This window comes from Primulina huaijiensis, chromosome 15, assembly GCF_012295235.1.
Source record: "Primulina huaijiensis isolate GDHJ02 chromosome 15, ASM1229523v2, whole genome shotgun sequence".
NCBI classification, from domain to species: Eukaryota; Viridiplantae; Streptophyta; class Magnoliopsida; order Lamiales; family Gesneriaceae; genus Primulina; species Primulina huaijiensis.
This window is the reverse complement of record NC_133320.1, coordinates 14,356,099-14,422,030: the sequence shown is the minus strand read 5'-3', so window position 1 is coordinate 14,422,030 and position 65,932 is coordinate 14,356,099. Positions and strand designations below refer to the sequence as shown.

The 65,932-nt window shown below is 38.7% G+C and overlaps 2 long non-coding RNA genes across 2 annotated transcripts; one reads left to right on the top strand and one right to left on the bottom strand.

Moving 5' to 3' along the window:
* The first annotated feature begins 32,642 nt into the window (after window positions 1-32,642).
* LOC140958704 (uncharacterized) lies at window positions 32,643-33,422 on the top strand. Its single transcript, XR_012171829.1, has 3 exons — window positions 32,643-32,794; window positions 32,874-33,062; window positions 33,172-33,422. It is a non-coding gene; the product is annotated as an uncharacterized lncRNA (long non-coding RNA).
* A 3,081-nt stretch (window positions 33,423-36,503) lies between these two features.
* Window positions 36,504-58,905, bottom strand: LOC140960408 (uncharacterized). Its single transcript, XR_012172165.1, has 2 exons — window positions 58,702-58,905; window positions 36,504-36,685 (listed from the first exon to the last, which is right to left on the bottom strand). It is a non-coding gene; the product is annotated as an uncharacterized lncRNA (long non-coding RNA).
* Window positions 58,906-65,932: the final 7,027 nt, after the last annotated feature.

Here is a 65,932-nt window from a genome sequence, read left to right as displayed (position 1 = left end):
AACTACCCGTGCTGTTACTTTTTTGTGTCTATCTTCTCACTGTTCCAATCACATCTTCTATTTGAAACATTTTTCTGTTGTAAAGTAGGATGACAATAAACGGTTGCTTATTAGCAACAAGAAGATGGAAACTTCACCCAAGGAACTTTGTTCTCACTGTCCACAACCTTTTATGTTGTTTATGGAATATGTGGTAAATTTGAAATTTGATGAGGACCCTGATTACGCTAAGTGTATCTCCTTGTTTGATGGGATTGTTGGGGCAAGTCCAAATATCAGACCAATCAACACCTAGGGTGCACAAAAGGTGCTTACTGTTCAATAATGGACAGAGAGTTTCCTTTTGTGTTTTTTAGATCATACAATGTGCGGGTGACACATAGTTTGTCTTACCTGTTAGTTCCATGGATAAAACTTATATATCAGGTCGGTCACAAGAGAGATCGGCTTGAAGATGAAGGTGATGAACGACCTAAAAAGAAAGTTCGCTTCGGGCAACACAGTGGATAAGCATTTATAGTGGTCGTAATGTTGGATCTCGGTTTCTCGTGCCCAAAACGCAACGGAACTTTAAAAATTTTTATTTTATTTTGACAATCAAAATATTTGTACGAGCACTCGTATGGTTTAGATTAAACATTCATATGGAGTTTAAACTTTATATCTTTGGTGAAATTTTCACACGACTCCAACTATTCCGGGGTTAGCCGAGATAGCTCTTGTTGTAAATCCCTATGAACTTTCTTCGATCTCCTTATTTAAACTTCGAATCAGGTACACGACCGGATTACTTGTTCATCTTCTAATTTGCACTAGAAAATTAGAAGTTATTTTTGCGTAGAAATAGTACACGGAAAAATATTCGACTCAATACTGTAAGCCAAATTTTTCTTGCAAAAGAAAAAGATTTTTTGAGAGCAAGTTTGGAATTTGGAAGAGCCGAAAAGAATGAATTCATCTCCAAAACTTTCGGATGCTCTCTTTTAAAAATAAGAATCAAAATCTTATTATCATTTCTAATCCCTTATTTTCTTAATTAATCTTATTAATCAAGTTAATTAAAGATTCTAAATGCATCTCTTATCATTGCAAATCTCGGTTGAGGAATTTTGGAGACTTTCTCCATTTTCTCAAGATTCGGTCCTGCCTCTTTATCAATTAACCAAAATAATAATATATTTTTTTTATTTTAATTAATTGTAATTTCCTTAATTAATCACATTAATTAAGTTAATGAATTTCAACATATATTTGATTCTCGAAAATATCACATTACTAATCATGCAATATTATTTTTCTTTGTGTGAAACTTTCTAAAATTATGATATCATGAATATTTTCATATTACATAAATCAATACCGTATTTTATAAAAACTTAATGAGCTATATTTTAACTCAATTAAAATTTAATTTAATTATTAAAGCCTATTTGAACTTTAATAAATTAGCATGATGGACTCATACTCTTACAAGCTCATTATCCATGCTTCCATTACATTAATCTCATCATAATCCTGATCGACGATCAAATATCATCGATGTGACAATTTCAACTTGTTTGTTATTATGATGCACACTTTAATTTCGAGATCACCAATGTCTAAATAAGGTAGGTGCACTTTCTTTGACCGTCTTTAGCAGTCATGCCCTCAAAATTTCTATAAGCTTTTATAAACTTTATTTATAAGCTTATCGATTGATCATATCAAACTTATTTCTTATAAATTTAACTCATTAAATTTATTATCTCAACGGGAGCAAGTGAACCAGTACTTGTGTGACCCTCAATGGTTCAGGGATACAACTACCCGTGGGTTCACAAATCTTTGTGATTCAGGACAATTTCCTTTATTCGGGCTTACCCTAGTTAGTCTCATTCTTTTCATCAACACCTTGATCAAGAATTTCAGAACTCATTTCTGATTGCACTCATCGGATCATGGTAAGAGCGTGTAGTAGCATCGCCCTATGATCCCCTATGTATCACTGATAGTGCATGCAAGAACCAGTCGATTATGATTAGCGTACAGTACGGTCCCTTCATCTCATATATCACGATCGAATCTGCAACCATTGGTTCATCGAGGGTTGCATATCAATTCGATAACTATGTGACACATATAAATAGTGGCATCGCATGTACTATCNATCCACACCCGTAGGTGAGCGATGAATTCCCGACTACAATGCACTGTCTCCTACATGTGTCACAACTGTACCCAATCTCGCCACCTGATGACTCTCCTAGAGCCAGTAAACGAGTCAAAGCACAGCCCTAGCATATAAAGCCTCTGTGTTGTCCCCGGTCATAAGGACTAATGGTGTACAATCATAACCACGGACTTATCCTCTCGATGAATGATAACCACTTGGAAAGTCAGAGGGAGAGATGTTCGGTATAATCATCATATGACTACCCATTTGCATGTTTGGACATCTCTATGCCCTTACCAAGAAACGCGGTACACAACATAACAGATGGTAGTCTCGAGCTCAAACGACCTTTATCCCTGTTTTAGACGACTAATCGACTAGGAACGAATTTAGAATATGCAGTGTTTACAAATGAGTTTCAACATCGAATTACGATTCATTTGTATTAAAGCATAATCAAGGACTTTATCTATGCTGCTTGCATGGGTATACAGATAAAGTAAAACAAGACCATAAAAAGTTAAATTATAGTAAAATAAAGATTGTTTATTACACTTGAGTCAATAAAATCCTAGCCAACCGTTGGCTTGCAGGACATCTACTCTAACAATCTCCCACTTGCCCTAGAGCCAACTACCCATAAACTTTAATCCCATTGCTTCGCGATGCTTCTCAAACAATGGTCCTAGCAAGGGCTTTGTAAGTGGATCAGTAATATTATCTGCAGAGGAGTCTCTTTCGACTGATATGTCTCCTCTTTCCACAATATCTCGGATGATGTGGAATTCCTCAGTACACGTTTGGATAGCTGATGAGACCTTGGTTCCTTTGCTTGTGCAACGGCACTAGTGTTGTCACAGTACACCGGGGGTGGATCAACTCCATTAGGAATAACGTCCAACTCTTGGACACGATTCCTCATCCAAACTGCCTCTTTGGCTGCATCAGATGCAACAATGTATTCAGCTTCAGTGGTGGAATCCGCAACGGTGTCTTGCTTGGAACTTTTCCAAGAGACACCCGCACCATTTAGCATGAATACAAAACCAGAGGTCGATTTCGAATCATCTACATCACATTGGAAGCTATAATCAGTGTAGCCTTCCAATTTCAATTCTCCAACCCCACAGACCATGAACAAGTTCTTAGTCCTTCTTAAGTACTTAAGAATATCTTTCACGGCCTTCAAATACATTGGACCAGGGTTCGCCTGATATTTTCTTGTAATACTCAGAGTGCAAGCAACATCAGGACGTGTCTATATCATACCACACATTATACTACCAATTGCTGACTCATATGGACTACGTGTCATCATCTCTATCTCTTCATCAGTTTTGAGACACATAGCTTTAGATAGAGTAATATCATGACACATTGGTAAGTATCCTCTCTTGGAATCTTCCATAGAGAATCGCTTAAGAATGGTATCGATATAAGTGGCTTGGGTGAGCCCTAATATCCTTTTTGATCTATCTCTATAGATTTGTATTCTCAATACATAGGATGCTTCACCCATGTCTTTCATGGAGAATTTACTTGCTAACCATACTTTAGTTAATTGCATTAATCCTACATCATTCCCAATGAGTTGAATGTCATCAACATAAAGTACTAAGAATGTCACTGCACTCCCACTAACTTTCTTGTACACCCATGGTTCCTCAGGATTCTTAGCAAAACCAAATTCTTTGATAGTGCTATCAAATCTGAGGTTCCAAATCCTTGACGCCTGCTTGAGACCATTTATTGATCTCTGACACAAGGCTCATCATGGACTTGTTCATGAAGAAGCGTGTATCTTGCAGGCGGTCTGATAATCCTATCAGACCTTCTAGGAACTTGTACTTCAACCACCGGTTGTCGGGGATCAGGTTCAACTTTTACAGTTGAGAGAGTATCTTGAATTTCTTCAAGTTCTATCATCTTTCCTTTTCTATCTAATAGAAATTCTTTTTCAAAAAATGTGGCATTTCTTGAAACAAACACTTTTGTTTCATTATGGTGATAGAAATAATATCCAATAGAGTTCTTTTGGATATCTTACAAAGTAGCACAAAGTAGATCTACTATACAATTTGTCTCCCACTGTCTGCTTCACGTAAGCAGGACACCCCCATATTCTCATGTAAGAATATTTTGGAGTTTTTCCATCCATATCTCATATGGCGTTTTATCCACTGCTTTAGTATGTATATTATTCAACAACATTGCCGCAATTTCAAGCGCAAAGCCCCAAAACGATGTAGACAATTCAGTGAATCCCATCATAGATCGAACCATGTCCATCAAGGTTCGATTTCGACGTTCAGAAACACCATTCAATTGTGGTGTTACTGGTGGAGTCCACTGTGAGAGAATCTCATTCTCTTTTAGATAACCCAAAAATTCAGCACTCAAGTATTCTCCATCTCGATCAGATCGAAGTGTCTTTGTAGAGGCCCGTATTTCGTATTTGAAAATTTGCGGAAAAATTTAAAATTTTCTCTTTAAATAAATAAAATGTCTCATTCATAAAATATACTGATAAAAGATCCAATGTTTAAAGTAGCAGCGGAAGTAAATAATGTTTTAAGAATAACAACTTAAAATAATTCGACAAAATAAAAACTGAGTTTGGAATAAAAATAGTAAGTGCTGAAAATGAGGTCCTCGGGTTCCTACTACTGCCGACCCAAGATGGCTCACTGGTCCCCGCCATCGGTCCCGATCTCATCAGTACCTACAACAATCAAGTCTAGTGAGTCTAAAGACTCAGCATGCATATATCGTGAAATAACAAGTAAATATATAATAAAATCGCATGCAACATAAAATTATCGTGTCGTAACGTAAACATGGAAATCGTGTCATGGTTAATTATAAATACGTGCATAACTGAAAATCGTACGTAAAATGTTTGATGAACCGAGTATTCCTGGAGTATCGTGACAAGTTTGTCATTGTCTTTATTGATGACATACTGGTATAATCTCGTAGTCTTGAAGAGCATGTACAACATTTAAAGATTGTGTTGCTAACCTTAAGGAATCACCAGCTGTATGCTAAGTTGAAACAAGTGCGAGTTTTGGCTCGACAGAATTGTCTTCTTGGGACATGTTATATCCAAAGATGGGATATCAGTGGATCCTAGCAAGATCGAAGAAGTGTTGAGTTGGGCACGACCGGGATCAACTCAAGAGATAAGAAGTTTCCTAGGTTTGGCAGGTTATCACCGGAGATTCATATCAGGATTTTCTCAGATTTCCAAACCATTGACACATCTAACGTGTAAGAATGTGCAGTTTGAATGGACACATGATTGTGAAAATAGTTTCAATGAACTGAGTCAATGTTTGACCACTGTACCAGTTTTAGCTTTGCCATTTGGATCAGGAGGGTACATTGTGTACACTGATGCATCACTTCAAGGACTTGGGTGTGTTTTAACCTAGAATGGTCATGTGACTGCATATGCATCTAGACAGTTGAAGAGGCATATAGAGAATTATCCAGTTCATGATCTGGAATTTGCAGCGATTGTGTTTGCTTTGAAAATCTGGCGACATTATCTCTACGGGGAGAGATTTGAGATTTTTACAGATCACAAGAGTTTGACGTATATCTTCACTCAAGCAGAGTTCAATATGCGCCAAAGAAGATGGATGGATTTGTTAAAGGATTATGATTACGAAATCAAGTATCATCCAGGATCAGCGAATCTTACAGCAGATGCTCTTAGTCGCAAGGTGAGATTATCTGCACTTCAGACAAGTTGCATATCAAGTGTAATCCAATATTGTTGTTCTCTGGGATTTAAACACATTCGAGTAACGAGCATTTTATCTGAACCGAAGTTGTATGCCAAAATCAGATAAGCTCAGTTTTCTGATGCGAAAGTGAAAAAGTTAGCAAGTTTAGCTAACGGAGACAACACATCTGGCTTTGCGTTCCAAACAGATGGAACTTTGTGTCTATCAGGAAGAATCGTAGTTCCAGAAGATTCTGAATTAAGAGACGAGATTTTATCTCAAGCCCATAAGAGTAAGTTGAGTATCCACTCTTGAAGCATGAAAATGTATAAGGATTTGAAGACAAGGTTTTGGTGGAAAGGTATGAAAAAAAATGTTTACCAGTTTGTAGCCAAGTGTTTGGTTTGTTAGCAAGTGAAAGCTGAAAATCGACGACCAAGAGGATTACTTCAGAATCTTCCTATCCTTGAGTGGAAGTGGGAGCACGTGACAAAATTCTAAGAATTGTGATGTCATTTGGGTTATTGTGGACCGACTGACTAAGTCAGCACATTTCATTGCGTATAGTCGGGAATATAGTTTCGATCGCATGGCAAGACTATACATCCACGAGATTCTTAAATAAAGGCACAGTTGCTGTCCAGAAAATTACAGCAACAGCTGTTGCGCTTCCTTGCTTCGTTTTCAAGACTAATGGCCATTGGGGCTTGAACCACCAACCATATCCTCTTACTAACATCCTAAGGTGTGGCTTGAACCATGGCTAAGGGCCCTAGGCCAGCCACAATCCAAGCAGCCACCCAAACCATCACCACGCTTCACCCGAGAACTCATACTGCACGCGTGGGGTGTTGCGATTGTTTTGCTGTCATGGATCATTCCAGTGGCCATTTGCTTGACCATGGCATGATCTAGACATCATGAGGTATTGTGTGAACCATGGCTAAGGGCTAAAAAGCCAACCAAGATCCACTCCAACCTCAAAACAAAAACTACACATGCAGGAAAAGAAAAGGGAATCGAAGGGTGCTGTCGTGTGTTGTTTGGTTTAAAACCGATGGGACCATGAACCAAGCCATGAAAGGTCATCTTGGTCATATCCTAGAAATGATAGGGAAAGGTTCTAACCATGGCCACAGCCCCTAGGGCAGCCAAGAACAGAACACTTGCCTTTACCCTATGACAGTTTGGAGAGTTGCTGTCAAAACGTGTTGCTGGGNCTTGAAAGCCTGGGCGCGAGCCAACCCCTGAAATCATCAAAAACAACAAAACCGTGAAGGCACAATGGAAGAGGCGAAAATCTGCACTATGTTTTTCGAAAATGTCTTGACATAAATTCGGTTTTGCTTCATGATTCATGCACATATGATGTTTTAAAATAATAATATGACTTGATTGAAGAAAAAAGAATGGTAAAAACATGCCTTAAAATTTTGTTTTGAAGAAAAACAAAAGATACGACGACGTGACGCGGCGGAGACGGAGTTGCTTTACTATCTTGTTTTCTCTCTTATTTTCTTTAAAGCCTCACGATTTTCTCTCTGAAAATGCTANTTCTCTCTTATTTTCTCTCAAGCCTCACGATTTTCTCTCTGAAAATTCTCTGAAATTTTTGGTGGAGTGGTGAGGGAAATGTCTAGGAAATGAATGAGGAATTTGCAAGATAATTGGAGATTTGAACGGCAAGATACAAACTTTTCTATCCTAGAGTTTGAGTGATAAGGAAATGATTTGATTTGAAGGGTGAGATGGCCGAATTCTTGCTAGATAAATGGAGGGAATATTGCTTAATTCTTTAATTATTGGTGATTAAAAATGAAGGGAATTATCTACCAAGAAAAGATTAAGGAAAGAATCAAAATGGTGAGTTGTCAAAAATTTAAATCTTTTAAAGTGGAGTGGCCGAATTCTTTTAAATAAATGAGGTGAAATATTGCTTAAATTATGAATTTTAAATCTTTAAAGTTTTATCTACCCGTTAGGTATTTTAGTGAATTAAATAAATTAGTTTAGGATGGTAATTATCTTGCATGCATGGCTAATTCTTAAATTAAATTTACTAACTTGTTAAGTTATAATTTCTTAGATATAATAAGCCAAGATTAACTTATCTCAATTGGCCACATATTTTAATTTAGGCTTTTAATTAAATTATTGGACATAAAAGAATTTATTTACTACTTATCTCTAATTAATTAATTACATTCTTAAACTTTCTTTTACATTAAAATAAATTTATTATTTATCTTAAATAAATTCTAGGAATGTTTTATTATCATTAAATTTTATCTTCATACTCCAACTTCAGTCCGGCCTCACTTATTTAACTGAAAAGATAAAACTAAACTTATGCGATTTAAAATGAATAATCATGACAAAAAAACTTTAAAATGCATTAAATAATAAAGAAATCATTTTTAATTTAAAATACTAGAAATTATGCATGGCTTATACGTAGTCTGATTTAACGGGTTCTACAGTCTTAATACTTCTTTCTAGCTGTTTTTTCTACTTCAGATCTGAATTCTTTGAACCTTTCAGCTTCAGATTCGTGTTTCATCAAATAAACATACTAGTACCTCGAACGGTCATCATTAAAGGTAATGAAGTAGGATTGCCCATATTTTGTGCTAACATTTAGAGGGCCACAACGTCTGTGTGGATCAAATCCAGTAGACCATGTGCACGTTTCACGTTTCCATTGAATGGAGTCTTTGTCATTTTTCCTTTTAGACAGGACTTACAAGTAAGTAGAGAATCTATACAAGTCAAACATGTCTTCTGCCACCAGCTTGTGCATGTAAATCACTATCTTTAACTTCTATCTTGTATTATATTTTTTTTTTCTGACTTTCATTTTTGATGCAGCTGAGGAAGAGATGATCAAGGCTAGCCTTCTTGAAGCAGCGGCCTAGAAAAAGGTCGAGCAAAAGAAGAACCGTGCAGAGAAGAGGGCTCGGGAGGCTCAAGAGCAAGAAAAACGCCAAGCCCGGGCAGAGGCTGAGACCCGAGAAGTTGAGGAACGCCGGGTTGAAGCAGAAGCTAAGGCCCAGGAAGAGACGGTCCCTCCCCGAGAGGAGACCACCTCATTGGCCAATGAAGAGGACCTAGCTCCTTTGAATCATCGTAAGAGAAAGGCTGTGACCGAGCCTATTGTTGAAACAGTAGTCATGGAGGATGAAGCCGAAGAGATCATCCGGTCCCCTCCTCTTACTGGTTCATCTGCCGGTCCCTCAGGCGGGAGGCCCTGGGTTCTTCCCAATATCTTTGGGGAGGACATTAGCTCGGATCTCGTCAAGATGATCCGAGGTCTTCTGCGCCCCGAGGAGGTGGCGCATCTCCAGGGACTTCACCCCAACGAGCTGCTATGCGAAGGAGTGGCCCGGTCCTTCTCTGTAAGTCTTTTTATTCATTCTTTCATTTAATTTTGTATCAATTTTTTTGACCCCCTCTATTTTTACAGGGCATGCAGATGCTTATGTCGGCCTTTGAGCGAGTGGCTCGGGCTGCGAAGAGAGCCAATAACAAGGCTACCTCTGCCCGAGAAACATATGATAAACTCCAAGAGGAAATGGGTCGGATGAGGGAGCTCCACGATCATGTTCTAGCTCGGGATAGGGCTGGACTTTGCCCGAGCAGAACTGGCTGAGGCCCGGAAAGCCTTAGATGACCACTCTGCAGCTGCCAAGTTAGAAGTACAAGCTGCTAAGGAGGAGGCAGAATCTTCTGGGGCCCGAGCTGATGAGGCCACTGCTGCTCTGGAACTCCTGAAAAACACCCAAGATGAGAAGATGGCACAATTTCTGGAGTCCCGGGAGTTTAAGAAGATGGTGGCTGATAAAGCCTTCCCCTACTTTGACCTGGGCTTCACCTAATGCCTAGAACAGTTTCAGGAGGCGAGCCTTGTTCTTGTTGATCGGGAGGACTTCCCGGACTTAGTCAAAACTGCGGCCTCTCTCCCGGACGAAGAAGAGGAGGACAAAGAACAAGATCCCAAAATAGACTAGGATTTCTCTCTATTTTTTTGTTTTTTTGTTTTTTTTTTACTCCCAGGCTTCCGGGCACCTTGTAAAATATTTTCCAGTGTTAATGAAAATGTTCTGCTCTACCTTCTTTGCCTTTGATAACTGTTTAAAATATTTTCCAAGTAATATAAAATTTTGCTTCAAATGCCCTTGTAGATCTCAATCAACCTTCATCAAACACATTTAAGTCGAGGCGTGATCCTTTAGATTTAATAAATAACTGATCTTGATAAATAATCAGGGTGTGCGGGTCCCCGGGTCAGGGTACGTGTCCCTGGTCTTAGGAGATAACCGGGGTACGAGTCCCTGGGCCAGGGTACGGGTCCCTGGTCTTAGGAGATAACCAGGGTACGGGTCCTCGGGCCAGGGTACGGGTCCCTGGTCTTAGGAGATAATCGGGGTACGTGTCTCCGGGCAAGGGTACGGGTCCCTGGTCTTAGGAGATAACCGGGGTACGGGTCTCCGGGCCAGGGTACGGGTCCCTGGACTTAGGAGATAACCGGGGTACTGGTCCCCGAGCCAGGGTTCGGGTCCCTGGACTTAGTAGACTTTGTTTTGAATAATTTCTTTATGGAATGCACAAATAACAGATACAATCCTTTTAAGCATAATATTTCTTCAAATGAAAAGCGTTCCATGGGCTCTTAAGAGTGTGCCCTTGAAAATCTTCTAAATAATAAGCTGATCCCGAGCTAACTCTCTGAACCACTTTGAAAGATCCCTCCCACCGTGCTTCCAATTTCCCAACATCACCTACCGGCTTCACTTTTTTCACGACTAGGTCTCCAACTTGGAAATCTCGTGATCTAACATGCTTGTTGTAGGATTTCATTACCCGGCTTCTATATGCTTCCATTCAAATGGCTGCCCGATCTCTTTTCTCTTTGACCAAATCAAGCTCCGTGGCCCGGGTCTGATCATTGTCGCTCAGATAAGATTCTATCCCAAGGGAGGTTTGTCCGATCTCCATAGGCAAGACTGCTTCAGAACCGTAGACTAAGCTGTAAGGAGTTTCTCGAGTAGCCGTTCTAGGTGTAGTTCGATATGCCCACAATATACTCGGTAATTCTTCAACCCAGTCTTTGCCCTTCCCTTGAAGTCGGGCTTTCAGTGCTTGTACAATAATTCTATTGGTCACCTCAGTCTGGCCATTGGCTTGGGGGTAGGCTACTGAAGTGAAGGATTGAAATATCTTCATTTCTTGGCACCAAGATGTAATTTTCTTCCCCTGAAATTGTCTTCCGTTGTCTGAAATCAATCTTCTCGGTATGCCAAATCTGCAAACAATATTTTTCCAGAGAAATTTCATGACCTCTTCTTCAGTAATTTTAGCCAATGGCTCGGCCTCTACCCATTTAGAGAATAATCCACAGCCACAAGAAGGAATTTTTTCTGTGCCCGGGCTATGGGGAAGGGTCCCACGATGTCCAACCCCCACTGATCAAACGGACAAGATATCGAGATAGGTTGCATGTTAGCAGCTGGGCGATGATGAAAATTAGAATGGTGTTGGCAACCTTTGCATTTCTGAACAAGTTGGGCAGCATCTTGATTCATTTGGGACCACCAAAATCCGGCCAACATAGCTTTCCCTGATAGGGCGGTCCCTCCAAGATGTTCACCACAACACCCTTTGTGTATTTCTCGGAGGACATATTCTACTTCATTCTCTGGTAAGCACTTGAGTAAAGGGCCCTGATAAGATCACCTGTACAAAACATTATTTAAAAAGACAAACCTGGGTACTTGTTTCTTGATTTTCCAAGCTTGGGTTTTATCCTCAGGGAGCTTATCATGGACTATATATTCAATTAGAGGAGTCATCCATGAATTCCTTTGAATCGGAGGTAANTTCATTGATGATTTGACTGAAACTTTCACCAACTTGAAACAATATGGAATAAAGCTCAACCCAGCTAAGTGTATCTTTGGGGTAAAAAGTGGTAAATTTTTGGGGTTCTTAGTGACTGATGGGGGAATTGAAGTCAACCCCGAAAAAATCAGAGCAATAATGGACATGCCTTCCCCTCAATCTGTTCGGGATGTACAAAAACTGACCGGGAGAATTGCAGCCCTGTCACGCTTCATTTCCCGGTCTGCCCATCGAAGTTATCCATGTTTCCAAGTTCTAAGAAAAGCGCAAAAATTAGGTTGGGACGACAAATGTGAGCAAGCTTTTCAAGACTTGAAGAAGCATTTGGCCGAGTTGCCTGTTTTGGTAAAACCAGAGCCCGGAGAAAAATTATGGATTTATTTATCTGCTACTGAGTATGCTGTTAGTTCGGTGCTTGTCAAAGAAGAGAAAGCTGATCAGAAACCAGTATACTATGTTAGTCGTTCCCTCCGAGGAGCCGAGTTAAATTACAGTGAAACAGAGAAAATAGCCCTGGCCCTGGTGGTAACTGCCNTGAGAGAGGAAATATGGTCTCAGCTTCCGGGCAGTTACCACCAGGGCCAGGGCTATTTTCTCTGTTTCACTGTAATTCATCTCGGCTCCTCGGAGGGCATGACTAACGTAATATACTGGTTTTTGATCAGCTCCTTCTTCTTTGACAAGCACCGAACTAACAGCATACTCAGTAGCAGAGAAATAGATCCATAATTTTTCCCCGGGCTCTGGTTTTACCAAAACGGGCAACTCGGCCAAATGCTTCTTCAAGTCATGAAAAGCTTGCTCACATTTGTCATCCCAGCCAAATTTTTGCGCTTTTCTTAGAACTTGGAAAAATGGATAACTTTGATGAGCAGATCGAGAAATGAAGCGTGACAGGGCTGCAATTCTCTCGGTCAGTTTTTGTACATCCCGAACAGATTGAGGGGAAGGCATTTTCGTTATTGCTTTGATTTTTTCTGGGTTGACTTCGATTCCCCTATCAGTCACCAAGAACCCCAAAAATGTCCCGCTTCTTACCCCAAATACACACTTAGCTGGGTTGAGCTTTATTCCATATTGTTTCAAGGTGGTGAAGGTCTCAGCCAGATCATCAATGAAACAAGAGACTTCTCGAGTCTTGGTCAGAAAGTCGTCCACATATACTGTGGGGACCCGGACGCTAATCATGTGCTTAATCGTCATTGGGACTAATTAATCAATTAGTATAATAAACAGGGTCTAACATTATTTTTTTTTTCAATATAACATCAAATGCGGAACGTAATGGAATCACTCTACTATACATATCAGTATAAAAGTAAAGTACAAGTCTTGTACTATATACAATCATTTACAAACTAAGGTTCAACTACTAAATATCAAGTGTTCAACCCTATCTCAGATCAAGTCCGTAGTCTCCACTCTAATCACGATCTCTCTCTTCATCTCCTCGACCTTGAACCTGTCCCACCTGTTGTCATGCACACATACAAACACGACAACAGCTGGATAACTCCGGTGAGAATAAATCTCAATATAAATCAACGAAACATGCAATCATATAATTAATATAAAGCATGAAGCAGATATCAGATATATATCAAAATCTGAAACATAATTAATATCAAACTATCAATCATACTCGTGACTCCACGACTCAGACTAGACTCAATCCTAGTCTAGGGATCCCGATTTCCAGACGTTGGTATTCCTATATCGACCAACAGTAATAGAAGAAACTCCGATTCTATCCACGTCGATATAACCAAACATCCAGTGTCTTGACCTATCCGTCACAGACTGTGGCACTATCGCCAATACACTATCTTGTGACATCGTGCAATGTGCCCGTGGCGATCCCGCCACTATCAGGTACTTCTGTCACAAGATCGCTCATCTAATATTCGTATAACACATGCTCTCTATACATGGATAGAACAAGCATATCAAATCAAATCAATGCAAATAATAACAAATAGTATGTGATTTAGGGAAACACAAGTATATCCTACTTGTGTCGATCTCCCAATACCACATTGACTTATACCTTTCTTTCGTCGATTTCTGGCTCTGTCGCAGTTTCAAAGTCAAAGCTGTCAATATCAAGCTGAAATGACATATCGAATAGGCATAATATCAATATTCAATTCCACTCAGATCTGTTCTGATCAATACTCAATCTAATTCAATATCGACAGCATAACTGTACAATATTGATATCCCCGTCAACTCAGACAACCACAGATATCAATTACAAATTATAACCAATAGTCAATACAATCTATAATCCAGTCACAATTCAAATCTGTCCGTTATAAATCAATATACCCTGAAAATTCATAACAATTCTATAATAAGTCCGTTTCTCAATCTGACTTCGATTGTACGATGTCTAACATGCCAAGAACATCATATATGAATCCTATCCAATTCTGACAATAGTATAATTTAAAAACTTATCAAAACGTAGCAAAACTTACGTCCAGTTGTAGTCTACATCGATAGGAACACAGTACCGAAGTCGGATTCAAAATCTAACGAACGGATCGAAATATAAAGGCGTAAGGATTTCTGAAGCTTTTCTCGTTCCTTTTCTCCAATTTTCTGAAAACTTGAACATATATATATATATCCACATGCATGCTGAAGAAACGTGGCTTATTTTCACACATTTCAGTCGGCGCTCGGGCGGTTGCAATCTACCGCTCGGGCGCAGGATGTTCTGCCGAGACATTCCTTATTGAAAACTGGCGCTCGGGCGGTCAAGAACTACCGCTCGGGCGCCGGACGTTCTGTCCACAACATGCTCTTGTAATGCATTGGCGCTCGGGCGGTCGTCTGCTACCGCTCGGGCGCCACAGGTTCTGCCCGAAAATCACGTAACTCAAACGTTGTAACCAATTTGGTCTCGGAGTGGTCTACACTCACATCAATTCATGATCAATAAATCATATCAGATTACGATAATCAATTTCTCGGGCATTACATATACTTCAATGTTCCGACCTATCAACTTTTGGAAGACATGATTCATCAAGCGTTGATACGTGGCACTAGCATTCTTCAATCCAAAGGGCATAACAACGTAGCAGAAGGTGCCCCCAGAAGTAATAAAACTTGCTTTATCTTGATCTTCAAGAGCCAAAGGGATTTGGTGGTACCCCTGATAAGTTTCCAGAATGCTTAATAACTCGCATCCGGAGGTTGAATCCACCAGCTGATCAATCCGGGGGAGTGTATAACAGTCTTTGGGGCAGGCTTTATTCAGGTCCCCAAAATCGACGCACATTCTCCACTTTCCAGTGGCTTTTGGAACGAGGACTGAAAGAGGATCGCTTACGGTACCCGAAAGCGCAACGGAAGTTTCAAAATTTTTGTTTCAACAAGAACAAAACCGAGCACCTACTAGTAGTGTAGCAAATACGAAAACACAAAAATGATATGCATAGTGTGTTTAAGAAAAATACCTATCAATCTTAAAAGATTGATGTTGGCTCCAACTTAATTGATATACAACTAAGCTCTTGAATGGCAAGGCAAATCTTCAAGATTCCTTGTTCTTGGACTCCTTTCTTCAAATTAGGTCCACCACTAACAAATTAGAACCACTCTAATTTTGCACTAGAAAAATTAGAGTATTTTTCATTGAGAAGAGTATATTTTCCTCAACCAAAATGAAGAGAAAAATTGGAGAAAATTTTTTCTTTGAAGAAAGTTTCGGCCATCAAGGTGTGTAGAATGAGGTTGGAAGACTTTTCTAGGTCCTTGAAAAAGTTGAGTTAAGCATGTGCATGCCATGCCTTGGTTATACAAAAAGTTGTCTCCCACCCTTTCATCTCCCATGCATGCAATCTATTTGGGTTTGTAACAATTACAAAGCTAATGGACTTTTATTTAAATATCTTAAACATTTGAGACCATTTAAACTTTACTTGAACTTACTCAAGCCCACTAGTTAAATAATTATTTCTAATTGGGCTCTACAAGGCCCAATGTAATTTAATTAATCCAACACTTGAATTAATTTAATTATTTGGACTCTACTAGGTCCACTAGTGTTTTATTAATTCAACACTTGAATTAATTTAATTTAGTCTATAATAATGTTTATGAAAATCACAATGTTCAAATACATCATTTGTTTGGCCAACTTTTAATTTAGGAACACATTCATAAATTAAAAGTTACATTCTCCTTATAGAAGTCATACTTCTATTTTTCCTTACGCTTATAAACTCTTTTATAAGCCGTTCAACACATTGAACTATTTTACTTCTCAACGGGATCTAGAAAGTTAGCACTTGTTTGACCCTCAATGGTTCATTGATACAACTAGCCGTGGGTTCACATCTCCATGTGATTCGGACTATACATGTCCTTATTTGAGCATACCTCAATTACTCCATTCTTACTTATCAACTCCTTGATAACAAGAACGTCAGAACTCAAGTCTGATAGTACCCAACCAATCATGTTAAACGCCTAGCAGCATCGCTTACATGATTCTCTAGGTATCAAATTATAGTGCCTGCAAGAACCATTCTATTATGTTTAGCGTACAGTACGGTCCCTTCATCTCATATATCCCGACCGATTCGACAACCATTGGTATATCGAGAGTAGCCAATGAATCGATTCTATGGGTCATGTCGTAGTTGCATCGATGGTGTAATCTATGAAACCCCTTTCATAATTACCACCATACTCTGATCAGAGATTTCATACTACATACACATAGGATATCCATACCCGAAGGTAAGCGGTGAATCCCCCCAACTACAATGCATCGACTCCTATATGTTTCGACAGAACACCCAACCTTACCACCTGATGACCCCATGAGAGTCGGTAAACAAGTTAAAGTGCAACGCTAGCATATCGAGTCTCAATGTTGTCCCGGGTCATAAGGACTAATGGTGTACAACCATAAACTAGGACGTTTCCACTCGATAAGTGAGAACCACTTAGAAAGTCCTTTATGGAGGGTTGTTCAGTGCACTCTACCAGGAGCACCTATCTGCATGCTTGGACATCACAATGTCCCCTACCAATGAAACATGGTACTCACATCGCAGATACTAGTCTCGAACTCGAGCGGCCTATATCCTTCTTAGTGGTGGCTGAATCGACTAGGAACTGTTTAGAATATACAGTATTGCAAATATGAGTTTCATGATACTCATCATATGAGCATCTCATATTCTTTCTACTATTTGTATATTCAAGGACTTTATCTATGCAACTAGCATGAGTATACAGATAAATTAGTGCCAAAACAATAATTTCAAATATTATTAAAATAAAGACTGTTTATACATAGAGTTTCATTGTGAACACTCGGCCAACACTTGGCTCGACGTGCACCTACTCTAACAATCTCTCACTTGCACTAGAGCCAACTACCCATATGCTTCAAACCCATCGATTCGTGATGCTTCTCGAATAATGGTCCAGGTAAAGGCTTAGTTAGTGGATCAGCAACATTATCTGCGGAGCCGACTTTGTCAATCGACACTTCTCCTCTTTCCACAATCTCTCGGAGGATGTGGTACTTTCTCAATACATGTTTGGACTTCTGATGAGACCTTGGCTCCTTTGCTTGAGCTATAGCTCCAGTGTTGTCACAAAACACCGGGACAGGAGCAACTCCATTAGGAATGACGCCCAACTCTTGGACTAAATTCCTTATCCAAACAGCCTCCTTTGCTGCTGCTGATGCAGCAATGTATTCGGCCTCAGTGGTCGAATCCGCAGTACTGTCTTGCTTGGAACTCTTCCAAGAGACAGCAGCACCATTGAGCATGAATACAAACCCAAAGGTTGACTTCGAGTCATCAATATCGCTTTGGAAGCTAGAGACGGTATAGCCTTCCAATTTCAGTTCTCCACCCCCATAGACCAAGGACAACTTATTGGTCCTTCTCAAATACTTGAGGATGTCTTTCACAGCTTTTCAGTGTGGAAGACCGGGGTTCGATTGATATCTACTCACTACACTTAGTGCGAAAGCCATGTCAAGACGTGTAGATATCATCTCATACATAATGCTACCAATCGCAGATGCATAAGGAATGCTTGTCATCGCCGCTATCTCTGCATCAATCTTGGGAGACATAGACTTGGTTAGGGACACGCCATGACACATTGGTAGATGTCCTCTCTTGGACTCATCCATCGAGAACCTCTTTACGATGGTATCAATGTATGTGGACTGGGTGAGACCAAGCAATCTTCTTGATCTATCTCTATAGATCTGTATTTCCAATACAAAAGATGCTTCACCGAAGTCCTGCATCGAGAACTTACTTGCTAACCATATTTTAGTTGATTGCAACATTCCTAATCATTCCCAATGAGTAGAATGTCATCAACATAAAGCACCAGGAATGTCACAGCACTCCCACTGACCTTCTTATACACACAGGGTTCCTCAGGATTCTTAGTAAAACCAAACTCTTTGATTGTACTATCGAATCTTAGGTTCCAACTCCTAGATGCCTGTTTTAGACCATAAATAGATCTCTGAAGTTTGCATACCATATGCTCACTTCCGGCAGATGTAAACCCTTCAGGTTGAGACATGTAAATCTCTTCCTTAATATCCCCATTAAGAAAAGCTATCTTGACATCCATCTGCCATATCTCATAGTCATACCATGCAGCTATGGCTAGCAATATCCTTATCGACTTGAACATTGTAACTGGAGAAAAAGTTTCCTCAAAGTCAACTCCTTGTCTTTGAGTATATCCTTTTGCCACCAATCGCGCTTTGAAGGTCAATACCTTCCTATCCGCCCCAAGTTTCCTCTTGTAAATCCATTTACACCCTATGGGAACAATTCCCTTAGGTGGATCCACGAGATTCCACACTTGGTTCGAATGCATGGAATTCATCTCAGATTCCATTGCTTCAAGCCACTTGGATGAATCGGCATCAGATAACGCCTCCTTGAAGGTCCTTGGATCACATCCATGGATAGGCTCATCATGGCCCTCTTCAAGAAGCAGACCATACCTCATTGGTGGTCTCGAGACTCTCTCGAATCTTCTAGGATCTTGTATCTCCTCTCTTGGCTCTTCGGGTGTGGGTTCTTCAATTGTGGGTGTCTCTCGAACCTCTTCGAGTTCTATCATCTTCCTTTTTCTATCCAATAGAAATTTTTTTTCCAAAAAGGTTGCATTCCTATAAACAAACACCTTTGTTTCTTGGGGATGATAGAAATAATATCCAACTGAATTCCTTGGATATCCCACAAAGTAGCATAAAATGGATCGACTATCCAATTTATCTCCCACTGCCTGCTTCACGTAAGCAGGGCACCCCCATATTCTAAGATAAGAATATTTTGGAGGCTTACCCATCCATATCTCATATGGTGTCTTATCAACTGCCTTTGTATGGACATTGTTCAACAACAGTGCCGCTGTCTCAAGCGCATATCCCCAAAAGGATGGCGGCAACTCCGTGAACCCCATCATAGACCGAACCATGTCCATCAAAGTTCGGTTACGACGCTCCGAAACACCATTCAACTGCGGTGTAGCGGGCGGAGTCCACTGCGAGAGAATCCCATTCTCCCTAAGATACTCTTGGAACTCGGCACTCAAGTACTCACCACCTCGATCCGATCGAAGTGTCTTGATGCTTCGTCCCAACTGCTTCTCTACTTCACTTCTGAATTCTTTGAACCTTTCAAAGGCTTCAGACTTGTATTTCATCAAATACACATACCCATACCTCGAAAAGTCATCGGTAAAGGTGATGAAGTAGGCATGTCCATGCTTAGTGGTGATGCTAAGTGGACCGCACACGTCGGTATGGATCAAATCCAATAACCCTATTGCTCGCTCCACATGGCCCTTAAAGGGAATTTTGGTCATCTTTCCTTTTAGACAGGATTCACAAGTCGTGAGAGCATTAATATCAGACATATCAAACATGCCAACTCCCACTAGCTTGTTCATCCTTCTTAGGGAAATATGTCCTAATCGAGCATGCCATAATTGTGCCATATTAAGAGTATCTTGCTTGCGCTTGTTTGTTGTTGTTATTGCTTGGACATTGTTTAGTGGAATATCTTTCAATTTTAAGGTGTAGAGATCGTTTTCAAGTTCTCCAGTACCAATTAAACATTCATTCTTGTAAATGTTGCAAACACCTTTGCTAAATAAACAAGAAAATCCATCTTTATCAAGCATAGAAATGGAAACAATGTTTTTCACCAAATCTGGTACAAACAAAACATCTCTTAAAATTAACTTAAAGTCATTGTTCAAAAGTAAACAAACATCTCCTACGGCCTTGGCAGCAACTCTTGCTCCATTGCCCATCCTCAAGAAGGTCTCACCTTCCCTTAGTCTCCTACTTCTTTCCATCACCGGCAACTCATTACAGAGATGTGAGCCACAGCCGGTATCTAATACCCAAGAAGTAGAGTTAATTGAAATGTTTACTTTGATATAGAACATATCATTTCCAGAACCTTTCTGGGCAAGATATTCCCTGCAGTTACGCCTCCACGTCCAGGCTTCTTGCAGTGATGATAGATGTCAACAGTCTTGTCAGCTTTAATTGGTGTAGCTGCCCCAACGGGATTCGGAGCTTGCCTCTTCAAGGGCACGTTCTTCTTGGGATGTTGGAAAGAACGCTTCTTTCCCTTACCACGTGGATCAATCTTCGTGCCAGATGAAGAACCCACATAAAGTACCAGCTTCTCATCATTCATAGAACCCTGCATATAACACTTTGGCTTTCAAGTCATGGTCACACCATTCCTTGTAAGTCTGCAATTCCTCAGGAGTGCAGTCAGTCAGAGCCTCAACAGGGGGCGACTCAGTAAGTGTATACGCTATCCTTTCCGAATTCAAGACGATTTTCAGGTTTCTTAGCCAAGTGAGGTAATTAGGTCCAGTTAATATGTGTTTTTCGAGTATTGCAGATAGCGGATTGCGAATCGAAGACATTGTAACAATTTGTACTGAAGAGTAAAACAGATAAATGTTATTGACTATTTTAAAATATTTAGTAAGATATGAAGTATGAACTTTTACTTCATAAATTTTCGCTCCCAATGTTTTGACATTTTCACTACCCTCTAGTGAAAAATGGAAAATCCTTTCCTCAGTGGGTACTCAAGGTCCAATTAGCGAATTATGATCCCGAATAATATCAGCCAATCACAATTCCTAAAAGGTAGTTTCCAATTGCATCTCCATGCAACCCTCTACGTAAACTTTTGTCTCACGTTTGAATAGGACCCAATAATATGACTTCGTCCATCTTTACGTGTCAAGCCTTACCCATCAATGTTGAACCTTAATGGACGGTCGCCATGAGTTCTCTCAATAATATGAGCCAAAATCATGGGAGTTCCACGTAGTTCACATCACAATGTCAATGGATGTCACAGCTTTCCGGCACCCAGGGCTCCCCCAATAATATGAGCCGAGCCCCGAACACGGATAACGTTCATCATGCACCCATTGTCGATGGAAGACATGGAAATTATAAGTAGAACTTTTTGATACCTTCGATTTGATATAAAATTTGAAATATTTGAATAAATATTGAGTGAGTTATGGCGTTTTTCGTGAGACTGCTCAAACTGCGTTTTTCTGAAAAATTATGTTATTGATGCGTTCTTGAAGTTTTGTAGTTGCAGGCTTCGTTGGGGATTGACGGGTGATCGATGCTGCGTTAGGTATGTTGTTAATGATGTTGGGATGGTCATTGACGTTTTGGTTCGCGTCGTTAGGCATTTGGGAGAACGAGTAGTCGTGAAAACTATTTTGGTGTCAAAATTCGAGTTATGAGAGTTATCGCGTTGCGTGTGGTGCGTCGCTTCTTTGGGAACGTTGGGGACATTTTTATGGGGTCGAGTTTGGATCATAGTGTCCTAGGATGAGTCTCGAGGCGTTGTTCACTGTATGTGTAATCGGAATTGGAGAGTACAAGTTTCTGAATCGCGGAGTCCAATTTGCTCGGCGCCCGAGCGGTAACTTTTTACCGCCCGAGCGCCACCCTTTCTGTCCGAGTGTTCTTTCCAGTAGACCTGGCGCTCGAGCGGTAAAGTTTTACCGCCCGAGCGCGGCCCCATCTGTAAAAATATTTTCGTTCTTTCTCCTTTTCAAGTTCTAATAGTGAGTTCAGGTCTTTTATGGTTGGGAAATGTTCACACGACACCTTAGAGTTTGTTTCGGGGTTTAATGTCATGGTTAGTATGATTAAACGAGGTCAAGTCCCGAGTGATCTAGAATGACATAAGCTATTTATGCACTTCGGTGGTGAGCTCGAGTACCTACGTCTAATTTATGCAAATTAGTGTTGAAATTCATTTAGTATGTGCAGCAGCGGCCCCAAGTGAAATCCAACGAATCCCTCAACGCCAAGTAAGTATGTATGACGTGCAAGAAAATATTTTTAGTTTTTGAGATATGCTAAATGTCTTGTGACCAAATTATGTTTAGGATTGGAAAGCGTTAAATTATGAACGGGGACCAATCCGCCCGTTAAATTATGAACGGGTTAGATCGAGGTTGGAAAGCGTTAAATTATGAACGGGGACCAACCAGCCCGTTAAATTATGAACGGGGATCTCATGTATGTGGCAGTGGATACGTCCCTGTCAGCCCAGTACTGTGGTTTAGTCTGATCAGGCGAATTATGTTATGGGTCACTTGCTTTGAAACATTCTCTACGCAAAAATGATGAAGCTATGTATGTTCAAGTATGCAGCACGTTTATGAAAAGTTTAAGTTATGGCACGTCTAAGTATGTATGTACGTATGTTCAAGTTTTAATACGCACGTTCAAGTTTTCAGTATGTATGTTCTATTTTGAAGTTGCATGTGGTTTTATTACGTAGTATTCGCTACTTCCAGTTTATATGTGTTGAGTCTTTAGACTCACTAGATTTGATCGATGCAGGTGAGTATGTTGATGAGGAGACAGGAGGTGGCAACCGAGGAGCAGGCTTGGACTGAGTGGGAGGCTAAACCCGAGGACCGCCATATTTAAGTTTTATGCAAAAGTTAAATTACTCTGATTTCGCATTCTGATGGAAACACTTTGTGCAAACCTTTTGTTAGCAAATTTTATTGTAGTTATTTTGAACAATCATATCTTATGAGGGACTTGGTTGAGATAATTTATGGCAAACTTTGAGGGTTATTTTATGTTTAAGAAAATTTTTAATTTTTCCGCAAATTTTAAGTATGAAAGTACGGTACGTTACACAAACCGTCGCAAACTTGAGCGACGGTTTTAAGTTTAAATTCGCGACGGGTTGAAAAGAACCGTCGCTATATTTTGCGTGGTTTTTTTGACAAACAACAACGGTTTTGGAAAGCGTTGCAATATTTAGCGACGGTTATTTCACAACCGTCGCTCATTTTAGCGACGGTTTGTCAAAACCGTCGCTACGTTTAAATTAGCGACGGTTTCGAATTAACCGTCGCTAATTTTAGCGACATTGTTTCGAAATCGTCGCTAATTTTAGCGACAGTTTAAATCCAAACCGTCGCCAAATAAAAATATTCGACGGTTTATCATTTACCGTCGCTAATAGCGACGCTTTAACCAAAACCCGTCTCAAACTGTCTGTAAATATCTCCATTTCCGTTCCATTTTCCTTCACAACACTTAAAATTTTTCTCTTTTACACCATTTTATCACTTCACACAACACTTAAAATTTTTTTCATCACTTCATAACCCTTCAAATTTTTCAATCTTACACCATTTCATCACTTCACACAACACTTAAAATTTTTTTCATCACTTCATAACCCTTCAAATTTTTCAATCTTACACCATTTCATCACTTCACACAACACTTAAAATTTTTTTATCTTAAACAATTTTATCATTTTCACACAACACGTTAAATTTTTCTAACCACTTTATAACACTTAAAATTTTTCTCTTTTACAAGATTTTACTACTTCACAACACTTAAAATTTTTTTCTTTTACACGATTTTAGTTTGGATTATTAGTTTCTTTCAGATTTATTAAATTATTAAAAGTATTTTTTTTATTTTTCGAAACAAATTAGCGACGGAACTCTTGAAAGATGACTGTCGCTAATTGTTACCGTCACTAATTTTAAATTAGCGACGGTTTATGAATTAGCGACGATTAACTAGCGACGGTTTATGTAACCGTCGCTAATTTAAAATTAGCGACGGGTAGAAATAACGACCGTCGCTATTTTTATTTGTGACGGTTTTTTATCTACCACAACGGATAAAAACCGTTGTCGTTGAACGGAATTTCAACAACACCGTCAGTTACAACAGTTTTTAAAAGGCTACGACAAATTTTTTTTTTATTTTCGTAGGGGGGTTCGGGCAGCCCCATGCTGCCTGAAATGGGCAGCCCTTCGGGCAGCCCGAGCTGCCCAAAATGGTTGCTGCCGGAAAAAACCCCTCACATTGCCTTGATTTTTGTCGCAAAAATTCAACTCATGCGGTTAGAAATCGACCTCAATATAATATTATGTATTTGCTACACTAAAATTGTAACCATAGCTCTTGATACCACTTGAAAGAGGATCGCTTACGGTGCCCGAAAGCGCAACGGAAGTTTCAAAATTTTCGTTTTAACAAGAACAAAACCGAGCACCTACTAGAAGTGTAGCAAATACGAAAACACAAAAATGACATACATAGTGTGCTTAAGAAAAATACATATCAATCTTAATAGATTGATGTTGGCTCCAACTTAGTTGATATACAACTAAGCTCTTGAATGGCAAGGAAAATCTTCAAGCTTCCTTGTTCTTGGACTCCTTTCTTCAAATTAGGTCCACCACTAACAAATTAGAACCACTCTAATTTTGCACTAGAAAAATTAGAGTATTTTTCATTAAGAAGATTATATTTTCCTCAACCAAAATGAAGAGAAAAATTGGAGAGAATTTTTTTTTTTTTGAAGAGAGTTTCGGCCATCAAGGTGTGTAGAATGAGGTTGGAAGACTTTTCTTGGTCCTTGAAAAATTTGAGTTAAGCATGTGCATGCCATGCCTTGGTTATACAAAAAGTTGTCTCCCACCTTTTCATCTCCCATGCATGCAATCTATTTGGGTTTGTAACAATTACAAAGCCCATGCACTTTTATTTAAATATCTCAAACATTTGAGACCATTTAAACTTTATTTGAATTTACTCAAACCCACTAGTTAAATAATTATTTCTAATTGGGCTCTACAAGGTGCAATGTAATTTAATTAGTCCAACACTTGAATTAATTTAATTATTTGGACTCTACTAGGTCCACTAGTGTTTAATTAATTCAACACTTGAATTAATTTAATTTAGTCCANATTGAACTATTTTACTTCTCAACGGGATCTAGAAAGCTAGTACTTGTGTGGCCCTCAATGGTTCATTGATACAACTAGCCGTGGGTTCACATCTCCATGTGATTCGGACTAAACATGTCCTTATTTGAGCATACCTCAATTACTCCATTCTTACTTATCAACTCCTTGATAACAAGAACGTCAGAACTCAAGTCTGATAGTACCCAACCAATCATGTTAAACGCCTAGCAGCATCGCTTACATGATTCCCTAGGTATCAAATGGTAGTGCCTGCAAGAACCATTCTATTATGGTTAGCGTACAGTACGGTCCCTTCATCTCATATATCCCGACCGATTCGACAACCATTGGTATATCGAGAGTAGCCAATGAATCGATACTATGGGTCATGTCGTAGTTGCATCGATGGTGTAATCTATGAAACCCCTTTCATAATTACCACCATACTCTGATCAGAGATTTCATACTACATACACATAGGATATCCATACCCGAAGGTAAGCGGTGAATCCCCCCAACTACAATGCATCGACTCCTATATGTTTCGACAAAACACCCAACCTTACCACCTGATGACCCCATGAGAGTCGGTAAACAAGTCAAAGTGCAACGCTAGCATATCGAGTCTCAATGTTGTCCCGGGTCATAGGGACTACTGGTGTACAACCATAAACTAGGACGTTTCCACTCGATAAGTGAGAACCAATTGGAAAGTCCTTTATGGAGGGTTGTTTAGTGCACTCTACCAGGAGCACCTATCTGCATGCTTGCACATCACAATGTCCCCTACCAATGAAACATGGTACTCACATCGCAGATACTAGTCTCGTACTCGAGCGGCCTATATCCTTCTTAGCGGCGGCTGAATTAACTAGGAACTGTTTAGAATATACAATATTGCAAATATGAGTTTCATGATACTCATCATATGAGCATCTCATATTCTTTCTACTATTTGTATATTCAAGGACTTTATCTATGCAACTAGCATGTGTATACAGATAAAGAAGTGCCAAAAAAATAATTTCAAATATTATTAAAATAAAGACTGTTTATACATAGAGTTTCATTATGAACACTCAGCCAACACTTGGCTCGACGTGCACCTACTCTAACAAGGACCACATTTGAGAGCCAAGTAGAAAATTAGACTTCTCTGATGTGGCCGGCCCGCAACAGCTCTCACACCTGCTCTTCAATGACATTATCTTTTTCACGGCCGAAGTGCATCTTCTTCTGTTTCACAGGCCGGGATCCCGGGAGGATATTTAATTTATGCTCAGCCACTTGGGGTGAGACCCCGGCTAGTTCCTATTGAGACCAAGCAAAAACACTAACATTAGCTTTTAAATAGTTTAAGAGATTTACCCGGGTGGACGCGTTGATGTCTCAGGCTACCCGGATGTGTTTCCCGGGCTCAATCTCTAGTTCCTCTTGTTCTTCTTCTGCAACGAAATGTTCTTCCCTTCTCTTGGCCATCTCATCTTCTTGACTTTCCTTTCTCCCTTTCTCCTCCCTTCTCGCCTTCTTCTGATCTACCCGGAGAGTCTCCCCATAGTGCTCCGGGAAGAAGGTTGGTCTCCCTTGACTATTCCGACCCGTCCTTGTATTGAAAATTTAATTTTTTGGTGATAAGTGGAGGCCACAACTCTCATCTCATTCATAGCTGGCCTCCTCAAGATGATGTTGTATGAGGACTAGGCATCCACCTCAGTAAAGACTGTCATCACAGTTTTCCTCAAGTCCCCGGTTCCCAGGGTCAGTGGCAGGGTGATTTCCCCCTCAGGGTACCCGGCATGTCCAGCAAAACCAAACAGGGCAGTCTCAACCGCCTCTAACTTATATTCGTGCAAATTCATTTGGACCAATGCTTCTTTAAAGATGACATTGACAGAGCTGCCATTGTCAACAAATACTCTTAATACATCATAATTAGCCACCCGGGCTTGGATAACAAGAGCATCATTGTGGGGTAGGCTGACTCCCCTGAGGTCTTCTGGGCCAAAGCTGATAACTGGCTCATTTCTCCCACTCCCATCAACCTCCAAGCATTCCCTTTTGCTTCTTGCCTTCCGAGCCCGGTTGGAATCACCATCTGTGGACCTCCCAAAATCATTTTTATTACTCCCCGGCTCGGGGAAAGGTCCTTCCTCTCTGTTTGTCTACTATTTTCTTCCCTGGAACTCGCTTCCTCCCTCCTGCTTCCACCCGGGATATCTACCGATTTGCTGGGAGTATCAGGTCCGGGACGTCGAGACAACCAAGGTGGTTGTCTAAACTTGTCTCGAGGAGGATGAGATGCTAGCGTAGGACGTCTACTGGATTCCTTCCTTAAAGTTCGGCATTCATTCGTGTTGTGAGAACATTATTTGTGAAGGGTGCAGAACCCCTTCTTTTCTGGTCTTGGTGTCAGTGCAATCGAACTTGGAGACGGGGCTATGTCTGAGCTGCATTCCTGAATTTCTCGATCCCGGGCAATTCTCAAGGGTACATGAGAGAAATGTCCCGGACCATTTTTCTTGTGGACTCTCTCCTCGGGTTTGATAACCCGGTCCCCTCTGGTTCTTTTCAAGGCTTCTCTTTTTTGATTTTGCGCTTTCTCCAAGTTGATATATTTCTCTGCCCGGGACAAGAGATCTTCGAAGTTCCCGGGCAGTTTCTTGGTCAGGGATTGGAAAAAATCTCCTTCCCATAATCCTGGCATAAAAGCTATGACTTTCGTCTTTGGAGCACATGCGGGAACCTCCATAGTTACTCGATTAAATCTCTTGATGTAAGCTCTCAGAGTTTCGTCTTGGCGCTGTCTTACTTCAAAAAGGCTAAAGGCAGTTTTTTTGTATTTCTTGCTGTTGCTGAATTGATGCAATAATACATTTTGAAAGTCTTCAAAAGAATGAATGCTCTACGGCGCCAGCCCTTCGAACCATCTTTGTGCAGAGTCGACTAGGGTAGTTAAAAACACTTTACACTTGATCTGGTCTCCATAGCAATGCAACATGGCCATATTTTCAAAGCGAGCAAGATGCTCCTTGGGGTCAGAACTCCCATCATAGTCCTTAATTTTAGCTGATTTGAAGTGCCCGAGAAGTGGTTCTCGGACAATGATATCGGAAAATAGGCAACCCTTGACAATTTGAGCACTGCTTCTAGAACCAACTTGCCCCTCCAACACTCCCACCTTCTTCCTTAACTCCTCCAACTCCTCTGCCACAGTAGGAGACTTAGCGAGGGGCCTTCTTGCCAAGGCTGCCTCCACAACATCAGATACAATTTTAGCCAAGTTCTCGGGTGTCAAGTTAATAGTAGGCCGGGGACCAGTGGGTGGCGGGCCACCTGCACCAGAAAGATGTGAGTTATTTTCTTCCTGAATTCTAGAAGTGTCTAAATAAGGCAGGTGCACTTCATTTGACCGTCTATAGAAGTCATGCTCTCAAAATTTCTATAAGCTTTTATAAACATTATTTATAAGCTTATCGATTAATCATATCAAACTTATTTATTATAAATTCAACTAATTGAATTTATTATCTCAATGGCAACAAGTGAACCAGTACTTGTGTGACCCTCAATGGTTCAGGGATACAGCTAGCCGTGGATTCACAAATCTTTGTGATTCAGGACAATTTCCTTTATTCAGGCTTACCCTAGTTAGTCACAATCTTTTCATCAACACCTTGATCAAGAATGTCAGAACTCATTTCTGATTGCACCCATCGGATCATGGTAAGAGCGTCTAGTAGCATCACCCTATGATCCCCTATGTATCACTGATAGTGCCTGCAAGAACCAGTCGATTATGATTAGCGTACAGTACGGTCCCTTCATCTCATATATCCGGATCGAATCTGCAACCATTGGTTCATCGAGGGTTGCATATCAATTCGATAACTATGTGACACATATAAATAGTGACATCACATGTACTATCGGAGAACTCCTTCTCCAACGTACATCTCATACTCTGGCCAGAGAATCCACGCACTATTATTTCATAAGATCACATAGGATATCCACACATGTAGGTGAGCGATGAATTCCCGACTACAATGCACTTGCTCTACATGTGTCGCAATTGTACCAATCTCGCCACCTGATGACTCTCCTGGAGCCGGTAAACGAGTCAAAGCACAGCCCTAGCTTATAAAGCCTCAGTGTTGTCCCGGGTCATAAGGACTAATGGTGTACAATCATAACCACGGACTTATCCTCTCGATGAATGATAACCACTTGGAAAGTCCGAGGGTGAGTTGTTCGGTATAATCATCATATGACTATCCATCTGCATGTTTGGACTTCTCTATGCCCTTACCAAGAAATCGGTACACAACATCACAGACGCTAATCTCGAGCTCAAGCGACCTTTATCCCTGTTTTAAGCGGCTGAATCGACTAGGAATGAATTTAGAATATGCAGTGTTTACAAATGAGTTTCAACATCGAATTACGATTCATTTGTATTAAAGCATAATCAAGGACTTTACCTATGCTGCTTGCATGTATCAAACTTATTTATTATAAATTCAACTAATTGAATTTATTATCTCAATGGCAACAAGTGAACCAGTACTTGTGTGACCCTCAATGATTCTGGGATACAGCTAGTCGTGGGTTCACAAATCTTTGTGATTCAGGAAAATTTTCTTTATTCGGGCTTACCCTAGTTAGCTCCATTCTTTTCATCAACACCTTGATCAAGAATGTTAGAACTCATTTCTGATTGCACCCATCGGATCATGGTAAGAGCGTCTAGTAGTATCGTCCCATGATCCCCTATGCATCACTGATAGTGCCTGCAAGAACCAGTTGATTATGATTAGCGTACAGTATGGTCCATTCATCTCATATATCTCGATCGAATCTGCAACCATTGGTTCATCGAGGTTTGTTTATCAATACGATAACTATGTGACACATATAAATAGTGGCATCGCATTTACTATTGGAGAAATCCTTCTCCAACGTACATCTCATACTCTAGCCAGAGATTCCACGCACTATTATTTAATCAGATCACATAGGATATCCACACCTGTAGGTGAACGATGGATTCCCGAATACAATGCACTGGCTCTTACATGTGTCGCAACTATACCAATCTCGCCACCTGATGACTCTCCTGGAGCCGGTAAACGAGTCAAAGCACAGCCCTAGCATATAAAGCCTCAGTGTTGTCCCAGGTCATAAGGACTAATGTTGTACAATCATAACCACGGACTTATCCTCTCGATGAATGATAATCACTTGGAAAGTCCGAGAGAGGGTTGTTCGGTATAATCATCATATGACTACCCATCTGCATGTTTGGACTTCTCTATGCCCTTACCAAGAAACGCGGTACAAAATATCACAGATACTAGTCTCGAGCTCAAGCGACCTTTATCCCTGTTTTAGGTGGCTGAATTGACTAGTAACAAATTTAGAATATGCAGTGTTTACAAATGAGTTTTAACATCGAATTACGATTCATTTGTATTTAAGCATAATCAAGGACTTTATCTATGCTGCTTGCATGTATCAAAATTATTTATTATAAATTCAACTAATTGAATTTATTATCTCAATGGCAACAAGAGAACCAGTAATTGTGTGACCCTCAATGGTTCAGGGATACAGCTAGTCGTGGGTTCACAAATCTTTGTGATTCAAGACAATTTCCTTTATTCGGGCTTACCCTAGTTAGCCCCATTCTTTTCATCAACACCTTGATCAAGAATGTCTGAACTCATTTCTAATTGCACCCATGGGATCATGGTAAGAGCGTCTAGTAGCATCGCCCCATGATCCCCTATGTATCACTGATAGTGCCTGCAAGAACCAGTCGATTATGATTAGCGTACAGTACGGTCCCTTCATCTCATATATCCCGATCGAATCTGCAACCATTTGTTCATCGAGGGTTGCATATCAATTCGATAACTATGTGACAGATATAAATAGTGGCATCGCATGTACTATTGGAGAACTTCTTCTCCAACGTACATCTCATACTTTGGCCAGATATTCCACGCACTATTATTTCATCAGATCACATATATCCACACCCGTAGGTGAGCGATGAATTCCCGACTACAATGCACTGGCTCCTACACGTGTCACAATTGTACCCAATCTCGCCACCTGATGACTCTCCTAGAGCCAGTAAACGAGTCAAAGCACAGCCCTAGCATATAAAGCCTCTGTGTTGTCCCGGATCATAAGGACTAATGGTGTACAATCATAACCACGAACTTATCCTCTCGATGAATGATAACCACTCGGAAAGTCCGAGGGAGGGTTGTTCGGTATAATCATTATATGACTCCCCATCTGCATGTTTGGACTTCTCTATGCCCTTACCAAGAAACGCGGTACACAACATCACAGATGCTAGTCTCGAGCTCAAGCAACCTTTATCCCTGTTTTAGGCGGCTGAATCGACTAGGAACGAATTTAGAATATGCAGTGTTTACAAATGAGTTTCAACATCGAATTACGATTCATTTGTATTAAAGCATAATCAAGGAACTTATCTATACTGCTTGCATGGGTATACAGATAAAGTAAAACAAGACCATAAAAAGTTAAATTATATTAAAATAAATATTTTTTATTACAATTGAGTCAATAAAATCCCTAGCCAATCGTTGGTTTGTAGGGCATCTACTCTAACATGTAAACCCATCAATCAAATGTATTTGTGACTTTCTATAGGTGATTTGNATTTTAAGTGATGTTAAATCTATATTTTACGACTTTTTATTTATGTTTTGAGTGATTTTTGAGAGATTATAGTATGGGCTGTATTTCTCAAATATATAGTTGATTGTTTTAATTTTAAAATGGTTCTAAAATATTGTTATGCAAATGCGTATGATTCGGCCGATGCTATGTAAGGTTTTTAANGGGCACTTTTAATGGATTCCAGTACTGGCTTCACCGAACAAGTTTACGAACGATCTCCTCTCTTTCTTCACAAGGTACACACCGACTACTAGCAGTTTTCCCAACCCTTCACATGTGAATCACGGTGCTTACCATACCAAGATGTAGAAAACTATACTGCTTTCACTCTCTTCTATTTGACATTTTAGGTTATACGAAATTATACTTAGTCCTAAGTGAAAACATCTATGATCAAATTTGATCTCGTCAAGATTATGATATATATATATATATATATTTGATATGGTTGTATCATTCAAATATATTTCCTTGTATCTATTCAAATATGTTTTTAACCTATGTAAAAGGTAACAATTGCATTATAAATAAGATAAGTTAATAAAGTTTTAGCCCTCCAAAATTGATGTAAATTCTGTGTTCTGTTCTTTATTCAATATACATCTCTCAATCCTGAATTCAACAATGCTAACTTTTGAGTGACGATAGGCATGGATATACAGACAATGGGACCAGGATTTTTACATCAGTGCATTTGCTGGAGCCAAGAACGGCAGTTCGTTGGTTGTAATGTCAAAAGTAACTTAGTACTCATCTCTGAATGTATTTTCTCCCAAATGGATCTTCTAAAGTTTTCGAATTTGACTCAAGTGCTGTGTACACGAAGCAGATTTACGCCATATGTGATTCATTTCCATATAAGTGGATAAAAAAAAAGTGGGACGAGGGTTTCCACGTTACATCCATGGCCACTTCAGACACTAGATGGGCAATTGTCATGTCCTGTGGTGCCGGATTTTTAAACCAGGTTTCCCCATGAGCAATGCTTTAGCATCCTGATTATTAATTTCGTGCAACCTAGACATATTGATCCTTTCATTCTATAGGTTGTGGAGCTAGATTTCCGGTATCCAAGCGAAGAAATTCATTACCGCTGGCATAATGGCTACCGCATAACTGCCGCTGCAGCAACCCTTGGCCAGGCGGCTTTCATTTTAAGCAGAGCAAGTATAAAACCGATATCTGAAATACAAGAAACAAGATGCACATCTACCTTTCCATGTTCACATATCAAGGTCAGTCAGCCTTGATCTAGAAATTTCATTTTTTCGTCAAATGATATTTTTATCTATTTTAACTCTCATGACATTAACGATTGAATTGTTTTTTTGGGGCTTGTTAAAGGATAAATGGTCGAGAAACCAGTATGTTGCAATGATTTTTTATGGCCGTACAGTTTGTCAGTGCCGCCGCGGTTAAGATGCTTACTTGATTTGATGAAAGACGAAAGCTTTAAAGTCGAATATATGCGAAGAAAAAGATGCAAAAAGTTGTTTATCTTGGACTACAAATCCAGGTGATATAGGTTTTGATAGACACTGAGTAGCGAAAGGTGATATAGGATCTTGTATGTTATTTTTGTGCGGCTCGCTCTTCAAATGTGAACATAGTTCTTTTGGTAGTAACTTTGTTTCTTTTAAAAATCCTTGCTTGAACTTCGATTACTTGCATATTTTCTAAAAAATTTCTTGATTTCCCAATCGACTAGGTACTCATATATAATTATAACAAATCATCCAAAACGCAAAACTATTTCTAGCTCTATAATCTATCTTATTTGAAGAAAAAATGGTTAGTTGCCGAATGAAATGACCGCAAATTTGTCATCTTGGAACAAGTTGGAGATGGTGGTGAAGTGAGGAAACTCATTGAAACGCACTTTTCTTGATCTCTTCTTCTTAATAGAGGCCTTCCTATTACATGTTTATATTTTCCTCCACTCCAAGCCTATATCAAAAGAGATAATTTTTGAATAATGATGGGCAAAATATAAAATAAAATCTGAATTTTGAAACAAAAAAATTGTCTAAAACTTTAATGTGAAGGGTACTTATTGTCCACCTTATGTGTAGAAACCCCCCAATTATGTCTTTTATGATGGGTGTAAAACTGTTAAGGTTATATAAGATTATGATTCTCGAGGCATAGAGAATAATACATAATATATACAGTACACATATTCTAGTTATATTTCTCTCTCCCATCTGAGACAAAAATAAGTTGGTCAATTCTCTTTTGCCTTATAAAATCCATAACTACAATGCTAGATCAATCAATGGATTCTGGCTAGCGTTTATTGTTATTTATATTTTCTGATAATTCGACATGAATTCCTGATCTGTTGTGATATATGGATTCAATCACATAATTTATAGATTTATTTTTATTAAATTTTCAACAAGTGGTATCAGAACTACAATCATGTTGAATTATGAGAATTTTGTTTATTGATTGATCGAAAACAAAAAATATTTGTTTTATTCTCGGATGACGAATTTCTAGTCTATAAATTTTTGGATTGAAAAAAAGGCTGGAAATTCGATTTTTTTGCAAATCAGACCTTCTTCAGCCATTTTCAGCAGCAGTGGTTCTGTCATTTTCAGCGACAGTGGTTGAGGGGAAGTATTGCCCATCTCCAAGTGACCATATCAATACTATCTATTGATCGGAAATCGTCGAAACGTGATCGGATTTTGACCTGAAATTCACAACTTTTGTTTCCGCTGGATTTTTGTCCATTTAGTGTTAATTTCAATCGATTTCTGTGTGATTGTTGGTCGGAAAAGTTAAAGCTGTGGTCGACCGAGGCAAGACGATGGTAGGTCATGGTCGTCGGAGTCTGGTGTGGCCAGAGGAGGAGCTGGCGGCAATTTTCGCGTTTAGAGTTAGGGTTTCTGTTTTGATTTGGGGATTTTTTTGTTTGATTTAATGCCCTGTATAGTTGATAATTTTAAACCAGATATTGAATTTAAAATTTTGGATTTTTATTAAATTTTGAATTCTATAATTTGAACTTATGAAATTAAATTTAACCATTTTAAAATTTAATTACATGAAATAAAATAAAATTATAATTATTCATTATTTTTTCCCATTGGTTTATTTTGATAAAATATTTATGGATGAATAATTATAAAATAGAAATATTTTATTTTCTTACATATTTGGTCTCTATATTTTATTTGGCTCAATTAAAGTAAATTAAATTTTCTTGTGAAAATTTTTGAGTTAAATTAATATCTTGTATCTCAAATTTTGTTAAATTTAAATTATATGTTATTAAAGTGATTTTTTGAGATATGTGGATATTGTTATAGTTAAAAATAAGTTGTGCTTCAATTTATGCAAAAAAAATAGCAGGCCCAAAGGAATACTATTTCGCAATAGATGATTTAACATGCATCTAGATCAATGCGAAAAATAATCGGTCCAAAGGAAGATTATTTTCTGATCAGATTTTTTGTACAATATATCTTTTCAAATGCATGTATATCTATGTGAAAAATAATCGACTAAAAGGAATTCTATTTTTTGGCCGGATTGCAGGTACAATAAGTGATTAAAAGTGTGTTTATGTCTATGCATAAAATAATCGGCCAAAAATAAGATTATTTTGACCAGATTATAAGCACAATTTATATGATATTAAAGTGTGTTAAAATATGAAGAAAACAATTGGCTCAAAGGAAGATTATTTTATTGTCAGATTGTAGACATGTTATATGATATTAAATTGTGTTAAATTTATGCGAAAAAGATGTCATTTTTGGACCAAATTTTAACACAATATATGGTATTAAATTTGTCATAATTTTTGATTTATCGATACATGCTATTGTCACTCCAGTCCAAAGAAATGCATAATGTTGGTCGTATTTATTATCAATATTTAATAACTATTTAAGTGTACCAATTAAAAATTGTTATTTATGTTCAAAGACTAAATATTAATATTGTGTTATGTACTTTTTTATGGTCCCGCTACTTGCATGCATATATTTTTCATTATTTATTTTATTTAAATTTATGCATGAACTATAACTTATTGTGAGTCTTTTTTGTTTTATTTTATTATAGCATCTTTTATATCTGTCAATCTGAACATCATTCCCGTAATTAATGGTTCGAACTTCAAGAAATGAATATAGCATGTTATAAGAGTGCTCGGCTACATGGATTCAGACTATGCGCCAAGGAAAGATTACCACGCATCTTTGACCAGCGGAAGCACTCCTGATCAAAAGGGTTCTTTGGAAAAGTGAGAGCGATCAATCACATGAATCTGACGATTATGAAACACTACATTTCAGATACTATAAGGGGTGCAATTCCTGAAGAAAAAGATGCCAAAAAGTTTCTTACTCAAATAACAGATCGTTTCGCAGCTAACGAAAAGGTCGAGACAAATACTATTCTAATTAAACTTGTTTCAATGTGGTACAAGAAGAAAGAGAACATAAGAAAGTACATAATGGAAATGTCATCTTGTGACCCGACTAAATGCATTGAATTTGGAATTTCGGAGGACATACTAGTACATCTATGAAACGTCTACTCATTTTACAAGTGCGGAAATATATATTTTTTTTAAAGCTCGTAGTTTTGAAATAACATTTAAAAATGATCGTAATTATTTGACAGTAAAAACAATGCAGTTTAAATTAACCAAACTCATCCCAAAATCATGCGTAAACATCAATGAGTAAAAATCTTAAATTCATCAAAGTAGAAAAATATTCATCTCCTCTCAATCTCATAAATCGTAATGCGGAAAACATGTGGTCGTCGGGTCGTGTCGCCGCATTAGGTCTGCCTACTCAGAGTTCGGCACCTCCAGTCCCCTTACCATCAAGCTCACCTGCAGCACACACGCCTAGTGAGTCTAAAGACTCAACACACCTGTACCAAGAATAACAAGTACATATACATAGCACACAGTAGTGAAAAATATCATACTCAACATATCTTTCATGAACTTAAAAACATAACATAAACGTGTCGTATAAAATCATAACGTGTCAAATCGTGTCATCTCATGTTATCATATACGTATACATTTTGAAAGGATCGGTTAAGATGTGAAAAGTGTTTAGAAGGATGGGTTGAATAAACACTCACGGATTATGTTCATTTTGGTAAGTTGAGTTCAGTTCAATGACAAACTGATACTCGGTATCTCGTCAGTCGATGACAATCAGTTTAACTGAAAACAGTTTCGGAAGTAAACTGACTGAAAGATAGAATAACTGAAATAAAAGGTAACTGAAATGAAATGCACGCTATTTGTTTCTGGATGTTCGGAGAATGGAATAACTCCTACGTCACCCCTTCTATCACGAAGATAGGATTTCTACTAAAAGACTTTGATCGAATACAATGTTTGTACTGAACCACTTCAGTTTGGTCTTATCAATGCCAAAACTGAAACTCTTAGTTACAACAGGCTATTTCAGTTCGTGACTGATCTTAGCACAACTTAACAATATAATAGGGATTACAGTGTGCTAACAAGCTCAAGACGGTAGCCTTGAATGCTACAGATAGAACTAGTAAGTGTGAGCTTTTGATTTCAGCAGAGTAATAGCTTGAGTAAAATAGTTGTTTTGTATCCTTGTTTCTTCAGTTGCTCTCTTCGCCTATTTATAGGCTTCTCTTCCAACGGTAACTTGATATAATATTTGAATATTATATCCGTTGATTGCCACGTCGATATTCTCCTGACAATCGTACACTGTAGACTCTGAAATGCGACGTTCCACTACGAGTTGCAGTCTGCTTGTACTGATGTCGATTGAACGTCCATTTCATCTGGTGACGTGTATGGCTGAGCGATCAGCTAATAAGCTTGTGCTGAGTGAATCAATTGATCGGTTTCCAACTGATCAGTCAGCTGTCTTCAGGATTCCAATTAGGTTCAACTGATCATTTTCCAACTGATCCGTCACTTAACTTCGAAAGTTCAGTTCAGCTGGATTCGTTTGCCTTTGATAACTCACGTGATACTTCAGTTAGGCAAGCTGTATAATTTGAATACTTGATCAGTTAGTCAAATAGATAAATGTTTTGTCAAACAGCCGAAATTAAGTTTCCAACAATTTCCCCCTTTTTGGTGTTTGACAAAACTAAGCAAATAATAATTGATCAATTAATCTTATAGACGTCCTTCAAATCTGTTGTAGATAAAATAATAACTGTCGTGTACAGATTCGTACAATGAATGAAAGAATAAAATAATCTGTACAAATAAATCCATCAACTGATTGATTGTAGCTTAGGTCTGTTCCCCCTTTTTGTCAAACGCCTCCATTCTGATAGATAACCTCTTAACATCGGTTGATAGAACTTTAACAGAAGTGGCTACGTCTGAGACTGCATTCAACACAGTTGTTTGCATCAAGTCTATCTTTCTGGAAACAGATGTCTCCACAAAGTCAACTCTATTTCTTATTGTGTAATGCCCGAGTATTTTATGTTGATAATCTGAGATTAATACTTATAGCTTGTTGTTATTATAGACGGACCCTCCGAGATTTGATTGAGTTTGCATGTGATATCGTATGTCCGAGGCCGGCAGAGAACCTCACGCATATGTGCAAGAGAGAGACGTGCATATGCGCGAGCTGTGCGGGAAGACTAGTGCCGTGACAGTAGGTCTCGCGCATATGCGCGACGAGGGTGCGCGCATATGCGCGAGCAGGTGCACTTGACCACGCCAAGTACAGAGAATGTGGCGCATATGCGCCGGGTGAAGGCGCACATATGCGCGAGGGTCCAGTAGCCAAGATATCATTTCCAGAGAATGTCGCGCATGTGCGCCAATGTAGTGTGCGCATATGCGCGAACATCTAATACAGCCAAGTGCCGAGACAGAATACCTCGCGCATATGCGCGAGACGTGCAGCTCAAAGAGTTGTGCCACATATCTTCACCATGCAAGGAATATATAAATTTGTTACTTTTCCTTCATTTCATCGACAAAGAAGAGAGAAATCCTCCAGAATTCCCTCAAAGCTTCAAGTTGGCTTTGACGTTGATTTTTCAAGATCCGTCTATCAAAATTTGAATCCAAGCACAGTTCTGAGATCTTCTCGTCAACAGCTACAAAAGAACGTAAGTTTTATTGATTTCTGATATGAATTAAAATTATGATACGGAAGGAATTGTGATTTGAGTATTATTATGTGTTCTGGGATTACCGGTAATCATAGAATCGAAAATAGATCAAAGAACGGACATCGTATGAAATTATTCTTTCTTAGTTTTCAGATATTGGATGGAGATTAATCAGATTTCTGAAATTATAGCTTGTATTGGATATTGGTTATGATCGGTACTTGATATCTATTGCTGTTTGAGTTGACGGGGATATTGAGATTGTACAGTTACGCCGTCGAAACAGAATTAGATTGAGTCCTGATTATATCCGGTATTGGTTGAGTTGTATATTGATATTGTACTCCTCGATATTTTCATTGCCAGATTGAGTATTGACAAGCTTCGAATTCGAGACTTTGACTTCATCAGATTGAAAAAAAGAAAGGTATAAATCAATGTTGAACCGGGAGGATATAACTCGAGTTAGATCTGACTCGAGTTTCCCTAAATCACATACTTAATTGATTGCATTGATGTTTGCAAGTTATGAGATTGATATGCTTAGTCTATTGAGTTATAACAAAGCATCTATTGAGTCAGGGCGAAGGTGCCTAGTCAATGGCGGAGGTGCCAAGTCTTTGGCGGATATGTCAAGACACTGGATGCTTGGTTTATATCGATGTTACGTAGGAGCGGATCGGCTTCTATTGCGGAGATTCGGTATCTTATGTCAATGTCCAGGAATCGGGATCCCTAGATTAGAAATGAGTTGAGTCTGAGATGTAGAGTTACAAGTTTATTTACAGTTTTATATCGATTCATGTCTTTCAGATTATGATACATGTTATCGATATCTATTGCATGCTTTTATATCGATTCATATGATTGCGTGTACACATTGTTTATACTGGGAATATTATTCTCACCGGAGTTATCCGGCTGTTGTTGTGTCTGTATGTGTGCATGACAACAGGTGGGACATGATCAGGGTCAAGAAGAGAATGAGAGAACAAGATTAGCGTGGAGATTCGGACCCAGCAATAGAATAGGTTTCATCACTTGACATGTAGTTGTTGAACCCTAGTTTTATATGGATCTATGTTGTACAAGCTTTGTACTTTTAACTTGTGATATGTATAACAGATTGATTATATTATGTTCCGCACGGTATTTTAAAAAAAAAAAATTTAGACCGAATTGATTTAATTGATCCAATTATTATCAAGAATGATTACGAAATGAATTACCGTCTGGGTCCCCACAACAGGTGGTATCAGAGCAGTAGGTTCCTTTAGCCTGAGATAGAAGCTAGTGAGCGGGGTAGATTGAGTTTTCTTTCCTGCTTCTGTGTGCTAACATGTTTACTGCTTTGGAATATACATGTTTACCTAATTATCTTTTTTCATTGGTAACCTGTATTATTGAGAATGAATCAGAACCGATTCTGGATCAGAGGTAAGATGATCAGAAGGGGACTGAGACAGATTTGTCAATTATGATTGCTAACCCTTTAGATAATCAGATATGCCTCCTCGAAAAATCCCAGAACAGGGCAGTACCTCTGCGAATCCGATGGATGTGACAGCAACACCGATGGAAACCCTATTGAAGAGATTTCAGTCGTTCCATCCTCCAACTCTGAAGGGTACTGAGACTTCAGTTGAGTGTGAGAGTTGGCTAGATGACATTGAGATACTGTTTGATTCATTGGACTACACAGATGAGCGGAGAGTTAAACTGATTGGGCACCAATTGCATGATGTTGCAAAGAATTGGTGGATCACAACGAAGAGAGCATTGGAGCATCGAGGTACGACTATCACTTGGAAGGTCTTTATAGATGAATTCTATCAAAGATTTTTCCCCGTTTTGTACAGAAAAGACAAGGGAGCAGAGTTTGAAAATTTGAGACAGGGTCAGTTGAATGTTGAAGAATATGTGGCCAAGTTCTCTACCTTGTTGCGGTTTGCTCCATATGTTGCTGAAAATGACGAAGCTGTTGCTGATCAGTTCATCAATGAACTGAATCCCGAGATCTTTACACTGGTAAATGCAGGGCGACCGAATAATTTTGCTGAGGCCCTGAACAGAGCAAAGGGAGTTGAATCCGGCCTGATATGGTAGAAAGGTGATTTGTATGTTGCCACAGCACCGAGACCACAGCAACAGTCCTCAACTCAGTTTCCCCAACCACCTCCCCGATTTGAAAGTGGTGGTAGCAGTGGAAAGAAAGATCTGTTGAAAGCTAAAGGGAAACAGTTTAAGAAGTCTGGCAGCAGTTCTTCTAGCTCCAGTGGGTCCAGACAGAGTTATACCGAGGCTTATTGCAGGACTTGTGGAGGGAGACATCCCACAGAGCAATGCCAAGGAGTACTTGGTAGTTGCCGCATCTGCAAACAGCAGGGACATTTTGCTATAGTATGTCCACAGAGAGGTTCCCAGGGATCCCAAGGAACAGAATCAGCTGGATCAGGGACACAGCCTGATAGACGAGCATCTGCTGTTCACTCATTCCACCCAGCCCCTACTCCGTCACAGCCAAGGCCAGGAGGAAGCCAGACGGTTAGCCAGCCTCCTAGACAGCAGGCCAGAGTGTTTGCATTGACAGAGGAACAGGCCCATGAAGCACCTGATGATGTCGTTGCAGGTAACTGTACTCTTTGTGGTTATCCTGCATATGTATTGATAGATACAGGTGCATCCCATACATTTATTTCGGAGAGATTTGCATTGATTCATGCGTTGCCTGTTGAGTCATTATCTGCTGTAGTTTCTGTCTCTTCTCCTTTGGGGACAGGGTTGATATCAGTGAATTCTGTTAAACCTTGTATGCTACAGTATGATGGCCATGATATTGAGTTAGATTGTATTGTACTTGTGTTGTCTGATTTTGACTGTATCGGTATTGATATGCTGACCAAAGTACAGAGCTACTGTAGATTGTTTTCATAAGATTGTGAAATTCAGACTTGATATGGCTGATGAATGGAAATTCTAGGGTAAGTGTTCTAGAGCTAGAATTCCTTTGATAACTGCGTTATCGATGATTCCATTATTACGGAAAGGAGCAGAGGGATTCCTCGTATATTCAGTTGACATACTGAAATCGAGCCCATCATTGGCTGATTTGCCAATGGTATGTGAGTTTGCTGATGTCTTCCCAGATGAGATTCCGGGATTGCCTCCAGTCCGAGAGATAGACTTCAGCATCGAACTTATGCCAGGTACAACACCTATTTCTCGAGCACCGTACAGAGTGGCACCGATATAATTGAAAGAGTTGAAAGAGCAGTTAGAAGATTTACTGGCCAAGGGGTACATCAGACCGAGTGTTTCTCCTTGGGGTGCTCTAGTACTATTTTTTAGAAAGAAGGACGGGTCAATGAGACTTTGCATTGACTACCGGCAACTAAATAAGGCTACGGTAAAGAATAAATATCCTTTGCCTCGTATCGATGATTTATTTGATCAGTTGCAGGGTTCTTCTATTTATTCCAAGATCGATCTGAGATCTGGATATCATCAGTTGAGAGTCAGAGATTCTGATATCGCCAAGGCAGCTTTCAGAACCAGGTATGGCCATTATGAGTTATTGTCATGCCGTTTGGTTTAACAAATGATCCAGCGGTATTTATGGGTTTGATGAACCGTATATTCCAAAAATATCTCAATGATTTCGTGATTATATTTATTGATGATATTCTAATTTACTCGAAGACTATGATTGATCATGATGAACATTTGAGAACTGTCTTGAGAACTCTGAGGGCTGAGAAATTGTATGCCAAACTGTCGAAATGTGAATTCTGGTTGAGAAAGGTGATATTTCTGGGTCACATTATCTCTGGAGATGGGATTTCTTTTGATCCGAACAAAGTCGAGGCCGTGATCATTTGGCTGAGACCGACATTTGTACCAAAGATACACAGCTTTATGGGTTTANTTTATTGATGATATTCTAATTTACTCGAAGACTATGATTGATCATGATGAACATTTGAGAACTGTCTTGAGAACTCTCAGGGCTGAGAAATTGTATGCCAAACTGTCTAAATGTGAATTCTGGTTGAGAAAGGTGATATTTCTGGGTCACATTATCTCTGGAGATGGGATTTCTTTTGATCCGAACAAAGTCGAGGCCGTGATCATTTGGCTGAGACCGACATTTGTACCAAAGATACACAGCTTTATGGGTTTGGCAGGATATTATCGTCGGTTTATCAGAAATTTCTCTAGTATTGCTAGACCTATTACTCAGCTGACGCAGAAGAATGCACCATTTGTTTGGTCAGAGGCATGTGAGTCCAGTTTTCTAGAGTTGAAGAAGAGATTGACCAGTGCTCCGGTGTTGACTATCCCGTCAGGTATTGGTGATTTTGTTGTTTATTTTGATGCTTCTCACAGCGGATTGGGTTGTGTTTTGATGCAGCGAGGCCATGTCATTGCTTATGCCTCGAGACAGCTAAAGCCACATGAGACTCGCTACCCGATTCATGCTCTTGAATTGGCTGCGATTGTATTTGCATTGAAGATTTGGCAACATTACCTCTATGGTGAGAAGTTTGAGATTTATTCTGATCACAAGAGTCTGAAGTATCTGTTCTCACAGTCAGAACTGAATATGAGGCAACAAAGATGGCTTGATTTATTGAAAGACTTTGATTGTGAAATCTAATATTATCCAGGGGAATCAAATGCAGCAGCTGATGCACTGAGTCGAAAGGTATGTTCTTTATCCTTGTCGACGATTGGTGTTTCACATTTGATAGAAGATTACTGTCTTTCTGGATTGGTATTTGAGACAGATTGTAAGCCAGTGAGATTGTGTGCTATCCAAGTCGAACCAGAGCTGATATTGAGAATTAAAAAAGCTCAGAAAGTTGATCAGACTGTTCAGAACTCGATTTTGATGATCAGAACAGGACATCAATCTGAGTATCAGGTTCGTGACAGTGTCTTATATGTAAATAATCATCTTGTTGTGACAGATGTTTCAGATTTGAAACAACAGATTTTGTCATAAGCACACTGTAGTCGATTCAGTATTCATCCTGGTTGTAGAAAGATGTATAACGATTTGAAAAGACAANATTTGAAACAACAGATTTTGTCATAAGCACACTGTAGTCGATTCAGTATTCATCCTGGTTGTGGAAAGATGTATAACGATTTGAAAAGACAGTTCTGGTAGAAACATATGAAAGCAGATATTGCAGAGTTTGTAGCCAGATGTCTGAATTGCCTACAGGTGAAAGCCGAAAGAAAGAAACCAGGAGGTTTGTTACATAGCTTGTCTATTCCTGAGTGGAAATGAGATCACATTTCTATGGATTTTGTGACGAAGCTACCACGTTCCTCCAGAGGTTGTGATGCGATTTGGGTTGTGATTGACAGATTGACCAAATCAGCATGTTTTATTCCGTACAATATGACGTACAGACATGACCAGATGANAGAGGTTGTGATGCGATTTGGGTTGTGATTGACAGATTGACCAAATTAGCATGTTTTATTCCGTACAAGATGACGTACAAACATGACCAGATGGCAGGATCTACGTCAGAGAAGTAGTCAGATTGCATGGAGTGCCGAAGTCGATTGTATCAGACCGTGATCCTCGGTTTACTTCGCACTTTTGGCACAGTTTGCGGCAGGCTCTCGGTACGAAGTTACATCTGAGTACCGCATATCATCCTCAGACCGATGGACAGTCAGAGCGGACTATCCAGACACTGGAGGATATGCTGAGAGCGGTAGTGCTAGATTTTGGCACTAGTTGGCAAGATTCTTTGCCACTTTGTGAGTTTTGGTACAACAACATCTATCAGACGAGTATAGAGATAGCACCGTTTGAAGCGTTGTACGGTAAGAAGTGCAGATCCCCTCTGTATTGGGATGATATTTCTGAGGTACCTGAGATTGGGCCTGACATGATCCAAGATATGACAGAGAAGGTGAAGCTGATTCGACAGAGAATGAGAACAGCTCGAGATAGACAAACCAAATATGCCAATGTGCGACGAAGACCGTTGGTATTTGAGGCAAGAGACAGAGTATTTTTGAAGATTTCACCTTTCAGAGGCGTTGTCAGATTTGGCAAGAAAGGAAAATTGTCTCCACGATAAATTGGGCCGTATGAGATTCTCGAGAAGATAGGAGATCGCGCCTATCGACTCGCATTACCGCCTTCTTTATCTTGAATACATGATGTATTTCATGTATCTTTATTGCAGAAGTACATTTCCGATGCTTCACATATTCTTCAGCCAGACGAGGCCGAACTTGATGAAACACTGAGTTATTTTAAGAAGCCGATCCAGATTCTTGATCGTAAAGAAAAACAACTCAGAATGAAGACTATTCCGCTTGTGAAGGTTCAGTGGAGTCGTCATGGCATTGAAGAAGCTACCTGGGAGACTGAATTCGATATGAGACAGAAATTCCTAGAGTTATTCCATTGATGTGAGTTCCTGTTTAGCTTCTGTTATAAATTTCTTATTTGATATGATTTGATGCCTGTGATTTCGGGGACGAAATCGTATCTTAGAGCGGGAGAAATGTAATGCCCGAGTATTTTATGTTGATAATCTGAGATTAATACTTATAGCTTGTTGTGATTATAGACGGACCCTCTGAGATTTGATTGAGTTTGCATGTGATATCGTATGTGCGAGGCCGGCAGAGAACCTCGCGCATATGCGCGAGAGAGAGACGCGCATATGCACGAGCTGTGCAGGAAGATTAGTGCCGTAACAGTAGGTCTCGCGCGCGAGCAGGTGCACTTGACCACGCCAAGTACAGAAAATGTGGCGTATGCGCGAGGGTCCAGTAGCCAAGATATCATTTCCACAGAATGTCGCGCATGTGCGCCAATGTAGTGCGCGCATATGCGCGAACAGCTGATACAGCAAGTGCCGAGACAGAATGCCTCGCGCATATGCGCCGAGGGAGGTCGCGCATATGCGCGAGACGTGCAGCTCAAAGAGTGGTGCCACGTATCTTCACCATGCAAGGGATATATAAATTTGTTACTTTTCATTCATTTCATCGTCAAAGAAGAGAGAAATCCTCCAGAATTCCCTCAAAGCTTCAAGTTGTCTTTGACTTTGATTTTTCAAGATCCATCTATCAAAATTTGAATCCGAACACAGTTCTGAGATCCTCTCGTCAACAGCTACAAAAGAACGTAAGTTTTATTAATTTCTGATATGAATTAAAATTATGATATGGAAAGAATTGTGATTTGAGTATTATTATGTGTTCTGTGATTACTGGTAATCATAAAATCGAAATGAGATCAAAGAACGAACATCGTATAAAATTGTTCTTAGTTTTCAGATATTGGATGGAGATTAATCAGATTTCTGAAATTATAGCTTGTATTGGATATTGGTTATGATTGGTACTTGATATCTATTGCTGTTTGAGTTGACGGGAATATTGAGATTGTACAGTTATGCCGTCGAAACAGAATTAGATTGAGTCCTGATTATATCCAGTATTGATTGAGTTGTATATTGATATTGTACTCCTTGATATTGTCATTGCCAGATTGAGTATTGACAAGCTTCGAATTCGAGACTTTGACTTCATCAGATTGACAAAAAAAAAGGTATAAATCAATGTTGAATCGGGAGGATATAACTCGACTTAGATCTGACTCGAGTTTTCCTAAATCACATAATTAATTGATTGCATTGATGTTTGCAAGTTATGAAATTGATATGCTTAGTCTATTGAGTTATAGCAAGGCATGTATTGAGTCAGGGCGGAGGTGCCTAGTCAATGGCGGAGGTGCCAAGTCTTTGGCGGATATGCCAAGACACTGGATGCTTGGTTTATATCGATGTTGCGTAGGAGCGGATCGGCTTGTATTCCGGAGATTCGGTATCTTATGCCAATGTCCAGGAATCTGGATCCCTAGATTAGAAATGAGTTGAGTCTGAGATGTTGAGTTACGAGTTTATTTACAGTTTTATATTGATTCATGTCTTTCAAATTATGATACATGTTATTGATATCTGTTGCATGCTTTTATATCGATTCATATGATTGCGTGTACACATTGTTTATACTGGAATATTATTCTCACCGGATTTATCCGGCTGTTGTTGTGTCTGTATGTGTGCATGACAACAGGTGGTACAGGATTAGGGTCAAGAAGAGGATGAGAGAACAAGATTAGCGTGGAGATCCGGACCCAGCAGTAGAATAGGTTTCATCAATTGACATGTAGTTGTTGAACCCTAGTTTGATATGGATCTATGTTGTACAAGACTTGTACTTTTAACTTGTGATATGTATATCAGATTGATTACATTATGTTCCGCACGGTATTTTGAAAAAAAAATTTTAGACCCAATTGATTTAATTGATCCAATTATTCCCAAGAATGATTACTAAATAAATTAGCGTATGGGTCCCCACAGATTGCATCTTGGGTTACGGAGAGACTTTCAGCTATGCCTCTATTCTTCCTGATTTCTTCTATTGCAAGGGAAAAAGAGGTCACAGTAGCATGGACTGTCTTTAGTTTCTCTGAATTGAATACCTTTGCATGTTCCAGTTTCAAAGTATGAGCGAGTTGAGTTCGCTGAATCTGGGAAATGGCAGTAAGTATTTTGTGCATATTATTCTGAATATCTTGAATTTCTTCAAGAACTACTTCAAGATCAGTAGATGAATGAGGAAGTAAATTTCCAAATTTTCCATGTTCTTGTTCTTTGGAGACTTGATCAAAGACCACTAAGGTCCTGTCAAATACGACCGTCTCTGCAATAGTCTGTTCTAGAACAACTGATTCAGTAACCTCAACTTGATCTTGAGGAGGAGAAGATGGATCATGAGTAGCAACTGAACTGTCCTGTTGAATAGGTAAATCTGTGGTATCTTCAGTCGGAGGATCATCAACTGGTGCTTCTGCTTGAGAATCAGCTGAAACTTGGGCTGGCTCGTCAGTTGGAATATTTTCAAAATTGAGCAACTGTGCCTCCACATTTTCAGCAATTTTTTTATCTGTGGACTGAGCTGGCACATCAGTTTGATCATCTGGTTCAGCAGAGATAACCGGCTGAACGGGCTCTTCAGTTAATATAGGAGCCTTTTGAACTGCTTGATCAGTTGAGTGATCAACTGATTCAGAAATAAGCTCCTCTATTTTGAGATTCCTGTACTACTGACTGAATAATTTCATCAATATTGACAAGTGTTAAGTCATGTTCTGAGTACATTGGAGGATCAGCAACTGAGGGTTGAGGCACATCATGAGCTGGCTCTTTATTTGGTGATGACGGTTCTTCCTCTTCTTCTGAAGACCCTCCATGATCAACTAATTCCTGATCTTGTTCCCAAAATCTTATATGTACATGCAAGGAAGTAAGATCTGAATCCAACTGAGTAAGCACGGTTTGATCATTGTAAGCAGTTGGATTCGTAGGAATGTAGTTTGCTTTCAACTTCTCAACTAGTTGAGCCAACTTCTTGGCTCTCATTAGATCAAAGAAATATTTTTTTCTTTCCAAAGCCTGCACAATAGTAGCAGCTTTGACCATCCTCAAAACGATGGCTTCCAACCTGATACACTTCTTCAGCTAAGACTTCTTTTTCAACTGTTTGGCAAAAGTGTGAGTTCTGTACATGGTCCAAGCCTCATAAGTTTTCAGTTTGGACGCTGCAAATGCATTGACCTGTTCCTAAATAAGGTCAATATGGGTTTGGATTGCGTTTGTTGGCCTGGGCTCTTCAATCATCTTGTCCTTGCCTTTCTAATCAGTGAGAATGTGTGGAATGTTCAGTCCCAAACGAGTATTTTCCACCAATTCTCGAATAGTGATCCATTTTGGTCGAGCGCGAGCAAAGATGGTAGGGCAATTGACAGTTGGCAGAGAAGTGACAGCCCTAGCTGACTCCTTTTCACCTGCTGAGGTGATGACCTTCTTGGATGGATCGGTTGATTGAGGCAACTGATCTTTTGCTGAAACTTCAGCTGGAACGACTTTCAGTGGAATAGCCTGAATAGGCTGTTGAGCGTCTGATGGTTTCAGCATTTCAGTTTGAATAGCTTCCAGCGAAGCTATTGGCTTGGTTTTCTGAGTTCTGGGCTTCTTGGTAACCTTGGGAGATGGAGTTTTCTCCGATTCCGATTCACTGACAATCAGCTTCCTCTTAGAGGTCTTCAGCAGTGCCAGAGTTTTTGCCTTTTTTACAGACTTGGGAGCAGCCTTTTGTGCTCCAGTCTCCTTTTTGATCTTGACAAACTGATCAGGAGTAAGATCCAGTTTGGCCTTGGGCGGCAGAATACTCTTGGCATTGAAAACTTTGAATTTTGATGATCTTTCTGAATCATCAGCCACCAACCCTTTGATTTTCAGCAAATAGCTCAACTGAACCGCAAATCCTTTGGACTGTTTAGTGGATTGAAACATATTTTTCAATATTTTGAAGATGAGTTGCCTCCAGTTGAGTCTTCGTCATGCCATAATAATAGTAAGGGCTTGAAATTTTTCCAGAGTGAGAGCAACAAAGGATCCTGCCTTCGCCAATAGCCCCTTGGCTACAATGTCAGCCAACAACTGAACCTCATGCTTTAGTTCCTTCTTTGGATTTGAAACTTCGATTTTCCATCCATCAGCAGAGAGTAGGGTCTGCATCTCTACAACATCCAATGCTTAACATCAGCAAGGTGTGCCAGTCCATCAGACGGCAACAAGAATATTTCACCAAAGGAATCTTCAGATATGGTCAGCAACTGACCATTGACAGTAGAAGAGATGCTTCCATCCGGATTGATAAATCCACTAGAGTAGAAATCGAGAAGTTACTTCGGATAGATCTCTTGGGAAGATTGTCCCCACTGATTGTAGCTTTTGAAATACAATCTTGACATCGGCTTCTTTGATAGATAGAACTGAATCGAAATTGATCGCCATAGCATTCAACATATGTGCTGGAATTTGGTTGGCCATTTGAACTGAATGATTTCTTACGAAAAAGAAAGCTTGAATTTGCTTTTGCTCTAAGAATTTTAGATAAGCGTAAGAAGAAGAACTGAAATGGAGCGGGAAAAGTACTTATGTACGCGACTGTTCGGATTATTGGACACGTGTCAGTCCATGAAAATTTTGAAATAAAACGTGTGTTCGTGTGGTAAGAACGTGTGTAGTAAACATGTGGATCATGTGGGTCCACATTTCAACTTATCATTTGCTGAAAGATAGCATTTAATGCTTTGATAGATAGTCACATCACTTAATTTGGAATATAAAAATGGTTAATTGGTTAACGTATGTGAGAAGATTAATGGAATATCCAACTGAACGATCAGTTGTAAAACTGTGTCCTTTCAGTTGAAGATTTACTAACTTTTGTCTTCTCAGTTAACCTCTTAAAAACCAATATTCCCTCTTAAAAAATGCATATAAATATTACGCGAACTTAAGCAAGACTAATCAAATTAAATCTTATGCTTAGAAGGTTAATAGTCTGCTGTAGCGAATTAGCCCTTTCATCTTCTTTGACCCTGCGCTATAAATAAGAGTAGCTCAGTTAATAATATTCAGTAGTTAAAATGGCAGGTGCAAGTAGCTTAAAGACTCCAGATATCGCTGAAGAATTCATGAACACAGCTCTGGAGAAGCGCAAAGCTGATATGGAAGTTGAAGTCTTCCAAAAGATCCTTCGCTATTGGGAGGAGCTGCAAGGACTCCAGTTCCTCTATGAATGTGGAGAAGCTAACACTCCTAGACTTTTGGCAAAGCTGGAGAAATATAGAGAGCGTTTGCACGTTGCCGAGACGGTGAACCTCTTTGAGGATGGCTATGTCTACCAGCTGATGCTCCACAAGGAAATGACGATTTTGGAGCGTATAACTGTTTCTGATAGCTTCCTTAAGACTTCTACTGGCGATATATCCCGTTGGACGAACAAATGGAGGTCTTTTGTTGAAGAAGAATATTTTGGTGTAATCCGCAACAATTTCTTTAAATAAAAACTCATTTTGTTTTAACTTGTTCTTTTATTTTTCTGCAATAGTTAATCTCATCAGTTGAAAAATAAATGACGAACTGAATCATAATAACAAACTGACAAGCTAACATCAGTTAAGAATTAGATAAATGACACAAATAAATTAGAAACTGAGATATAATTAGTAAAACTGATTAGGATAAATCAATTAAATCAAGTATATTGCAAAAGTGAGAAAACTTAGTCTCGGGTAGTGGTTTGGTGAAGATATCAGCTGCTTGCTGCTCAGTTGAGACGTATTCCAGTCTAGTGTCCTTCTTCAAGGCATGATCTCTGATGAAGTGATTCCTGACATCTATGTGCTTGGTCCTTGAGTGAAGAACTGGGTTATACGTGATAGCAATCGTGCTTGTATTATCACAAAATATAGGCGATTCCGATAACTCCATAATCTTTCAGTTGTTGCTAAATCCAGAGCAGTTGAGCACAGCAGCTTCTAGCAACAAGATATTACGCTTCAGTCGTGGAAGTAGATATGGATGTTTGCTTCTTGCTGAACCAAGAGATCAGTCCGTCTCTTAGAAACTGACATGATCCACTTGTACTTTTACGATCAAGCTTACATCCTGCATAATCTGCATCTGAATATCCAACTATATTGAAAGATGAGTCATTAGAATACCACAACCCAACATTTTGTGTGCCCTTAAGGTATTTTAAAATCCTTTTGGCGGCTGAGAAATGTGATTGCTTAAAATTTGCTTGAAATCGAGCACACATGCATACAGCAAATACAATATCAGGACGACTAGCAGTTAGGTATAATGTCGCCTCAACTGATATTCCCCCTTTATCATTGTCTAGTTTGACTGATGAACTCATGGGAGTGCATGCTGCTGAACATGATTCCATGCCAAATTTCTTGAGCAGCTCCTTCGTATATTTGGTCTGACTGATAAAAATACCAGTTTCCAGTTGCTTCACTTGCAGTCCAAGGAAAAATGTCAGTTCACCCATCATGCTCATTTCAAATTTGTCCTGCATCAACTTAGCAAACTTCTTTCATAGTTTTGGGTTAGTTGACCCAAATATAATATCATCAACATAAATTTGAACAAGTAGAATATGATCATTCTTAGAGAATTTGAACAAGGTCTTATCAACTGATCCAACTGAAAAATCATGATTAGTTAGGAATTTTGAAAGCGTTTCATATCAAGCTCTTGGAGCTTGTTTCAGACCATATAAGGCTTTGTTCAAATGGTAGACATGATCAGGAAAATTATGATTGATGAAACCTGGAGGTTGCAACACATAGACTTCTTCCTGCAGCTCACCGTTTAGAAATGCGCTCTTCACATCCATCTAGTAGACTTTGAAGTTCTTGAATGATGCATAGGCAAGGAATATTCGGATGGCTTCCAGTCTTGCAACCGGTGCATATGTTTCATCATAATCAATTCTTTCTTCCGGCCTGTATCCTTGTGCTACCAGTCTCGCCTTGTTGCGCACAACGGAACCATCTTCGTTCAGTTTGTTCATGTACACCCATTTTGCACCTATAACAGTTTTTGAAAGTGGTCTCGGAACTAGGTTCCAGACATTGTTATGGGTAAACTGATTCAGCTTCTCTTGCATTGCATTTATCCAGTTTGGATCAGCAAGAGCTTCATCAGTTTTCTTCGGTTCCAATTGCGATACGAAAGCTGAATGAATAAATAAGTTAAGCATTTGATTTCTTGTTCTTACAGGATCAGATGGATTACCTATCACAAATTCCGGAGGATGTGATTTCTTCCATCTGAGTTCAGTGTTTGTTGTATCCAAGTTAGTAACTGCTTCTGTATCAGTTGGAGCTTCATCAGTTGGCAGTTGAATATTCTCAATAGGCTCCTCCAACTGAACATCAGGAATACCTTCCTGTTCAACTGGTTGATCTAGCACTTCTGGTTCTGGGGTTTGGAGTTTGTTGTGATTGATATGATTGTCTTCTTCATCTTCATCCTCCAAACTGATCTCTGTAAGTCTATTAATTAGCTCAACTAGATCAGTTGGCTTATCAGTTAGAGCGTTTTCTTCAAAAACAACATGGATAGATTCTTCAACATTCAAAGAATTTTTATTAAAAACTCTATATGCTTTGCTAACTGAAGAATATCCAAGAAATACTCCCTCTGCAGATTTTGCATCAAAGGTTTTTAAATGATTTTTACCATTATTGAGAATAAAACATCTGCAGCAGAATATTTTGAAGTAAGATACCACACTTTTTCTTTCATGCCAGATCTCATATGGTGTTTTCATATGATTCTTATTAATCATCGATCTGTTCTGAGTATAACACGCAGTGTTTACTGCCTCTGCCCAAAACTTTTGAGAAATGCCCGAATCAGCAAGCATTGTTCAAGCAGCTTCTTTAAGTGTCCGGTTTCTCCTTTCAGCTACACCATTTTGCTGAGTCGTTCTAGCTGCTGAGAGCTCATTCTTAATTCCAGCATTTTCTAAAAAATTTGAAAGAATTTGATTGATGAATTCAGTTCCTCGATCAGATCTGATTCTATCAATTCCAACTGATTTTTCATTTAATATTCTTTTGAAAAGCTTGATCAGTAGTGCAGCAGTTTGGTCTTTGAATTTGAGAAAGATAACCCAAGTAAATCTTGAAAAATCATCCACAATCAACAAGGTGTATTTCATTCCCCCTAAGCTCATGATTGGTATTGGACCAAAGAGATCCATATATAATAGTTTTAAGCACCGGGAAGAAGATTTACGGCCCTTGTTTTTAAAAGAAGATTTTACTTGTTTACCGAACTGACATGCTGAACAAATTTTATCTTTGACAAAATCCATTTTGGACAAACCAGTTACAAGATCGTGGTTACACAGATATGCAATAGATTTAAAGTTCAGGTGGTTCAATCTCTTATGCCACAACCAGTTTTTAGAAATTTTTGAAGCAATGAAACATACTGGTGCATAAGGTTGATCATTCCAACTGACTTTGTAAGTGTTTCCACACCGTTTGCCAGTTAGAATAACCTCATCAATTGAGTCTTTACCTGAACAAGAGTGTTTGTTAAACTGAACTGAGAATCCGTTATCGCATAACTGACTGATGCTAATCAGATTATACTTGAGATTCTCAACTAATAAAACATCATTAATGGTAAATTTACCATGGATAAGCTTACCCTTACCCACAGTTTTACCTTTGAAATTATCTCCAAAACTGATTTTTGTTCCAGTGTACTTGATCAGTTGAGATAACAAATCTGCATTTCCTGTCATGTATCGTGAGCTTCCACTATCCAAGTACCAGATTGATTCCTTAATTGTACCTGTTACCTGCAATCACACACAAGATATAATTTTTGGTACCCTTTTCTATTTGGGTCCTAAACTAATTAGTCCTTTAGGAACCCAGACTTGGATTAGTCTGACTGACTGTCCAGTTGCTGTATTCCAGATGGTCTTTCTCGATTTTTGTGTGTTTGGTGTGTAGTGTGCAGATGAGACAACATGTGATTCAGCTTTGTTCGACTGATTGTTCAGCCGATATCTTTTCTGAACCGGCTTGCTGTTATAGTAATTGGAGTAGCCATTTGAATATTTTCTGCTGAATCTTTTTGACGACTGACTACGTGAGTCAGTTAAAACTTTTGGGCTATAACCAATACCATATCTTCTAGCCTTGTTCGTACTTTCAGTAGGCTGTTCAACCAGTTTACTTAGCTCAGTTTGTTCTTGTACCATAACTGATTTGACAAAGTAAATGTATTTCCCTTTATCCATATTCAGTTTTGGTCGAGTATCATTGGGAGACATTTCATCTTGGGTGCTGAACCCTAAACCAGTTTTATCGGTAACTGATTTCTGTGAGTTCTGCATTTCATTTAATGCAACAGATGATTTGTTCCAAGCCTGAATAAGCTCAGTTTGCTTTGAATTTTCAAGCGTCAACTTTTGAATCATTGATTGATTCTTGCTTTTTTCAGCATTGAGCTCAGCAATCTCCCTTTTCAGACTCAACACATCAACTGATTAATCAGTTTTAGTTTTATTGTCTATGGGATCAGTTTGCTTTGCTCTGGCCTTTTCAAAAGATAAGGCAAGCTCGTAGTACTCATTAACCATGTCATGAAGAGTTGAAATAAGTTCTTCTCTAGTGAAATCGGTTGAGCTGAAGTCAAATACCTGTTGAATGCTTGACTATTCTTCTGTATCACCAGCCATTAGACACTTCATTTCCTCTTCACCATCACTGGAACTGCATGAGGTTTCTGGTTCTGACTCCTCGCTGTCAGTTTCTGCCCATTTAGATTTACTTTCTTCAGCTAAGAGTACCTCATGCTTCTTCCTGGAAAACTTCTTATCATCCTTGGATCTCTTTCTATGCTCATATGACTTCTTTCTTCTTTTAGTCGAGCCCTGACTGTCCTTCTTGGGTTTGGGACAGTCAGCAATGAAGTGACCGGGTTTGCCACAGTTGTAGCAACCATTTGATTCCCCTTTAGAATTATTTCTCTGATAATTCTTCTGGAAGTTCCCTTGATTTCTCCTCATAAATCTTCCGAATTTTTTAATGAATAATGACATAGCATCATTGCTCAATTGATCAGCAGACTTCTCGATTGAACCAGTTGGTTCTGTCCTGACAGCAGCTAATGCAGTTGTGACTGCTGGATTAGAAGGCTCTCCTTCTCGAGTTTGCAGCTCAAACTCATAGGCTTTCAGATCAGCGAATAGATCATGAAGCTCAACTTTGTTTAGATCCTTGGATTCCCTCATTGCAATGGTCTTTACGTCCCACTCCTTGGGAAGACCTCTGGTCACTTTTAATGCAACTTCTTTGTTGGTTTACACTTTTCCAAGTGCATTGAGTTAATTGATGATGCAACTGACTCTCTCATCATACTCATGCATCGATTCTCCAGTTCTCATCTTGATATTGTCGAACTTATGCACAACAACAGAAATNCTGGGCTTTTCTATACATTGAGGTGCTCCTTCAATAATAGCCACTGCTGTATTGGCTTTCAGAATCTTCATTGGTCCGTCAGTGATAACGTACCACATGTCGTCATCTTGTGCAGCTAAGTGAGCCTGCATTCTTATTTCCAGTCATCGAAGTCCTCTCTGGAAAACATAGGGATCTTATTGAAGGAAGACATAATGATCAGTTTGAGAGTATAGATTTTCTGAGACGAGATACAACCGCTCTGATACCACTTGAAAGGATCGGTTAAGATGTGAAAAGTGTTTAGAAAGGGGGGGGTTGAATAAACACTCACGGATTATGTTCGTTTTTCGTAAGTTGAGTTCAGTTCAATGACAAACTGATACTCGGTATCTCGTCAGTCGATGACAATCAGTTTAATTGAAAAACAGTTGCGGAAGTAAACTGACTGAAAGATAGAATAACTGAAATAAAATGTAAATGAAATGAAATGCACGCGATTTGTTTCTGGATGTTCGGAGAATGGAATAACTCCTACGTCACCCCTTCTATCACGAAGATATGATTTCTACTAAAAGACTTTGATCGAATACAATGTTTGTGCTGACCTACTTCAGTTTGGTCTTATCAATGCCAAAACTGAAACTCTTAGTTACAACAGGCTATTTCAGTTCGTGACTGATCTTAGCACAACTTAACAATATAACAGGGATTACAGTGTGCTAACAAGCTCAAGACGTTTGCCTTGAATGCTACAGATAGAACTAGTAAGTGTGAGCTCCTTGTTTCTTCAGCTGCTCTCTTCGCCTATTTATAGGCTTTCCTTCCAACGGTAACTTGATATAATATTTGAATATTATATCCGTTGATTGCCACGTCGATATTCTCCTGACAATCGTACACTGTAGACTCTGAAATGCGGCGTTCCACTACGAGTTGCCGTCTGATTGTACTGATGTCGGTTGAACGTCCTTTTCATTTGATGACGTGTATGGCTGAGCGATCAGCTGATAAGCTTGTGTTGAGTGAATCAACTGATTGGTTTCCAACTGATCAGTTAGCTGTCTTCAGGAATCCAGTTAGGTTCAACTGATCAGTTTCCAATTGATCAGTCAGTTAACTTCGAAAGTTCAGTTCAGCTGGATTCGGTTGCCTTTGATAACTCACGTGATACTTCGGTTAGGCAAGCTGTATAATTCGAATATTTGATCAGTTAGTCCAATAGATAAATGATTTGTCAAACAGCCGAAGTTAAGTTTCCAACACATTTTCATTCTCGTGTGAAATCATATCATCATAAACGTATACATTTGCTTTTTGATTGAATTCAGTTAATTAGTTGTGACTTTCGTATCAGCTCTATCGATGGATCCATCTATAAAACCGTGGTAACCTGCGGCGGGGGACATCAGCGACAACATTACCCGCCCACTGAGCTCGGGCCTCAACTCATCATATCTCATGTCATCGTATACATATACATCGTCAGTCACAACCAATTCACATCCTTCAAAAATATCATCATTTTCATCACTTAATAAAACATGCATATGCGTAATTTTTCCTTTAAACCAAGCATGCAACGTATTTATCATAATTCCATAAAAATCATGATCATGATGCATAAACATTTAAAATGTCATAAATTTGTGCTCAGGGCGCTGCCGGACCGAAACCTCACTCCGGGTTCAAAATGACCCTTTTTTGCCCCTCGAACCCAAAAATTATCGTTTCACCTCTGGACCTCTAAAATTGACTTGAAGCTTACCAAAATCCTTAAAATATTCCAAAACATTATTTAAAAATATTCCTAGATATAAACCCGAGTCAAAAACCAAATTTAATCGATTCATCTTAAGACTTGGACTGGGATTTCGGTTTTAACCCGAATCGTCTCGAAACTCAACCGAAATTTTCCCAACTTTTTACAATATCTTAAAAAAAACATTTAAAGTTCCTAAAACAATGTAACTAAGCCCCTAAAACCACGGCTGAAACGTCCAGGAAAATTCCCAACTCTCGGCCAACCCCTATCCTCTAATCCCATTACAACACATGGCCCCCAAACTCATGATTCTTTCGGTCCTACCTTCTTCAACCACTTGTCCAACCATTAAACTCACCATAAAAACAGAATCTTAACTTCCGCATAAATCCCTGACCATTTGCTGGAAATTTCGGCCCTTTCCTATTCTACACATCCTAATGCACTGCCTGTCATGTTCCACTCTTAGCCCCAACACCGATGGTTCCAGCCGCGACTCGAGCCCTCGCAGACCACCCTACCCTCCTACTGGTTCTATCCAACTAGTGAAACCAGCCCCATGTAGCCCGAGCGTGCGTACAACCGAGAGGAAGCAATCTCTCCAAATCTGCGGCCATCCTTTATCAAACCAAGCCTCTCGATTTTTCTTGCAGGACGAGACCAACCGCTCCCAGCCATCTCCCAGACCTTCCACGGACCCAATAAGGTCAGCTTCAAGGCTGGGATCAAACCATGCACAGCCGGCTCTCCCTCGAGACTCGATCTAGCCTGAACGACCCTCAAACAATACTACTCGACCGGATCTGCCCCTACCTAGGCTAGATCTCGACTCTTACTCATCTCCTGCACTTAGATCTCGGCTCTCTCATCCTCACCAGCCCCTAAACATCAAACTTTGGCAGTCCCTTGCACATTATAGGGCAAAAACGTAAGTAGTAATGAAAAGAATGCAAGAATGTAAGTATGAACCGAAAATCTTTCGTGTACTAAATTAGATCAGAGTTCCCACGCACGAACACCAACATCAGCATAATATGACATGTATGATGCGAGAAAAACGATACAAAGCATTCCTGAATGATGGACAAACATGAGGGACTCGAGGTGGAAGCCGGAGGGAATTTCTTAGCAAGAATAAGCCAAAGTCGCGCCTTCAGCTGGTGATTCTCTCTAAAACCGAGGGCACTAAAAATCAAAATGGGGTGTCGGCTGATGGGGAGAGGATTAGGTTTAGGTTAAGGGTTAATATATATTAATTAAATGGTTAAACAATTAATTAATGGGCCTAATATGATAATTAAGGGTTTAAAAAAAATTATAAGCCTAACAAGCTTAAAAGTAGGCCCGTTATATCAAAACGCACTCCCGAAAATATTTCGTGTTGGAAAGATTTTGAAAATATTAGCCAAACCCTTAAAAATTCTCCCGATTTGATAAAATTTACGTATCAATAAAAATTAAAATCATGCGGGTAAAAATACCCAAAAATTCCCATTTTTGAAAAAAATACACTTAAAAACGCTTCACCTTAAATTTACAAAAATAAATCGTGTAATAAAATAATTTTCCTGAAAATTCTCCGGTCTCCGTTTCTCGTTCGAGCGCGAAATGCAACTTTAAAATCTTTAATGCATAAACCTTTAAAATTTCGTGAAATAAATTCTATCATGTATGAATTATGCATAAAATGCTTAACAATAATTAAACACATAATTTATGAAATAAAACATGCAGTTAATGCTTTAAAACAAATTAATATAATACCAAAGAAATGTAATAACTTGCATGCATGTGGTTCACGTGGATCTTCAAATTTTCGAGACGTTACAATTTAACCTTGATCTTTCAATNAATTAAACACATAATTTATGAAATAAAACATGCATTTAATGCTTTAAAACAAATTAATATAATACCAAAGAAATTTAATAACTTGCATGCATGTGGTTCACGTGGATCTTCAAATTTTCGGGACGTTACAATTTAACCTTGATCTTTCAACTTGCGCAATTTAATCAATTCAAAATAAGTTATAATACCCAGAAAGAAAAGTGTATTTTGAATGAGCTTATTGCGCAATGAGTTCAGGAGGAGAAGAAATTGAATTAAGATGTGATTGAAAATGCTCACTTAGAATCTAACCATAAAGGTAATTGCATTGATAAGAAAAAACGGATCAATAAGGAAAGAAACTCTGGGACTTCATAGCATATGCAGCAACAGAAACAAGATAAAGTGATTACTTGTTTCTTTTGCAAAAAGACTGATGGATATGTCAAGAAAGATTGTCCCAGGTACGCCAGTTAATGTACAAAGAAAAGGTTTCCTAAGGAGTCGGTTGCCAACCGATGGTGAAAGATACATCATATGAAAAATGACAATAAGACTGTTTGTGTTTTAAAAAAATTTATTTAGGAATTGTTTTTATTTCCTATTATTTGAATTTAGAAAACACTTTTGTTTCACCGTTTTTTAGACAGAATTTAATTTTAATTTCATATTTAGACAAATCAAGTTTTTCTTTTATCCATGTGGTAATGAAACTTTACAGTTTTTCGAAATTTAAATATGATTGATATTGGTTTCTTGATTGATAAACTTTCACTGAACATAAATATTTTAAATGAAATCGATAGTATGCGTATATGTAATTATAAAATTAAATGCAAATTAATGTCTTATGTTGACTTTAGTGGGAGTGAGTATTGAGAAGAATATATTGATGTTTATGTCCACATTTATAGTAGTATAAATTTGACCAGATGGTAATATCATTCGGATTTAAAGATAACATCGTTTGGATATTGTATACATCATTGGAATGTTGGACATATATTTAAGAAACCCGGTATTGGATCATTAATCATATTATGCGGCGTATAAAGTGAAATGAAGATTTTATGCTCACATATCGGAGATCTGATATTTGAAAATTGTGACGAACTATGTTTTAACATAGTACTACTTTAATATTTACGAAAAAATTTTAAATATTTTCTTATCAAATAAATTTATAATAAATATAACTCGTAAAATAAATAACGGTCACCATTCGTACTAAAAATAAAATTAATATTAAAATTCCATCGTTTTAAATACCACAACCTTAAAAATCCAAGCTAACAACCACCATAATTTAAAAAAACTAGCATTACATGAAAGGTTTCAATCTAATAGTCACCAAAACCAGTGCATAAAGAAAATCAGAGTAAATAGTTTAAAACATGCATATAAAATCTAGTAAGATACAAGGCCCTGGGGTTTTCCTTGCAACTAACCCGGGTCTGCTCACTGGTCACCACCTCCAGCCTCCTCATCTACACCATCTGTATCGATCAAGTCTAGTGAGTCTAATGACTCAGCATGCATAAACCATGAGTAACAAGTAATACGTAATAAAATTCATGCAAATTAAACATAGCTCGTACATAGCATAATATAAGCATAAATATTCATAACATGACTTTCCTACAAAAACATTTTCATAAAAATCATATTTTCATGCTCGTCATAATAATCGTAATATTAAATCATTTTGCCTAGAGTTTTGTTCAATGCAAGTGGCTCATAACATAAATTGTTTGATCAAACTAACCACAGTATTGGAACAACATGGATCACCACATCCCTTGGATCGGATGTCCACTCCCTAACATAACATAATTCCTCCGAAGAGCTGGAGAGGTCCCCGGACATGTTCTCTGGCTTTTAAACCCATAACATAATTTGCCACAAGACAAATCACATACCTCAAAAATAATTATTTTTCACATCATACATATTTATGAACATCGTGAACCTCGTTGGATCGTCCTCGGACATGCTGCCATAACATCCTAAAATAAACACCAAAAACAGCCCCTAAAGTGCATTCGGACTCGTACGACTCCCGAATTAAATAAAACTACTTAGGACGTACCAATTGACTAAGGACTCGACACACACGTAAAATACATCTTAAACCAGCCATAAACCATGCCCGAACCTCGTATCATGCAAACGAACTATGAACACACAAATTTCCCCAAAAGCGATGCTATGACGCTTATGCATTCCGCACGACTTCCTATTGATTCCAACTTGAACCAAGCCCTAGATTCGACCCTTAGACACCATTAAGAGCCTAATTTGACCCATTTCAGCCCATGACACATGCTTAGCCCCTTAAACTACACCAAACCCGTAACCCTAAATTGCGCCGCCTTCATGCGCGTAGCCTATACTCACGGCTCCAACAGCTTTGCCACCCAACTACACCCTAACCAACCCATACTATAATTATCCCGGGACCCTAAGACCTCGCCTAGACCCTAGACACAAGCCCTGGTCCAGCCTACACCACCAGCCCAACGTGAACCCGCGGCTATCACCCTTACACCTGCGGTTGCGCTTGTTTCATTTTCTGTTGCACCAGCGGCCTATCGGCCCATCCTAGACAACCTAATGACACCTAAGCACGTCCTATAACATGACCATACGTAGAAAAAAGCTTTAGGTTCTGTCCAACGAAGCCTACGTTCCAAACTCGAGAAAAACGTTGAAGTTCTTGCAAAATATATATCGAAACGATTTTTAATAACGTTCTAGCATTCATATAATCAAACCAATGCGTTTTCATGCATAATTTATATCAAAATACAGAATAAAACATGATCGATGCATAAAAGAAAGTTCAGATATATCATTGCGTTAAAAACGCATGAAATATCGAAATCAAACGCGAGGAAGAATGGAGGCTGAACGGAGACGGTTCGCTGTGTTTTATGGCTTGAAAAGTGTTTAAATTTATCAAAGAACGTCGTGTGATGGACGGTTTAAGCTACTGCTAGAGGAAGAATCAAAAACTCCAAGCCCTAGCTTAAAAAAATTTCGGCCGACCCTTAGTGTGTGTTCTTGGTTTGGTGTGTGTGCTATTGGTGCGGCGTGAGTTTGCATATGTATTAGGGTTAGGACGCCTATTGTATTTAAATAAAATATTAACTAGGGTTTTAGGTTAATTAATCAAGTTTGTAATTACTTAAACCTTCCAACTTTTAAACTTTGACAATTGGAGAGTCCTTAGAATTTTAATTTCTACCCATAAGTTAAATATTACCCAATTTAATTAATTATGACATAACATAATTATTAAAATATTGTATTTCGAGTAGAAGTATTTAAATCTCTTATTTTCGAAATTTTCTAATTAAAATGCTTAACGTCTGTATTTCACTCGATAAATTAAATTTAGCCATAAATACTAAAGTTCATAAATCTTTAAAATACCTATTTTCTTGACTTAAAATAAAAATATAACTTTGAATTTTAACACCTTAATCGTCTCCGGTGTCCTTTCTCGGTTCGGCATCGAATATTCGTCTGAAAAATTAGAACTCGAGGAAACATTTTAATTCGCATAAAAAAATATATGTACATTTAAAAATAATTTAACACATAGCATGCATCAACTAAATTATTAATTAAATAAATAAATTATTTCGATCATGCATGGGTTTACGTGTACTGATTTCCGGGCACTACAGTCCCCCCCTTAAATAAATTTTATTTTCGAAATTAAGGCTTACCCAACAGCTCTAGGTAGCGACTCCTCATGTCGACTTCAGTCTCCCAAATAGCTTCTTCATCGGAATGATTCAGTCACTTGACCTTGACCAACTTGGTAACTTTGTTCCATAGTCTCCTCTCTTGTCAGTCTAAAATCTGAATAGGACTTTCCTCGTATAATAGGTTCGGTGATAGTTATAACAGCTCAAAGCTTAGTACATCTGAAGTAAAATGTCTGCTTAATCGTTTTCTTAAAAAGTACTAGAATTTTTTTAAAAAAAATCTCTCAAAATTTCGGCCATTACCTATACTTATACATAAAATACTTTTGCACCGTTTTAAAATAAAAGATCCAACTAGTAATTGAAAATCCAAAGGGAATAGTCAAAACATGAAATCGTTACTCGTTTTACCAAATCTAAAAAACAATAAATGTTGAAAACTGTAGCACATACTAAACCTCTCAAAATCTCTCAAAAAATAAATAAATAGTCGTAAAATCTTTAACATAAAATCATAAACTCAGATGCGGAAAATAGAAGCGCTGGTCCTCGGGTTATGTGCACCAACGGTCTAGCAAAGTCACCCATCAAGACCTCCAATTTCATAACTATTAATATCACCTGCATTAAACACACCTAGTGAGTCTAAAGACTCAACTCATCATATCATTGATAACAAATAATACGTAATACAGTTAACATACAGCAGTGAAAATTACTTGTACTTAAAATAACATTTTCATAGCAATGCATAACTTCAAACTTAACCATTTTCATAAACATATTCATATTCATATTAACATATTCATATCCGTATCAACATATTCATATTCATATTCGTGTTTTGTTGAATTCAGATCGTTATTGTGACTCGTATTCTTAATCATATCGGGCGATAGATCCAATAGAGAAAACCACAGTACTGGGCGGCGGGGACAGAAGTGAAACTCTCATCGGTCAACTGGGCCATGGCCAACGTATTGACATATTCGTATTCGTATTCGTATCTGTATCCAAGGAAACACGATCGTCGGGCTCCCACTGGGACCATAACCCTCACGATATTTCCAACATATCATCGTATTTAGTCACAATCCCTTCATGTCCTTCAACATGTCGTATTTCTATCACTTAATAAAAGCATGCATATAATATCATTTTATTTTGAAACCAAGCATGCAACACATCATTTAAATGTCCAATTTAAACCATAAAAATTCACGAACATTTAAAAATCATAGTTCATCATATAAAAATTCATAAACATGTGAAATAATCATATTAACATATTAAACAGCAATTAGAACATTGCCATGACGTTTACTAATTTTTAGGTGTAAAAAGACCGTTTTACCATTGGACGTAAAATTTAACGTTTTTGAATTTTTCTTAATTTCCTTGACTCTAGCATGTCCCAAATAATTATTTAAGTCTAAATAAAATTTCTCATAGTTTTATTTAGCTTAAATGTAGACTTTTTAATTAATTCGTAATTAGACGTTTTGAAGGCGTTTTAATCTCGAAAAATCCTAAACTTTAATATAAAATTCCTAAATTCAAAACTTAGTCTTTTCATATTATTTTAGCCCTCGTGAACCATGACTCGACCCCCGTGTGTCGTGTTTTGATTTATTTTAATTCTAAAAACCCTAACTTGACCCTTGAAAGTTCACCCCGAGCCATCTTTCAATTTTCTCGAGCCACCTTCGAACCATGTTGTTCCAAAGCCTGACCAACCCCTTAGTACACCCCCGTGGACACTTGGAACTCACGGACCCGACCACTGGGCTCGAATCGAAGCTACACCAAGAGATGGAAGCTGGGGCCGATAGCTCTATAATTGCATGGACTCTGCGTTTTTGTATCTAGGCCCTTAACCATCGACCCAGCCCCTGAACCAGCCTATTGTGCACTCACCTAGGACCCTTAGGACTCGACCAACCCAGCCCCTGAGCCATAGATCGAGCCCCTTCTACCTGCGCAAGCCCTGAACCCTAAGCGCAAATACCATGGCTCTCGGGTAGACTCCTCCCAGCCATCCTAACTCAGGCCTAGCATGGCTTGGACCCTACCCTTATGACTCTAAACTCATGTAAAACAATACTTGACTGTGTCCTAATCATGGCAGCCCTCTTAAACAGAATATACCATGAATTTGGAATCAAAAACCATGCTTGAAATTTCATGTTTGGTACAAAAACGAAAGCAATCAAAGGTGTCACATGTTTTCCATATTTTCATGCGTAAAACGTAATACGGTGTGATGATGGTTTGAAGGAAAGAATATGTGTGTCTTTGCGTATTTAACGCACGATTATTCGTTGACGATGGCAAAGAACGGGGGTGTTGTGACTTTGATTGTTGCACTCCCAATAGCAGGTTGTCCGCAAGTAGTATAATTCGGTGAGTCCGATATCATATCCACAGGGAAGCTACGGTAATTACAAGTGCACTACAATGTCTTTTTGTTTTTGTTTTTGTTTTTGTTTTTGTTTTTCTTTTAATTGTTTGAATCTTTAATTGGTAATTTTTAATTGTTCAAATTTTAATTTAAGTAATTGAGATTAGATGATCCACTCTTGATATTTTAATAAAGTTAACATTAATGAACATTATTGAAATCCACTTAATAAAATGGTTCCAATATATTAAATAATCATATTTATATTATGTTATATACTATTTTCTTATAAGTATAAAATATATATCAAAACTTATAAATGTTGTCAAGTATTTATTGTGCTATATATATTTGTAAACACTAAATCAAGGTTC